Raw genomic sequence first — 58,457 nt, 5'->3', positions numbered from 1 at the left:
GTGGAATTCGTCAAATTCCTCTCGTGGCTTGAGCGGGGCAGTTATCCCTGGCCCCCAGGGTCGCCCTGGCACAGGCCTCGGGCGGGCTGAGTAGGTGACCCCTTCTGGACTAGGTTCCCTGGCAAGCAGTTGGGGACCGATGCTGCGGCACAGTTGGTTAACCCGCTGCCTGGGATACCCAGACCTCAAGGGGGGCCCAGATTCTAGTCCCAGGTGCTGCACTTCTGCTCCAGCTCCCCTGCCTGCAGCTAGGAAAGCAGGCTTATGATGGACCAAGTAGACCTGGATAAGTTCTTGGCTTCACAGCTGACCCAGGCTTGGCTGTTGGGGCCATTTATGGGAGCGAACCAGGGGATGGAAGCTCTCCCTCTCTCTCTTTCAAGTAAATCAGTATTAAAAACATGGGCCCGGCGCGGTGGCCTAGCGGCTAAAGTCTTTGCCTTGAAAGGAAGATCTTCCTGTCTCTCCTCCTCTCTGTATATCTGACTTTGCAATAAAAAGAAATAAATCTTTTAAAAACATGAACAATAAAAACAGGCAATCTGTGTCCTTAACCCCATCTGTGCTGGAAAACCTAAGTCAGGATGCTACTCATGTGTTTGGGCAAGCCCCTGCACTATCCCCCAGTCCCAAGTCTCGTGGGGCAGCACACCCCATGATGTCCCTTCCCCTGAGCCGCAGTGGCCGCACACTGGGGAGGGGGCCAGGAGCAACTCCTCAGGTTCCATGATTCCAGGCTCTTCTGCTGAGGGCCGGGAGGCCTGGACCCCACGACCCCCTCAAGCAGCCCCGCGGGGGTTCCGTGGCTGAAGGGCTGCTGGCTGCCTCCAGTAGGGGGTTGGGAGGGACAGTACCCTACTCCTCAGCCTAGCGCCTCATCTTCAGGGGAGGGGGAAAGGCCGTGCTGGCTGTTGGTCCCAGAACCCCTGAACCTTGGGACGCTCATTCCCCTAGCAGAGCGCTGGCTCTGAGTCTGGGCCCCTTGGCTTCCCATGCAGCCACCTGCTGACGCGTGCCCAGGGAAGGCACTTGCATCCCTGCCACCCACTTGGGATATACACAGGTTTAGGTTCCTGGTGGCCTGGCCCAGCCCAAAGGGATGTTAGAGATATTTGGGAAACAAGCCAAGGAATTGAAGACTTTGTCTCTCTTGCTCTGCCTTTCAAATTAAGTGAAACTAAAGAAATACAGCTTTTAGAATCTTATTTATAATGTTTAAAAGAATCAGCCATGTCCCAGATGGACGTTGCAGTCATGCATGCTCTTTCATTTTTCGGCCCCAAGTCCCGGAGCTGCCCCCAGCTGCTGCTGTGGCGTGCGGAGCCTTCAGGGGCTCCATGGTGCCTTTAGCTGAGCACAGAGGGGTCCCAGGGTCTCTAACAAATGCAACCATCTTTGCAATGCACCTGGGTCCTGCAGTGGTGGTTCGGGCCCTTAAAATTTTTTTTAAAGACTTATTTTTATTGCAGTCAGATATACTGGGCCTGGCGGCGTGGCCTAGCGGCTAAAGTCCTTGCGTTGAACGCGTCAGGATCCCATATGGGCGCTGGTTCTAATCCCGGCAGCTCCACTTCCCATCCAGCTCCCTGCTTGTGGCCTGGGAAAGCAGTCAAGGACGGCCCAAGACTTTGGGGCCCTGCACACGTGTGGGAGACCTGGAAGAGGTTCCTGGATCCTGGCTTCGGACTGACACAGCATCGGCCGTTGTGGTCACTTGGGGAATGAATCATCGGACGGAAGCTCTTCCTCACTGTCTCTCCTCCTCTCTGTATATCTGACTTTCCAATAAATAAATAAATCTTAAAAAATTTTTTTAAGTTATTATTTGAAAGGCAGACTGACAAGGAGAAAGAGAGCTTGTATTTGCTGTTCCTCTCCACAGATGACTACAATGGCCTGAGCTGAACCAGGAGCCAGCAGCTTCCCAAGGCTTTGAGCCTTCCTCCACTGCTTTCCCAGACCACAAGCAGTGAGCTAGACTAGAAGTGGAGCAGCCAGGACTTGAACTAGTGCCCAAATGAGATGCTGGCATTGCGGACGGACAGAAGCTTAGCATGTTATGCCATGACGCAGGCCCCTATAGTTCTTTTGATTTCAGGTCTGAACTTGTCTGAACATATGAAAGGATCTCTTAAGCTTCAACCAAAACCTCCCACGCATCGAGGGGCAGTGTGAGAAACTACGTCGGAGCCCTGTCGGAAGTCCTTTGGACAGTTGTCTGTGTAACACAAGTCAGCCAGAATAAGCAGAGGCTCCGGAAGAGGAGAGCCCTTGCCAAAGATCCCACAGCCAGGCGTCTGGCTCCTGGACTCACTGCCAAGGCCAGCCTGGCCACCCCCATGTGTTTGCCCGCGGCTCAGCTGTGGGGCCAGATTGGAGACACAGCAAGGTCCCGGTTTATTCGGGACTTGAAAGCCCGAAAAACTTAATACTCTCCCGTGTTACTACAAATAAATAAATTAAATAAATAAATAAGTAATTATACCACACAACGTTGAGGTCAGGAGGAAAATCATTTCACAGCCAACACTTCCTCCAAACTGCCACAAGATGGCGCCACAGGAGCTGACCATCTACAAGCTGAGCTTTCAGGAGCACTTTGGGACACTTTTGTGTGGTTCATTAATGTTTGCTGTTAAAAGGGAGCAATTATGAAAACATGCCACCTGCATTCGGCTACCCACGTGCAACATGTGATTCTGGGAAGGGCGGGGAAGATGAACTGTGTGGCATTGGATCAAAGGATTGTAGATCTACCACATTCCTTGATTTTCATGGTTACCCTGTGCTTAGGGAGAGAATGTTGCTAGTATTCCCAGGTAGAAGGGCACGGCCCTCCCCCGCTAGAGACCAGGAGGGAACAGACAACCAGGAAATGGATAAATAATTGCCAAGACCAAGAGCTGTGGGAGTGTAGGGAGAATGATACTGTTCTTGCTACTTTAAGTTCATTATTGTTTCTCAGGCTACCAGCCATACCTGTTGCAGCCCTACAGCTGTCTGGAAAGGGCCCTGAAGCTGCTGCTGCTGCCAACCATCAGTTTTAGAGACAAGATGAAAGATTTTCTCCCTGATTTGAAAGGCAGTTGGGAAAGGAGTGAGCATTGGGCACAGCAGTTAGGAGGTCACTGCTAGGGGTGCCCGCGTCCCACGTCACAGTGCCTGCTTCCCATCCAGCTTCCTATGAAGGCCTCCAGCAGGTGATAGTTCAATGGCTGGGGTCCCAGCCACCCCAAGGACTCGTGGCTGCCGCAATCAGCCCTGGCTGTGGTGGTCTTTCCATCAGCTCAGCTCCCCTCTCCCATCACCACCAGTCCCTGCACTTCAAGTCCTTGTCTTTGATTCCCATGGTCAGGACACAGCTCTCCCCTCCCCGCCCCGCCCCTTTCCCCAACAGCTCCCCCTCCCACCATGCTCAAGTCAGAATCCAAGCAGGAAGTGACTCCAACTTACAACGCCTTCAGCTGTTCTCCCCACCAAGCCCCCCTTGTCACCACCTTCCCCATTCCTGGCTCCGGGCTCAGGAACGTTATCTGGCCGCTGTCTCCCTTCTGGGGTTCAGCCACACATTGGGCCTCAGATCCCCCCACATGGAGAATTAGGGGTTGAGGCTCAAACCTACAGGAAACCCACTGCTTCCCAAACGGAGCCCATGGGCGCAGAGGGAGAGTGCCAGGGCAGGTGGAGCCCATGGCAGAAGGAACAAAGCCTGGGCTGATTGGGGGAGGAGGGAAGGAGGTGGCATCTGTGACCATAACCATAACAGTGACCATAATGTCCCTGGATGGCAGTGGCAAAAGGGCTTGGCCTTTGGAGATGGAGTCAGAGGTCCAGGGCCCCCAGCACACCCTCCGCCCACCCTCCCACCTAATTCGTCCCAAAGGAGGGGCAGGACACGGTTTGGAACTCACAAAAATATATTAAACCAGCCACCGTCTGCGCTCAGTGCAGACTTCCCTTCCAGGTGCCCCCTGCCCTCCCTACCCTGGCACGGACCTTCAGAGCACAAGATGCCCAAGGCGGGAAAGCAGAGGCGCCCGGCCCGGGCTCTCAGGAAGCGCCCATGGCCGGCAGCGGAGGGCAGCCAGGCTCTCTCCAGGCTCAGCGCCACCGTCGCCGGGGCCTCTGGGAGGACACAGGCACAGGAGGGTCAGGCAGGACGCAGCGCACAGTCGGGCCTTGCCACAGGGACAGAAAACAGAAGAGAAATGAACGAGGGGAGACAGGAGAGGGGGAACTACAGCAGTGGGGGACACAGAAGAGGGGAGTCCCTCTTGGAGGCCAGGGCAGCTGGGATTTGAGGAGCTGAGATGGGGTGCTGTGGCAGGAGTGGGCAGGGTGTTTGGTGTCGGGGAAGAGGTAGAAAAGAGGGTCCCGCCAAGGCTGTGGCCAGTGAGGATGGTGGAGGGCACACGGGGTGGGCGCTCCCAGCGCTGTCCAGGAGCTGCAGGGAGCACGAGCGACCCTCCTGTGAGGCGAGGCCCTGATGGAGCCCCGAGCGGGGCGGGGTGGAGCCCTACGGTGCTGCCGCCTGCACCCTGCCCACTTGGGCTAGAAGGTCCTGCGACCCAGTCTTTTGAATACGCTCACGCTGCCGGCGTGGTCCATCTGGGCCCCGAGGCCCTCGCCGGAGCCACTGCCCCGGGGCCCCACCAGAGTCCTCTTAATGGCGACTGTGGCCTCGGCTGACGACTTACTCTTGGTGCTCGTGACCTGGCTGTCCTGGGCCTCAGGCGCGAGGGCGGTCTTGCCCAGTCTCTGGGTGATGCTCCCTTTGGACAGAAACTCGGGCTTCCTCTCAGGCCTGGGGCAGGAGGAGAACGCCAGGCGCCGCAGCGTTGTCGGGGCGCTGTGGGCGGCTGCCGAGCTCGTGGCCTTGGCTTTGACGGTCAGCGCTGGCTGCGGGGCGGCCCTGGCTGGGCCCTGGTCTAGCTTCTTCAGGACCCCAGCGTACTGCAAGACAGAGCTGCTGCTGCTGTCATTGTCACTGTCCCAAACCACTTCCTCGTCCATCTCGGAGGTGGCCCCCAGGCGGCTGAAGACTCCTGTGGGCTGCGGGAGGTCAAAGACAGGATGAGTGAGCCATTTGTCACGCCCCTCTTCGGACCTGGGGCCACATGGGGACACGTGTGACAGGTGCCCAGGAGTCTGCAGAGCCTTGATGCGGGACATCAGGGGACAGCTGAAGACAGACTGGAAAGCTGCCCTGCACAGGGGGAAACTGAGGCTGGGAGGCGGGCGTGAGATGCAGAGGAGCCCCGAGGGTCTCCCAGGGGAGTTTGTGATTTGGCTGCGTCTGTATTTCCAACTCACCTTACTCCCTGTCGTCGTGTCTGCCTTGGTCTCGGCACCCAGGCGGTCAAACACAGACGTCCTGCGGGGCCCTGGGAGGAGACAAGATGGTGGCCCCCCCACACCATCAGCTCTGCTCCATGAGGGCGCCCTGGCGGCAGGCGTGCCACCTGCACTGCTGGCCACCACTGACCATGAGCCCCATGCACTGTCGTGTGAGTTCACATTACAAGGGGGGAAGAGCACTTCCTTGAAAGATGTATTGATAAAGTCATCTTTCACTTTCATTAGAGAGAGAGCACGGAGAGAGGCCTCCCATTTGCTGGTTCACGCCCAAACGCCCCCGACAGCTAGGACCCAGGAGCTGGAAGCCAAGGGAAAGACAATCCGGGAACTCGAGTTGGTCACCCTGGTTGGTGGCAGCGAGCATCCCCTGCTGCTCCTCAGTGCACACACCTTCAGGAAGCTGGGTCAGAAGTGGAACTGGGGTGAACCAAGCCCCCCAACACTGGATAGGGTGTCCCCAGCGGCACTTTAATCACTACACCAAATGCCAGCCGTGTGCAAGGACTAACCCCTACTTGCTTCCCTTCTGTTGTCCAGGGTCATGGGCCTGAGAGGATCTGCTGATGTCGCCCCCAACACACACACACACACCCCAGAGCCAGGGGCTGGCATGGTGGCACAGAGGGTAAAGCTGACGGCTACAACACCAGCATCCCATATGGGCAATAGTTCAAGTATCGGCTGCTCCACTTCCCCATCCAGCTCCCTGCTTGTGGAAAAGCAATCGAAGACGGCCAAAGTCTTGGGACCTGCACCCATGTGAGACCCAGAAGTAGCTCCTGGCTCCTGGCTTGGGATTGACTCAGCTCCGTCCATTGCGGTCACTTGGGGAGTGAACCTGCTGATGGAGGATCTCTTCTCTCTCTCCTTCTCCCTGTAACTATGACTTTCAAACAAAAATCATTTTAAAACAGTGGAAAGAAAGAAGCAGCTGTTCAAGCACAAGCAAGAAGCCTCTCTACAAACTGGCAGCTGAGCAATCCCCACAGGGTGACGCCATCACGTGCGCCCACGTCCACAGATGCTGCCATGGAAAGGGCAGCAGCAGCCGTGGGACGTGGCGGTAAGGGGGACACTGGTGGGGCTTCCACACTGCCTCATGGCTTTTCCGTGAGCACACGCACCACGTTCTAAAGCAATCCCACCTAAGGAAGACCACCTTTACTAGTGGTCACAAACCAGGCAAGGATCAGGTCTCAGCCAGAGACCGGTGGCTCATTATGATGGTGCCCACAGGGTGCGAGGGCAGCTGCCCCGAGCTGGGCAGGGTCACCACTTCCATGCTGGCTGCCACTGACTCTGCCCAAGCCCTCCCCAACTGCAGGGTGAGAGGGCAGAGGGGCTGCATTCCCCTCCCCAACCAGCCACCGCTGTGCCCTGCAGGCTGCATACTGGTCCCAGATGCTGCGGGACAAGGCAGAGGGAGCCCCACCGTGCGCCATACCTTTGGCTGCCTGCTGCCGCGCCAGGATCCTGCGGGTGCGTGGCGTGGTGCCCTTGGGCATGTTGATGACGTACTTCCCCTCCATCTCGGCTGTGACCCGCCGCCGCTTGGGGGGCATCACCAGGGTCTCCTCCTCCCTGCGGGCCAGGGCTGCTGGAGACAAGGGGAGAGGGTCAACTGACCGGGAGGGGCCGTTCTCCGGGACCCCTGATCTCCATGCCTTCATGGGGCCACCAATCCCTTTTCTTCCCACTCCTCCGACCAATGAGAAATTCTGAGTTCTGGGCACCAAGGGGGTCACAGAAAATCAGCCGCTGCCTCCCCGCCACCTCCACAAAGCTCTCAGTGGCTCCGTCCGGGCTCCAAGCAGGTTCACCCCTAAATTAGCCTGAATCTCCACAGAGAAGGAAGCTGTGGGGTAGTAGAAGGTACTAGAACCTCTCTAGGCCCTGTCTTCACAGGCATGCCTGCTCCCCCAAAAGAATAGGATGCATGGGTTATATTATACCTCAGTGTTCACACAAAGAACCTCCGTCAAATGGAGGCTGTGAGGGCCCAGAGGCTGCAAGACTCTGAGCTTTCAAGCTGAGACCGGAGCAGGGGAAGGCTCGAGGAGGGAGAGGCAAAGGCAAAGGCAGTGTGAGGGCTGAAGGCCCAGGATGGAAAGGAGGCGCCATGCGGACAGGAGGCCTGCGAGCTGAGGCCCTGTCGGCAGGGCCCTTCAGGAACCTGGAAGCCAAAGTGAATAGTCGGGGATCCCAGGCAGCCCTGAGGGTCACAGACAGCTGTCAGGGGCACAGACAGCCCCAAAGGAGCCACAGGTTCTCTACTTTAGAGCCAGGCCTCAGGCACAGGGCCAGGTGCCAGGGCGAGGCTCAGTGCATAGGTATCAAAACAAACAAAAAAAAAAAACAGTGGGCCACATGGCGGCACACCAAGCTAAGCTGCCCTGTGCAACGCCAGTACCCCATAGCGGAGTGTCAGCTCCAGGCCCGGCTGCTCTGCTTCGGATCTAGCTCTGTGGCAACGTGTCTGGAAAGCAGCGAGAGAGCCCCAGGCCTTGCAGGAGACCTGAGCTCCGGGCTTCAGCCAGGAGTGAAACAGCAGGTAGAGATCTCTCTCCCTCCTCTATTTCTCTTCTAAGGAACAAGCAAATCTTCAGATTTAAAGACTAACTCTGAGTGGGTCTACAGCGACCCAGTGCCAAGGTCACCGAGCACTCCAATGCCCTGTGCTCTGTGCACCCACTGGGCAACATGGGGCACAGGCTTCCCAGCCCGTCTGTCCCCCCTCACCAGCAGCCTTGCCGCTCTTGGCTGCCATCTTGTTGGACACGGTCACGGAGATCTTGGAGGTGCTGGTGTCCGGCCGCCGAGAGGGCGTGCCAGGCGGGGAGTCACGGGTCAGGCTGTTGGCAATCATCCGGGAAGCAGCTGCGGAGGGCAAGAGGGGAGAGGCCGGTCAGGCAGGGCCTGGAGAAGGAAGGCCGGCAGCTGACAGGCCTCAGGACCCCAGGGGGTGGGAGGAGGAAGGGCAGCCAGCATCTTCCCTATGGTCACAGCAACTATTGCCCTATCCACCTGACTTCCTGCCCATGGGGAGGTCCTCCCTGAGGCTCCAAGCAGCAGCCTGTCTCCCAGCATGTTGCCTAGCCTATACCCAGCGCACCACCCTGCTCCACCCTGCCCGGCCAGTATCACAGCCCCACATGGCTTGGGATCCTCTTGGGACCTGTCAGGACAGCCGCAGCCCCTTGGGTGGGAATCCACAGCCTTACTCGCGCTCCCCACCAGCCACCAGCTGCCACCAGCGCTGCACAGGTGCCATCCCACCGCCAGCAGCCCCTGTCTACCTGGTCACCCTTCCGGCCACACCAGGCACTAGGCTTGTTCACTACGGCCTCCTCCAGCCGCCAAGAGTGCCTGCACCCTCAGGAGCCAGGGTCAGTGTCTGCTCAGCCCCAACTTCCAGTCCTTTCTAGGTCCTCAGGAAACGTGCAGGGAAATGAATACTGCCAGGCAGCGATAAGGACACCAGCTGGAGCACTGCGCCTGTGTCTGGGTTTGACTCCCAGCTCCACTCCCAATTCCAGCTTCCTGCCAGCACCTAAACCGGAGCTGCAGCGCCTAGGTCAAGGCCACTCACCTGGGAGGCCCAAGTGTGTTTCATGTCCTAGCCCTGGCTGTTGTAGGCATTTAGAGAGTGAATCCGAAGATGGGAGCTTGCACCCTCTCTGCTTCTCAAATGTTTAGGGTGCTGGCTGCAGTACCGGCATCCCATATGGGTGCAGGTTTAAGTTCCAGCGGCTCCACATCCCATCCAGCTCCCTGCTGATGCGCCTACAAAGGCAGTGGAGGATGATCCAAGGCCTTGATCCCCCACACTCACGTGGAAAACTCAGAAAAAGCTCCTGGCTTCTGGCTTTCCACCAGCCTTAGCACCCACCATTGTGGCCATTTGAGGAGTGAATCAGCAGATAGAAGGCAAAACAGCCGCCCCCACTCCAACCCCAATCTCTAATTTTGCCTTTAAAATAAAAAATAAATCTTTAAAAAAAAAAAATACTTAGCCCCGCACAGTGGCCTAGTGGGGGTCCTAGCCTTGCATAGGCCAGGATCCCACATGGGTACCAGTTTGGGTCCAGTCTACTCCACTTCCCTTCCAGTCCCTGCTTGTGGCCTGGGGCGAGGGGATACAGTGGAGGATGGCCCAGGGCCTTGGGACCTTGCACCCATGTGGGAGGCATGGGGGAATGGGTCAGCAGATGGAGGATCTTTCTGTCTCTCCTCTCTGTGACTTTGGCTTTCAAATAAAAAAATATGTATCTTAGAAAAAATAAAATATTTATCTTTAAAAATCCAGTTTATGGGGACACAGAGAAGGCAGGCATTCGGGGGGAATTCTAGCAGGTTGGTCACTGTGTCCAACCAGCCCCACATGCACCCCAGTGGAGCAGGAGCCACTGTGCACAGTACACTGCACAGCTGTGCTGGTACCCTCTCCTGTACACCGCAGGGCACTGCTGTCGCAGTCCACCCTGACTGGGTCCTGGGCCCTGTCTGCCCCTGAAGCTGGCCTCAAGCACGTGACCTCAGGCACGTGACCTGCCTTGCCCAATGGGACAGCAGCAGGCATTACATAAACAGAGACTTAAGAGACACTTTGTCTTCAGGATGGCTTTCAGATCCCTGCAACCTCCACTCTTGGGAAGGAGCCTGGACCGGCCTGCAGTACCTTCCTGTTGGCCAACGTGACATGAAACAAGTGAGCAGACCCACAGCATAAGTGACCAGCCAGCTCACACAATCATGCAATAAATGCCTGGGTTTTAAACCCCAGGTAGAGGGACGGGAGTAATGGCTCACTTGGCTATCTCTCTGTTGCATGCACTGGCATCCCATATGGGTGCTAATTCACGCCCTGGCTGCTCCACTTCCCTGCCTGTGGCCTGGGAAAGTAGTAGGGGACAGTCCAAAGCCTTGGGACCCTGCACCCGCCTGGGAGACCCAGAAGAAGCTCCTGACTCCTGGCTTTGGATCAGCTCAGCTCTGGCCATTGTGTCTATTTGGGGAGTGAACAAGTAGATGGAAGATCTTTCTCTGTCTCTCGTCTCTATAAATCTGCCTTTCCAATAAAAATTAAAATAAAAATAATAAACCTTTAAACAAACAAACAAAAGAAACCACAGAAGTCAGCCTGTATTTGAGAAGACCCTATGAAAAGCAAAGCATTTTGAAGTGCTGAAGCACATTGCGGCGGCAGGCCCAGGGCTGACACCAGAGTCCTGCCGCACCCCAGGAACTCCCCAGGTGGTCCCCAACTTCCCCCCAAGGAGGCCACACTAGGGGAGTCTCCCCCTCCACATGGAACACCTGGTCTGATGACACTGGACAACCAAACCTCGGGAGGAGTGTATCTTCCTTCTCACCTGGTACTGACCAGGGGGATGACCAAGCTGTGCCCAGGCTGGTGATATTACAGGGCACCACCACCCCAGGGGGCCTCGTGCCTTCATTTCCTCTACCCACGGGAGGGCCCAGCCCAGAGAGCCAACAGGACTCACCGCTGGAGGCACCCCTGCGGACGTCGCCGGGGAGGGGACTGGGGCTGCAGGGCACAGACTCAGTGGCGGCTTTGCACATGTCCTGGGAAGGAGAGGGACCGGGTTACCACGGCGGTCACAGAGCCGGAGACCCCGGGATGCCGAGAGGAGAACCTAAAGCATTGGAACCCCTCAGATAGGAGGACAATTTGGAAAAGTGAGCAGGACTCCCTGATATGGTGCAGGTCTCCAAGAGGCAGGGGCCAGTCATGACTGTCACCCAGGAGAGACCAGGGAGTCCAGGGTGAGCAGCTCTTGGCACCTGCAGAGGGAAGAGCAGGTGGAAGGCCAGGTGTGCCTGCATTTAGCAGCCGCGCATGCATACTCGCTTCTGAGTCCTGGCAGATGTGCTAACACCACCGAGACAGGGCGAAGGGACATGGCCTCCTGTGTCCTGCTGCTGGCTCCTTTCCATGAATCTAAAAGTACACTGGCATTTGTGGAGGGTCACAGGAAAACCTGCTGTGCTCAGTGGCCCGCTCCAGGACAACTGGCTTGAGAGTGCTACCTGCCCAAACCCAAGCAGGGTCCTGGGCTGCAGGACAGATGAAGACTGTGAGTGATGATGTGCAGAATGAGCCCAGCTGGGAAAGGGGGGAGCCGGACAGTGCAGCTCAGGAAGAGGGACTCACAATGTGGGGGGTGAGGGATGGGAGAAGGGAGGATGAAGGAGAGATTGCACTGGGCAATCTCTGTAAGCACCAGGCTCCAACCTGGGCACTCGCAGCCACACACACTTGTTGCTGGATGTCCATGGCTATTCCACGCGAGGTGGGGCTTCAGAGAGGGAGGACTGGGGAGGGTGTATGTAGGTGCATAGGGCAAGGTTGGGAGTGCCCCCAGCTGGTCTCATGGAGGAAGCTCCGTCCTGGGGGCAAAGGAAGGGCCCTCTGGAGCTGGCCAACAAGACCTCACAATGACAACCACATACATCCTGTCCTGAGGCCTGGCGGGCTGGGACTAGATACACAGGGAACCTCCAAGGTGGGCTTTCCACCGCAGTTTCCACAGGTGGAGAACATCAGGCTCAGAGAGGCACAACATGCCCAAGGTCACGGTCACACAGCGGAGGAGAGAACCAGGTCCTGGCCCCCACCCCCCAGTGTGCCCCAGCAGGGTGCCCACCTGGCGATGCACCACCTTGGCATGCTTAAGGATGGCAATGATGTCGCCCACCACGGTCACACCCAGCTCGTTCATGATCTCCTTGTTGAGGTCCAGCAGCATGCTCTTTTGGATCCTGCGATGGTGGGGACCACCAGCCGGTGAGGACCCAGTGGGCCAGCAGGGTGGGCCCTGCCGGCGCCCTGAGGGTCCCCTCGCCTCACCTGTTATCCACAAACATGACGGCGTAATTGACGGCCGGGCCCGCGGGGATGCCGGCTTCCTTGAAGAACTGGATCCATTCGGAAGTGGCTGCGTGGTTGGACAGGGCTCGTTACTCTCCTGACAGACCATGGCACCTTCACCGCCCCCCAGGGAAGGAAGCTCTCCCCACTCCTCCCTCCCCATCCCACCAAGCCAAGTGCTATCAGGACTCCCTGGGGGAGGCCAGCGCTGTGGTGCAGTGGGTGAGGTGGCAGCCAGCCACACCAGCATCTCACAGGAACACCAGTCAGAGTCTCAACTGCTCCACTCTCAATCTGGCTTGCTGCTGATGTGCTTGGAAAGGCAGTGGAAGGTGGCCTGAGTGCTTGGGCCCCTTGCTAGTCATGTGGAAGACCCGGATGGAGTTTCAGGTCCCTAACCTTGGCTTGGCCCCAGCCACTGCCTCCATTTGGGAAGTTAACCAGCATGGGGTGGAAGGGACGGGGGCAGCGAGGGCTAGGGGAGAAGATGTCTTTCTAACTCTGCCTTTCAAATAAATCCATCCATCCTTAACATCCCCTGATTTTCCAGGAGAGAAATGGAGGCAGGGAGAAGTTGGGGGGCCAACCCCAGGTCATACTGCTGACCCAGGCAAAGCCCTGACCCTTGAACACGGCCCTTCTCCTTACTGTCCTATGTGGGGTGAGTGGGGGGGGAATCATGGTCCTCCACCCCAGTCCTCAACAGTCACAGATGGCAGGGTCACAGGGCCAGCCATTTGCACCAGATGCCCCCTGCCTGCTTCAGGGGCGGCCTTGTCACACAGAGAGGCATGGAGGTGGCTGGCTCTGGTCCTGGGGCTTGGGTTCAATCAAGTGCCAGCTCTACCACTTCTGAGCCGCTCTTGGAGAGTTAACACCCGGGACCCTGCTCTCCTCATCTGTGGATTTTCACGCACACCAGGCACAGAGGGGGTCCTATCCCAAGCCCTGGGGACAGCACAGGGCAGTGCCCTCACAGAACTGGCGTTGTGGTGTCCATGTTCATGGGTCCTGGTGCAGCCTTACAAAAGGCATGGCCTAGAGTCCCCATGCCTGGTCAGCGCTCAACCTCCTCATGACCTCTACCATGGCCACAAACCACCGGTCAAGGCCAAGACCATGAAGACCCCACCCAGCAAGCTTGATGGTGTTTAAATGTCTGCCCTGGCCTCGCAGAGACCCCTGCAGAGATACGTGCTGCTGAAGAGCCTGGATTCGAAGGAGCTTCTTCCTTGCACTTTGCTTTTGTTTTAATTTGAAAGGCAGAGAGAGAGAGGGAAATCTTATATCAGCTGGTTCACTTCCAAAATGGCGGCAATAGTCAGGGCTGGACAAGCCTGAGCCAGGAGCCAAGATCTTCTGCCAGGTCTCTCACTTGGATGCAGGAGCCCAAGCATTTAGGTCACCTTTTGCTGCTTTCCCAGGTGCAAGAGCAGAAGTGGAGCAACTGGGACTCAAACCAGCATCTACTTGGGTGTCAGCACAGCAGGCTGCAGCTTTGCCTACTAAGTCATAAGCCACTGGCCCCCTTCTTAACATTTCAACACCTGTGAAACTGGGCTCTGCCCCAGAGTGGCTGGTGTGACTTTCTAACTTCCTCTTGGCATGCGGCAGTGCATGGGGCGTGCAGGGCTGCTTCAGAAAGCAGGCTTCAATCAGGGGAAAGCTGGCTGGCAGCTAAGACGCTGCAAAGGGGGGAGTACCTGGGACAGAGCACGAGGCACCTCGCCGGCCCCAAGCCTCAGGGCCGGTTCCATTCGGCCTCACACAGGCGTTGTCTGCCTGCCTGGCCACAGGCCAGCTTTGTCAAAGTGGCAAAAACTACCATGTCAGGATGCCTTGCATCCCCAGGGTCCAGGGCAGTCAGCTCTCAAAGTAGACTCTGTGGCTGCTGGGGCAGGGACAAGGGGAAGGGGTGGGCCACCAGGGGCATGGGGCTAAGTGGGAAGGGATGAAAAGGTTCTGAAACTGATGGTGGTGAGGCAGTCCAGTTCTGTAGGGGAAAGAACACCAAGCCCACAGGAACCACAGCTTTTGCTGGGAAAGGGCGAGGTCTCGGGCAGCTATCAAGCGCGTCAAAAGTAGGGTGTAGGTTTGGGAGGGGTTTCTGCCCGAGTCTCAGGCTGTAGTTCTTTCTGAAGTCCAGAGTCCCCAGGGGTGCAGGAGCCACCACATCAGACACAAGTCATCACCACCAACAGGCCACCACACCAGCGTCAGGGGGCTGTGATCTGCACCGGAAAGCGCGTGCCAGACTGGATGGTTAGAAAGAGGTTTCGTTTTTTCAGCCCTTTTACTGAACTCTAATAGTCTCCTGGACAAACAAGCTGCTGTAACTAAAACTCAGATCAAGAAAGAAAACTTCTTAGAGCCAGTGATGGCACTAAACCATCATCAACGATGTCAGCATCCTATGTGGGCACCAGTTTGCATTCTGGCTGCTCCACTTCTGATCCAGCTCCCTGCTAATGTGCCTGGGAAAGCAGCAGCAGATGGCCCAAGCACTGGGCCCCAGCACTCACGGGGGAGGCCCAGATAAAGCTCCAGGTTCCTGGTTTCAGACTGGACCCATCTGGGGAGTGACCAATGGGTAATCTCCCTGTCTCTGTCTCTCTCTGTGGCTCTGCTTTTCAAATACATAAATAACTCTTTTAAAACAGGAGGGAGGGAGGGAGGAAGGAAGGAGGCAGGAGGGAGGTTAAAAGAAAGAAACAAAGAAAAATTTCCAGGGTGAAGTCAGCATTGTGGCATGGTGGGTTAGGCCATCACTTGTGATGCCAGCATCCCCTATGGGCACGAGTTCAAGTCCTAGCCGCTCCATTTCCAATCCAGCTCCCTGCTAATGGACCTGGGGAAGCAGTGGCAGATGGCCCAGGCCCTTGGATGTCGGTAACATGTGGGAGATCCAGAGGAAGTTTCTGTCTCCTGGATTTAGCCTGGCCCAGTCCTGGCCAAGCCATGGCCATTGTGGCCATTTGTGAAGTGAACTAACGAATGGAAATCTCCACCTCCCTCCTCTCTCTCTCTGTAACTCTAATGTTCAAATAAATAAATAAATACAAGTCTTTGAGGGCCGGCACTGGGTCCACATTGGAGTGTGTGGGCTTAACACCCAGCTCCCGACTCCAGTTGCTGCTAAGATGGACCCAGAAAGGCAGTAGTGAGGACACAGCTGGCTGGTTTCCTGTCGCCCACGCGGGAGGCCAGGATGAAGTTCCTGGACCCCGGGGAAGCATTGCGGGAGTGATCCAGCCTCCTGGGGACACCATCTCCCTCTGTCTCTCTGCTTCATTCAGGAATCCAGGCATTTCAAAAACATTCTGGGGCCGGCACAGTGGCTCAGCGGCTTAAGCGGCCACTTGAATAGCTGACCTTTGGATTAGTGTGCCTGGGGGCCGGTCCCACCACTGCTTCCATTATATCTGAGGGGCAGCAGATGACACGGCCCAAGCACGTGAGCTTCCAGTCACCCGTGGAGGTGGGGATCAAGGGGACTTGGACAGAATCCCTGATTCTTGGTTTTGGGCTGGCCGTCACAGGCATTTGGCAAAATAAACCAGTGGATGGAAGATTCTCGGTGTCCCCCACCTCTCTCTCTAACACTCTGCTTCTCAGACAAACAAAACAGAACTTAAAAGTCGCTTCGTCAGTCCCTCCTGCTGCCTTGCTGTCAGCGCTCACCCTCCTTCCCAGCGGCAGCTGCCACGGTGGGGCCTGCCCTGGAGACTCCAGAAATTCAACCACACAGGCACCTTCAGATGCCTGCCTGCCATCTGCTTATTCTTAGGACAGCGAAAGAACATTTTAGGCACTTTTCTGTCTGTCCCATCAACCTCACAGACTGTCCCAAAACCACCCAGCTGTCCCTACGCCCTGCCCAATCACAGGCCTTAAGGGGGCCTGTGCGCAAGGCACGCAACAACAGCAACGGCCACCACTAGTGAATTGTGTAAGATCTCTCATGGGATAAGCTTCTGCACTCTGGGACATGGGGGCCACTAAGAAAACTAAGTTCCCATCCCAAGTTCCATACTGGCCAAACCCCCGAAGTTGGGGGTGCCGCACCCCCCCCCCCCCCGCCGCCCCCATCAGGGGTGACAGGGAAACCTAGCCTGGCCAGGCCTGGCCCCGCCCCCCACATTCCTCCCAGCACAGTTGTCACTGCCAGTGATCTGCCCTCCCCCACCTACCTCCCCCAGCCAAGGCCACACCTCAGAGAAGGCCCAGGGGAGCACCCCCTCCACAAGAGAAAGAGGAAGGGGGAGAGAGAGAGAGAGGCCACACTCACCCATAGTCACCGAGACCATCGTGTTCCCGACCCTGCGGCTGTTCCCTGGAGCCTGGAAGACACAAGCAGGGAGAGGGCCGTGAGCTGCGCCGGCTGCCTCCACCAGCACGTCCCTGCCGGCTGTCTGCTGGCCAGAGGAGCAGCCCTGGGCTGGGGGCCTCACCACCTAAGAATAGCCGGAGCAGCTGGCAGGAAATCAGCCTGCCACAACTGTCGCTTATGCCAGGGACAGCAAGTGTCCATGGCTCTGCAGCCACGCGCCCTGCAAAGGCTGGCTGGAACCGCAGTGGGACAGGGCAGAGGCAGCCCTGCCCACGATTCCCAGCGTGAACACAGTCATTCACTCACTCATTCAGCCACTCAAAAACTAAGGGGGATGTGGGGGAGGTTCGGTATCCCACGGCCTAGCAGTGCCCGAATCCCATAACTGGGCACGTGCCTGGGTTCCAGTCCAGGCTCCACCTCCTGACCTGGGTTCCTGCAACCTGCTCAGAGGTCCCTGACCGAGTTCTAGTTCCCGGCCACTGCTGGATCTCTGGGAGCGAAGCAGCAGACTGGGCTCTATCTTTCCACCTCTCAAATCAACAGGATGGGGACACACAAGGCACTTACAGGTCTGAACAAACAGACACAGAACGTAGCATCCATTTGGGCATAGAGAACAGGGGGTTGGGAGAGCGAACAAGCAAAGAGCTAACGACATAGCCTGGCAGGGGACCTACTGCTGTCACACAGTCACATACAGCAAATGTGCAGGGCCTGAGTGGGAGCACGGCTGTCCTCAGCGGAGTGATCAGGGAAAACCCTAAAGGAGAGTCCAGGGCCTGGCAGGGCAGAGAGGGAGCCCTGTGGTGTTCTGGAAGGAGAGCTTTGTGCCCCTGTCGTTCCATCCCACAGGCCTCGGGGACAGTGAGGAGCCAGGGTGGCCGCAATGGAGCGAGCGGGGAGCAGACAGACTGGGGCTGGGGGAGGCAGCAGTGGCAGAAATGGAAAAGCAGCTTTTGCCTGGATGAAGTTAGCAGATATCGGAGCCTTCCGCTGGCCTAGAGCAGCATGTGGTGATGTGGTGCCACAGCCAGGACACTCGGGCCCCACAGCTCCAGCTTCGTCGCCTCTACCTGACCCAGCATCTCTCCTCTTCCCCCTGCTCCTCCCTGCTTCCCTCTACCAGGGCCAGCCTTGGTCGTGAGCCTCCCCCAACACAGACCACCAGGGCCCCGCTTGATCCCAGCACCCGGGACATCGCCCTGCCTCTCCCCAGCCCACTCCTGATGGTATTACTAAGGGGAGGGATGCTGGCTCCAGCCTGCAGGGCCTACATCCAGTTATGCCAATCACTAGCTGTGTAGCCTCGGCAAGCTACTGCAGCCATCAGGCCTTGGTGTTCCCCTGCTTACTGTCAGGGGCTGCTGTGGGGGCCACATGGTTTCCATGCAGAAAGGCACTTGAAACGGCACTTGTTTGCATAGGAGCGGCTCTGGAAGGGTGTGCCTGGCCTTACTGCACCCTCTGTTGGGGTCCGTGCAGTAGATGTGGGGGACATGAGGGGATGAAGAGTGTTCCATTGCAGGCAGGGCCGCAAGGAATTTCCCGCTGTTCGGCAGGGCCCACCCTGTTCGGCAGGGCCCACCCAGCGGATGTCTCTACAACCACCTGAATGCAACTCCACCTTCTTTTGCATGGACACTGGACCACCCTGCGGAAGAATTCTAATCCATCCTGGCATTTGCTACTGCAAGGTTAACCTTTTGCTCAGCCTGAGCTTGGAGGTCAATGTCTTGCAAATGGGGCCCTTTATCGTTCTGTTCCCATTGAATCTATGCTAATCAAGGGATCTAGATTTAGGCCTTCATTCTTTCCTCATTCTTTTTTTTTTTAAGATTCATTTTTTTTTTTATTACAAAGGCAGATATACAGAGAGGAGAGACAGAGAGGAAGATCTTCCATCCGATGATTCACTCCCCAAGTGAGCGCAACGGGTCGATACTATGCCGATCCGAAGCCAGGAGCCTCTTCTGGGTCTCCCACGCGGGTGCAGGGTCCCAAAGCTTTGGGCCGTCCTCGACTGCCTTCCCAGGCCACAAACAGGGAGCTGGATAGGAAGCGGGGCTGCTGGGATTAGAACTGACGCCCATATGGGATAATGGGCGTGCAAGGCGCGGCCTTAACCACTTGCACCGGGCCCTCTTTCCTCATTCTTTAGACTCCCCTTTTCTTTGTGGTACAAGATTGAGTTGTAGGATAAGAATCGTAGCAGGAAATTCTAGGTAATGTTAGCAGGAACTTCTATTGTTTCTAGGTAAAACTAATGGCAGAATTATCCTTAGAAACACCCACTTGACCATGACGTAAAAAGTCTGAGCCAGAATTTGACTGATTTTGTATAAATAAAGCGGACAGCTTTCCTGCATTGTCCATTATGATCATGAAATCCTAGTGGTCCATCTCTTTCTTTCCTCTTTGCGCCTCATCCACGCACCCTTCGCGAGTTCCGAACTCAGCTGGAGCTGGACTCCGGCAACCCTCCCCACCCTTCGCCACCACACTCTGGCCCCAGCTCATGGTTCTCCCTCTTAGCCAGGTCTCTACCTGGCTCCCAGCTTTTCCATTTGACATCACCTATGCATCCAGTTCTCCGGTCAACATCTCCTCCCCTCTGCTTGGCCGCCACCTACTTTGTCACACCCTCCCTGAGTCACCACATGGGAGATTGTCCCAGGTCCAGCTAGCGTTCCCCTGGCTTGCTCTGGCTTCAGCTAAGGGTCTGACAAAACAAGTGTAGCTGTCACTCGGCCCTGCCCTCTGACCTACTCAGACTCACCTATCATTCTGGGTTTTACCATGGGACAAAGGCAACACAACAGGCGGGACAGGGACATGGGTGGGCTGAGGAGGGTGGCACTGCAGCAGACTGCTGAGCCACGGCTGGTGACTGCTTCTGACCCAGCTCCCTGCTCATGTACCTGGGAATGCAGCAGAAGATGGCCCAGGTACCTGGACCCCTGTCACCCACGTGGGACACCTGGATGAAGCTTCTGGCTCCTGACTTGGTCTGGTCCAGACCTGGCTGTAGCAGCCCACAGGGGAGCACCACAATAGGTGGGAGAGATCTGCATCACTCTGCCTTTAAAATACACACATCACTGTAAACACTCTCAGACAACACCTCTCACCCCACACAGGGGCCGTGGTACAGGTCGTGGTATGCTGAATGACTATCCTCGGCTTGTTTTCATCAATAAAGAGAACTGGCTCACTGAGGGGCACACCATCCACTGACACCCCATCAAAGCCACTCACCTGAAATGGGCTTCGTTCTCTGGGGTGGTGGCGTCGGGCAGGAGGTTCTGTCTAGTGTCTCCTCTGTGCCAGGAGCCAAGTCTATCTGCATGGCAGGACTCTGCACCATGTACCTGGGGGCAGAGAAGGAAAACTCCCGGTCATGTTTCAGACCCCAGGAACCCAACCAAAGTCAAAAGGCAACAGAGAACAGGCTAAGGGCTCCTCCAGGTGTTACAGAGTCACTGCGCACGATACAAAGTTTCCTCCTTGCTCAACCTCCCCTAATGTTTACAGATGCCTGGAGGTGTGGCATTTACCCACTACTCCCTGCTGGACTCAGTTTCCTTTCTCTGTCATCCAGTCTACCTCCAGCCCTGATCCTCTCACAGGTTGGAAATGAGTTTAAGAGCAGGTTTAAGCATGGCTCCCAGAACACCAGCCTTCCTGGTGCTTAGCTCTTGGAAGTCTTGCATCCAGACTCCATTCTTCCCACTTCCTAACCCTGACTGTGGACAGGTGGCTCAATCCTAGTGCACTTCATTGCCCCAGAGTGTACAGAACACACAGGAGCTGGTGTAGGCTCGGAGCTGGCGGAGGATCACACCACACGAACTGTTACACGCACAGCCCGTGGAAGAGGCTCTGGGCATGAAGTAAGCCCAGGGCAAAAGTGGGGGCATCGCAGACCCGATGCCAGCCCTCGGCTAGGTATGAGCAACACGTCCTCATAGCACAAGTCCTTTCCAGGTATCTGCCAGGTCCCACCCATGACTTAATGGACCGTTCAGCTTTGGCTACTTCTCAGGTTAAGCTAGTTCCTTCTGCTCATAGGTGGCAAAACCAGATTCCCACCAGGAATGCAAAACGCAAATGAGGAAAACGCAGCAGTCGCTTTCCATGGAATAGAGGCCAGTTGCGGGATGGTCCCTGCTCCCAACACTGTGCTAGGGCCTCCTCCTCCTCCCCACACTACCTCGGACAGGGCAGAGACCCACCACCCCTAGAGTCTCTTCCCGAGCTGACCCTGACCAGCAGACAGCTGCAAACACCCCAGGCCCGCACGGCAGAGCCGAGAACAGGCAGCCTCGGTAAAGGTGGGGAAGACACAGGCCCTGCCGGCCTCGGAGCCCCAGCCAGCCTTGCCTTCTTCACGCCCCAAGCACCAACACGCCCAGGACCAGGTGCAGGGAGTGGATTGCTGCAGGTGCACGTGCTCACTCCTCACGATGCCGGGGAAACAGAGGGACTACAGCCTCTCCCCTGCCCCCATTCTACAGAGCAAGAAACTGAGACCTCCGCAAAAAAAAAAGAAATCGCTTCCACCATGAGCTTTAAGGCGGAACCCGCACTGGGATGCCCATCGCACCCAGCCCCCGAGCCTCCGAGCCCCCGAGCCCCCCAGCCCCGGCCCGCGCCTCACCTGGGCCACCGGCCCGCGCCCACTCGCGTCCACTCGCGCCGTCCACTCGCTCGCCCTCCTTCCCAGCCGCGCCAACTGTCAGACACTCCTCCCTGGGGCTCCGGCAGCCCGCCCCGGAAGCGCTGCCCTCACCGTCGGGAAACCGGATGGACTCGTTCCCCTACCCACCTCCCACCGACCGCCGCGGCCGCTCTAGCCCACTCAGCCGCCACCAGCGAGACGACACAACAGGAGCGACTGTCACATGACGGTCTCGCACGCCTTGCCCTCCGCCCCGCCCCTCGCGAAGGAGCGCTGCCAATGAGAGAGGCGCATGCCTGGCTCCGCCCCCTCGGCGGGGCCCGCAGCGCCGCCCCAGTGCGCCTGCGCGCAGGTGGGATTGGCCTGGCGGCGTTGTACCCTGGGCAGGTGTGTGCGGGGCTGCGGTCCCGAGCGGGAGACGCGGATTGCAGGTACGGGGCGGGCTCGGCTGTCCGTGCTTGGGTTTGCATCCCTCCCCTCCTGTCGTCCAGGCCACAGTGTGCCGTCCTCTCCTTGTGTCGCCTTGTGTCTTTGTGCCATCCTTCCTTTGTAAAATCCCGGCTTCTTGGCAGCGTCGTCACGGCCCTCCCAGCGTTCGCGGTACCTGCATTCCCCTGGGGTCCGCTCTGACAGCCACCATCCACGCCTGCTGATTCCCGATTGCGCCTCTCATCTTCCGTCCTTGCACCCAGTGGGGTCCCCGAGCCCCCTTCAGTGCCATGGGCAGTGCCAGGATCCCAGCTGTCCCCACCAGCCCCTGGGTAGCACATCCGGGAGGTGCGTGTCTGGTGACAGGCGCAGTGGCATGGGAGGGCTCCTGTGCTGGGTAACCGTGCCACTCTCTTGCATCCAGTCATCTTCATGCCCTCCTCACGGTCACCCTCCTCCTAACCCAGCTGGCTACCTTGGCCATTCCCGGAGTGTTGTCATATTCCTGGCTTCTGTCTACACAAGAGCTACTGTGTCACTGTACCTTAGGGGGTTGTCGCTGTCCCGCAGCGATGGACTTGGTGCACGGAGCCGATAATAACACGCGTGGACCTTGACTGATGGTCAAAGCCGAAGTTTATTAGTGGCATCAGACTTTATACACTGAGGGTCATATGGGATAAGGGAGGAAGTATTGAGCTCATCAACAAAACCCCGTAACAGTTTCTATGTCTTTGGAAATCCTTTTGTCTTGTATATTCCACCAAGTGTTCTCACACACATACTGTCCATTCAACTGTTCTTTTTTTTTTTTAAGATTTATTTATTTATTGGAAAGTCAGATATACAGAGAGGAAGATCTTCGGTCCGATGATTCACTCCCCAAGTGAGCGCAGGATCTAGGAACTTCTTCCGGGTATTTCACACGAGTGCGGGGTCCCAAAGCTTTGGACCATCCTCAACTGCTTTCCCAGGCCACAAGCAAGGAGCTAAGCTGAATGGGAAGTGGAGCTGCCAGGATTAGAACCGGTGCCCATCTGGGATCCTGGCGCGTTCAAGGCAAGGACTTTAGCTGCTAGGCCATGCTGCTGGGTCCCATTCAACTGTTCTTATACAAATGATATCCAATCAAGTATACAAACAGTAGTCATTTGGTTGTTCTCATGCAAATATTATCCAATCAACTGTAATCCTGTGCTCGCTGACCTTTTAGGGTCACAATGTCCTCCTACAGGGGGTGACGACCTGTCAGCCATCATTACTCTTGAGTCCTTCTTTCCTTACCTGGCTGGGTGGAGGGACCTCCACCCTCAAAAATGAAGATGAGGGGGTGTTGGGGGACATTCTAGGGTTAGCAGAGACCCTCCCTGGCCTTCTAGTATTGGAGGTACAGAGGGATGAGACACCCCTGTCCCCCCACACACACACTTCGGCTGAGCCTTTGTTCCTGACACTCCAGGGAGAGGTGAGGCTCTCACTGGGCTTGCTCTGGGAAGGCAGGGAGCCCAGAGGTAAGCAGCCAGAATACCCTGACCCACCTTGGTCCTGGCCCCAGGTGCTTAAAACCTGCGTGAGCTGGGGCTGGTGACTTCCTTGGGCCTCCCTCACTGCATCTCAGCATAATGGAAACAAGCCATTCGCAAGACGGATATTTCTTTATTATTATTATTATTATTTTTTAATTGGAAAGGCAGATTTACAGAGAGAAGGAGAGACAGAAAGATCTTCCATCCACTGGTTCACTCGCCAAATGTCCATGATGGGTGGAGTTGAGCCAATCCAAAGCCAAAAGGCTCGTCTAGGTCTCTCACACTGATGTAGGGTCCAAAGGTTTTGTGTCATCCTCCACCTCTTTCCCAAGCCACAAGCAGGGAGCTGCAAGGGAAATGGAGCAGCTGAGACACAAACCAGCACACATATGGGATCCCGACACTTACAAGGGGAGGATTAACTAATTAAACCATCATGCTGGACCCTCAACAAATACTTCTTAAGCATGAGCCTCCAACCCGACACTGCTGGGCGCTAGGGATGTGTCTGAGCTCCAAGCCCTGCAGGGTTTTCCATTGTCACGGTGGGGGGGGGGGGCGGGGTGAGAGACAGTGGGCAAACAGGTAAGTAGAGGATCTGATACAGTCAGAGGTGGAGGGGACGTACCCGGACAGGGATGTATGGAGTTTGTGTCACCTACTGGGTCACTTCCCAGGTGCCCACAAAAGCCAGGATGAGTCAGAATCCTAGAAGTCAACTCCCGATCTCCCATGGCAGAGGGATAGGAGGGGAGCAAGGGCACCTGGAATCTGAGCCACCCTCTGCAAAGGTATGCAGTAGCCAGGAAATTCCATTGGAAAGGGCCATTTGTTTTATTTTTCTTGGAAAGGCAGATTTACAGAGAGAAAGGGAGACAAAGATCTTCCATCCACTTTTTTACTCCCCAAATGGCCACAACGGCTAGAGCTGCGCTGGTCCAAAGTCAGGAGCCAGGTGCTTCTGCTGCGTCTCCCGTGTGGGTGTATGAAGAATGGTGAGGCAGAGTGCAAAGGGACTTGGGGTTACAGGCTGGGGTCAGAGCATGCTTGGAACAGTTAAGCCACAGCCCAGAGGTCCCTTCCTGATGGTGGACAAGAACTGAGTACCCAAGGCTGAGGGTGTGAGAGGCCTGGTGAGCTGTGGGACAGACGGGGCCTGAGCAGAGTAGAGCCACTGCAGGATTTGGAGTGCACAGAGATGTCAGTGCCTCCCTCGGAACTTCTGCTGGGGATGGACTGGCAGCTGTGGGGGAAGGCAAGCCAGCATCATCTGCCTCCAGCCACATTCTTACATCCTTTCTGTTTGAAGCAAGCTGCAGACCCCCGTCAGAGATGTGGGGTGGAGACCATACAGGAGGGACTCTACGTCCATCGCCACAGGGTTCAGGTGCAGTCAGACCGGAAGGTTGGGCAGCCGCAGGTGCACAGAGCCCCAAGCTGGCCTGGGTTCAAATCCTAGCTGCAACGTTCGCCAGATGTGAGTGCCTTTTGCGGGGCAGCAGGGCCTTCCAAGGGACTGCTGTGGGAATGACCTGCACAACAGGCAGCCTGGCCTTGTCCTTCCCACCCCCACTACCAATGCTTGTCCAGGCCCTGCCCCCTCCACTGTGGCTGGCTGGTTTCTCTCTCTCTCTCTCTCTCTCTCTCTCTCTTTTTTTATTGGAAAGGCACATCTACAGAAAAGGAGAGACAAAGCTTGTCCATCCACTGGTTTCCTCCCCAGGTGGCCTCAATCGCCGGAGCTGAGCCAAAGCCAGGAGCTTCTTCCAGATCTCTCATGTGGGTGCAGGGTCCAAGGCTCTGGACCATCCTCTACTGCTTTCCCAGGCCACAGGCAGGGAGCTGGATGGGAAGTGGAGCAACCGGGACACAAACCCGGTGCCCATGTGGGATCCTGACATTTGAAGGGAGAGGATTAGCTAATTGAGCCATCGCACCGGGTCCAGCTAGGTCTTTCACCAGACACATTGAAGGGAGATGCACCCTGATTTAGTGTGCCTCTTTGTTGACCCCTGAACTGACGCAAGCGTGCACTGTCCTGGCGCAGAAGCAAGTTCTGGGTTCACATTCCCACTGCCTGGCCAAGACCCCGGCACCTGCACAGGATGATCCCCCGCCCGAGGCTGTCCCCTTGCCTGGGAAATGGGGCTCTTAGCGTTCAGGCTTGGCCTGTGATTTCCTTTGAGATTTTTTTTTTTTTTTTAAGAATTAATGGGTTGCTTGATTTGAAAGGCAAAGTGACAGATTTTGCATTGCTGGTTCACACCCCAGATGGCCCAAGAGCCAGGACTGGACCGGGCTAAAGGCAAGAGCTTGTTTGACATCTCCAGCCTGCATGTTGGGACCGTCCTTCGTGGCCTTCCCAGAAACCTCAGCGGGAGCTGACTGGAAGCAGCATCATAAGTGGTGCCAGCGCCACTCTCATTTTTATTTTGTATTTACTTAAAAGAGACCAAAATCTTGCATCCCCTGGTTCACTCCCCAAAAGCATGCAATAATAGCTAAGCCAGGCCTGCAGCCCATGGGGCAAAGGTACCTGACACCTCCATCGCTAGGACAGGGCTTGTCATTGATCAGGTGCTAGCTAGACGTTAGTCACTAACCCCGAGCACCTCATCTGTGCTGCCCCTACACTCAGCCAGCACAGTGGTAACTGAGGTGGGCCAGCCCTTCCCTCAGAGGGCTGCCCGTCCAGTGGAAAAGACCAGCAGATGGTGGGCACCCAGAGGGGTGAGATGCCTAGCCAGTCTGGAGGGTCAGGAGAGCTTCCTGGAGGAGATGGCACATGATCGGGTAAGGTGGCGAGGAGGATGGCTAGAGTGGGGAACGGGGAATTAGGGAAGTCTTCTTGGAGGAGGTGGCATCCAGGCTGAGACCTGGCAGTGGGAACCTGGAGGAGGAGGAGTGGGGACCACGGGATCCCCAGAGGTGGTGCTCAGGGTAGAGGGCTTTGAGTTCAGAGAGGGGATCTGAAGCCATGATGGTAAGCGCAGAATATCTGTGAGTTCTGTCCACAGAAGGCGCAGTAGAGCAAGGTAAGAAGTTTGTGCTTTGGTGTGAGGTCAGTGCCGGAGGGCTGTGGAAGGGTTCTGAGTAGGCATGACACAGTTTAGGTTTTTTTTTTTTTTAAGTGCCATGCAGAAGTATTCACCATTTGTGGTTAAGAGGGGTTTGTAACCTATTTCAGTTTTTGCCATTCTTTACTTGAAAGGCAAAGAGGGAAACAAGAATCAGGGCTGGGCCAAAGCCAAGAGCCTGGAACTCCATGCGGGTCTCCCGCACGGGTGGCCACACCCCAAGTACTGCAGCCACCCCCTGCTGTATCCTGGAGTGGACATTAAGGAAAAGCTGGGTTTCCACTTCCTGCCCCCCCCAGCCGACTGACCCTTGCACCAAGTCCCCACCCCTCCTTGCTTTTCTGCCTCAGGCACCTTCTCTTCCTGGGAAGGGCATCTAGCCATTCAAATAAAGGATCTGCTTCTAAGAACAAAAACAGTTTGCAGCACCCGTGTTCTGCTTTGTGTAGCCTTTGCTTCCACAGCAACAGGGAAACCTCAGCTCCTTCCAGGGACCATTTCCACACGCAGCCACTGGGAGGCGCACAGCACCACCACCCGGTGCCACCTGCAGCCTCCTCCTAGACTCCAGCCAACCGTGGCTCTGACAGGCTAGGATGCCCCCAGCCGGGGATAACATCTGCTTGTCATCTAAAGTCCTCAAAGAAGGCTGAGCCTTGGAGCTAGAGGAGGGAGTCAGACACAGACTTAGTTCCCTGAGGGAGTTTATTCACTGCTGTGAAAGTGTCCTGGGGGGCCCGACACTTTGGTAGTCTAAAGTCCTTACTTTGAGCATGCCAGGATCCCTTATAGATGCCAGTTCTAATCCCAGCAGCCATGCTTCCCATCCAGCTCCCTGCTTGTGGCCTGGGAAAGCAGTTGAGGACGGCCCAAAGCCTTGGGACCCTGTACCCGTGCAGGAGACCCAGAAGAGGCTCCAGGCTCCTGACTTTGGATCGGCTCGGCTCTGGCCATTGAGGCCGCTTGGGGAGTAAATCAGTGGACAGAAGATCTTCCTGTCTGTCTCTCCTGCTTTTTATATAACTGACTTTCCAATAAAATAAAGAAAGAAAGAAATCTTAAAAAAAAAAAAAAGAAGGAAAAGAAAGTGTCCTGGGGCCATATGACTCTCACCCACAACAGGTGTGCCTGACATCTGCCTGCCACGAGCCATCTTGTTGACCCCTCTGCAATATTTTGATGATGATGACTTTGGAGTGTAAAGATTTATTTATTTTCAGACCTGGCGCCATGGCCTGGCAGCTAAAGTCCTCGCCTTGAACGTGCCAGGATACCATATGGGCACCGGTTCTAATCCCAGCAGCTCCACTTCCCATCCAGCTCCCTGCTTGTGGCCTGGGAAAGCAGTCAAGGACGGCCCAAAGCCTTGGGACCCTGTACCCACATGGGAGACCTGGAAGAGATTCCTGGCTCCCGGCTTCGGATCGGCACAGCACCGGCCATTGCGCTCACTTGGGGAGTGAATCATTGGACGGGAGATCTTCCTCTCTGTCTCTCCTCTCTGTATATCTGACTTTGTAATGAAAATAAATAAATCTTTAAAAAAAGAGATTTATTTATTTTGGGACTGGAACAGTGGTTCAACTAGCTAATTCTCCACTCTGGGATACCAGTACTCTGTATGGGCACCAGTTTATGTCCCAGCTGCCCCACTTTCCCTCCATCTCCCCACTTATGATCTGAGAAAGCAGTGGAGGATCGCCCAAGTCCTTGGGCCCCTGTACCCACATGGAATACCCAGAGGAGGCTCTTGGCTGCTGGCTTCAGATTGGCTCAACTCTGTCTGTGGCAGCTATTTGCGTTGTAAACCAGCAGATGAAAGATCTGTCTTTCCTTTCTCTGTAAATTTGTCTTTCAAATAATTTTTTCTTTCCTTTTCTTTTTCGCTTTTTAAACTTATTTATTTATTTGTGTTATTTGGAAGTCAGATAAAAGAGAGGAGGAGCAACAGAGAGGAAGATCATCTGTCCATTGACTTACTCCCCAGGTGTCTGAAACAGCCAGAGCTGAACCGATCTGAAACCAGGAGCCTGGAGCTTTTTCCAGGTCTCCCATGTGGGTACGGGGTCTCAAGGCTTTGGGCTGTCCTTGACTGCTATCCCAGGCCACAAGCAGGGAGCTGGATGGGAAGCATGGCTACTGGGATTAGAACCAGCACCCTTCTGGGATCCCAGCATGTGCAAGGTGAGGACTTTCACTGCTAGGCTACTGTACCAGAACTTATAATTTTTTTTTATTTATTTCAAGGAGAGAATGGCAGAGATAGAGAGAGAGATCTTCCATCCTCTGGTTCCATCCCCCAGATGGCCGCAAGGGCCCAGGCACAGGGTAGCCTGAAGCCAGGACTTGCAACACCGTCCAGGTCTCCAGTGTAGGTAGCAGTGGCCTAAGCACTAGGGTTGCTTTCTGCTGCGTTCCCAGGCGCATTAACAGGGGGCTGCATGAGAAGTGGAGCAGCCAGCACTGTGACACGGGATGCCAGTGTCACAGGAGGTGGCTTAACTCATTGCACCACAAGGCTGGCCCCACAGTCGGTATTCTGAATTATCTCTCAGCACAGAGAATGCATGTGTGGCTCCAAAGAGGGGGGTCTGAGGCTGGGGCCATGGGACTCTGAAACCTTACTCCACCTCCTGATGGGTCTAAGATGGGAGGAGGCCAGTGGGGCTCAGAGAAGATCACCCCCTCCAGCCCTCATCGAAGGTCCCTGGGCAAGAATATAGCAAAGGTGGACCTTGACCCCTTCTGTCTCAGCCACTGCCAGTGGAGGAAAGGTCAGATCCTGCAGGGCTGAGCAGCCGGGAACTGACCAGCACATGTCCCCGCAGCCACAGCACCATCTTCCTCTTTGGTGGTGTGCAGGGTCGCACGCACTGGGAACTTGGGTTTCCTGTGGGCTGGGAGTGGGTGGTGCTTTCTGGCCTGGGTGCACCTCGTGTTGCTGAACAAGCAGAACGCAGGGTCTGGGTGCTGGTACGCTGGAGCTCTGGGGTTCTGGGGGCAGGGGCTGGGTCCCAGCTGCCTGGGCCCACCCTGCCCTGCTCCCCCTGCAGGAAGCTAGAACTGAGGGCGGAACCAGGCCCCAAACCCGCACACTCTGATATGCAATGCTGTAATGAACCACCTCTTGTCTTTACTGCTATGACATATACCCACCGTTGTTAGGCCTTAGAAACAGTCTTGCTTATTTGAAAGGGAGAGGGACAGAAAGATCTCCCATCTGCTACTTCACTGTCCAAATTGCCACTACTTTGGCAACTTCTCAGGTGTGCTAGCAGGGAGCTGGACGGGAAATGCAACAGCCACTGGCTCAGTAAGGGGCAGCTTAGGAGGCCATGTGGAGGCCCCCGTAGACACCGAGGGCCACCCTACCACAGACTCAGAAGCTGAAAATCACAGAAACATGATTGTCCAACACAGGCGTCTTCAGTCAAGATGTCAGCAGGATAGTGCCAGGCCTCATTCCCTCTTCCTGGGGACTCCGGGCGCCCCTGAGCTGCTCCAGCCACCTCCCCTGCTCTCTGCTCGCCTGAGCACATGGCCACAGGTGTGTTTCTTCAGAGTGCGGCCTGGTTCGAATCTCCCAGGAGATTCTGACCTCAGGCTCTGAAATGCGACCATCCCTGCAGATCAGCTCACACGTGCACACCAGCACCCCACATCAGACAATGCCTTTGTGGAGGACAGTGCCTTTCAGTCCACGTGGCACCCGAGGCTGGGACTGTACCCTGCACCCATGACTCTTGCCTAATCACCCGATTCCGCATGGGCCTGCAGGCTCTGCCCCGTGACCCTCCAGCACCCGCCCCAATGGATACACACCTCATCTGGCCCAGCCACATTCCCACCTCAGCCTTGGCAACCCCTGTCCCTCTTACCTAATGACCATCCCACCCGCTGCCCTTTCTCTCGGAAGTACCTGCTACCTTCTGACACATCCACGAATGGACTTGCTTGCTCCCCGTCTTCCTCACGCCTGCTTTGGCTCACGCATCCCTGGTCTCTGCCATACTGGGTGACCCATCAGTATCTGGAGAGACATGCTTGATGACCATGGTCACCATGCCCATTTTACAGATGGGGAGGCTGAGGACGGAGGTCACTACGGCAAGGTCCAGCAACCACACAAGTGCCGAAGGTCAGGTTCACTCGCAGGTATCTGGCCCCAGTCGCCCCCGGCACTAACCACCTCCCCAGTGCCACCTGAAGCCCCACCCTCTTTTTCCCCCCACGCTTTATGTGTATTGCTTTGATGATAATAAAAACCCACAATTACAGGCTCAGAACTGCTGGGCATTTGAAAGCTGAAAGGCCACTTGGGCTGGGACAGCCTGTCCACTCCCACAGTTCTCCGGGTCCTGGCCACTCAGATATCTGGATTCATCCTAGCGTTATGCCACCCACTGTGGCAACCCCAGATTCCTAAATAAGCACTCCTTGCCAATGCCTTCAGAATGAAACCAAGTTCAGCTCGGCCTACCGCGCCGGCCTCATGGTCAGCATCCTGCAAGACTGGCGCCTGTTCCTCCTGCTGACCCCAGAGGCCACTCTTGCTGAAGGTGTTTCTTCATCCCCCATAATGGCGTAGGGGGTTATCGCAGGCTCTGAACTGGACGGTCTGGGCTCCAACACTCACTGGTGATGACAGTTCTCTAAGTTAGCCTTTACAAACAGGGCTGGATCTTGGGATGAGGAGGGAACCTAGCCCTCTTTTGCTTTAGTCTTTTTTTTTTTTTTCAAAGATTTATTTATTTTTATTGGAAAGTCAGATACACAGAGAGGAGGAGAGACAAAGAGGAAGATCTTCCATTCGATGATTCACTCCCAAAGTGATCACAACAGTTGAAGCTGAGCCAATCCAAAGCCAGGAACTTCTTCTGGGTCTCCCACATGGGTACAGGGTCCCAAGGCTTTGGGCCGTCCTCAACTGCCTTCCCAGGACAGAAGCAGGGAGCTGGATGAGATGCGGGGCTGCCAGAACACAAACCAGTGCCCACATGGGATCCCAGCACATGCAAGGCGAGGACTTTAGCCACTAGGCTACTCTGCCAGTCCCTGCAGTTTTCTTTTAAATAGTAATTAAAAAAAAATTATTGGAAAGGCAGATTTACAGAGAGGAGGAGAGATAAGGAAAGAAAGATCTTCCAGCTGCTGGTTCACTCCCAAATGGCTACAGCAGCTGGAGCTGAGCTGATCAGATTGCAGAAGCCTGGAGCTTTCTCCAGATTTCCCACATGGGTACAAGAGCCCAAGGACTTGGTCCATCCTTCACTGCTTTCCCCAGCCACAAACAGGGAGCTGGATAGGAGATGGAGCAGCCAGGGCAGGAACTGGCACCCATATGGGATTTTGCACTTGCAGGCAGAAAGTTAACCTGTTGAGCCATCACAGCAGCCCCTGGAATTTTCTTTTTGAAAATCCCAAAAAGACAACAAAGTCCTGATTCATTTGAAAAAAACTCTTCGTTTGTTGTTTATTGATGATGTATTTGAAAGGCACAGAGAGATCCCCCTTTGTGCCAACAACAGAGCAGGGAGACTGGAGCTTGAAACTTAAGGCTGGTCTCTAGATGCTTGGACCTGGTGCCTCCTAGAGAGTGCATAAACAGGAAGCTGGGAGCCAGGACTTTTACTCAGCCACTGGGATACCGGGCTGTGGGCCTCCCAAGCCCTTCTTAACCACTGTGCCAAGTGACCCAGTTTTTCAGAATTAAAAAAAAGGGGGGGGGTCTTTTAACAAAAGCAGTTCTGACACCCCCCACCTCCCTACAGGCAGTTGCATTTTCTGCGGCTGCTTCCCAGGGTGAGGTGGGTCTGATGGGGAGTTGGGGGAACACACACACCTGAGGCCACATGGGATCAGCAGGTGCTGACTCAAGGTCTCCACCAAGCCCCCCCCCCCGCCCCCGCCAGCCGGCTTCACTCTTTTTTGGTGGCATGGGAGGGTCTCCCACTTCTCTCAGCTGTGACCATAAAGCCTGATGGGGAGATGGAAGTTAGGACCCAGAAGCAGGGATCTAAAAAAAAAAAGATTAAATATGGTTTCATCCCTATTCAAATATCAGTTGGCTTAAAAAAAACCATGCAGTCAGACGATCAGAGAAAATCCTCCATGGCTCCCCTCGCCCTTCTCTCCTACCCCACAGCGTGGGCTCTGCCTTCTGTCCACCCTGCCACTGTGTTTCTCCATCCCATTATTCAGCCTTGTGTAAGCGACCTCATTATCATGTGTACGTTTATGTTTTTGACTAGGAAATACATGCCCATGGTGCAAAACCCACGAGGTCGGTGGACAAGAGAAAGGGGTGGGGCCACTTTCTCTCGTCATCTGGGGCCTCCCTGCCTTACAGGGGTGTTGCAAGGGGGCAGGACGGCAAGCCTATCCCCAGCCCACTCCTGACTGTACATCGGTTCCCCCTGCCCCTGCCACCTCGCTGCAGAGAGCCGGGGCCCAGGCGTGCACTGCGCAGGCTCCGCTGCAGTGGGCAGGGCTTTGTCCGGACCCGCCTCCTCCCGCCTCCCGCCCCTGTTGAGCCTGTTGGGGCAGAAGCTGGGGCCCCACCGAGGTAGCAGCAGCTGCACGCCAGGAGTAAGACGAGCACCCCCCCCCCGCGGGCGGAGGTGGCAGGGAGCTGGGAGGTGACCAGGGAAGCGGGATGGACAGAATGGGTCGAGGGGGTGGCTGGGAGGCTCCGATGGTTCCGGGCTGGCTGGTCAGACGGCTACCTGGGTACCAGGCACCTGGTAGAGGTACCCACGCCGCGGAGTAGGAACAGGCGCAATGAGGAGCCACAAGGACCTCAGCCGGGGCTTGTCCAAAAGGGAGCTCGGAAGAATGGAAGGGGGTGTGGAGGGGAGCAGGGAGGATGCCCTGAAGGAATGGGAAGAAAGCAGAGGGGTTGGGGCGGGTGGCATTACAAAATCTTTGCTGACTAGCAGTTGTCAGGTTCCTCCTTTAAGGGTATCAGGCCTGGGTGCCAGTGGCCCTCGTGCTCATGAGCTCCCGGGGTGCCATCTGTCCCCGGGCCCCCAAGCACCCCACACGGTGCCTGTTTTTGTTCCGTAGCTGGGAGACCCCAACACACCCACCTTCCTTGCCTGAGCCCCAGGGATTCCCCCATCCACCAGGACAAGATGAAACCTAAACTGATGTACCAGGAGGTAAGTGGGTGGGGGGCTGGGGGGAGTGCTGGGGGCAGAGGACAGAGAAAGGACACCCTTCAGCCAACGTCCTCCCCCGTCACCACCCTCGCTCCTGGCCCCGCAGCTGAAAGTGCCCTCTGAGGACCCTGCCAGCGAGCTGGCCATCAGTGAGCTTGAGGCATGGAAGGCTGCGGAGAAGGTAAGGGCTGTCCACCGCCTCCAGTCTGTCTCAAGGACTGGCTGGAGCACCCCCTACCAATTGACCCCCTTGTCCTCCCCGACAGAAAGCCCGCTGGGTCCTGCTGGTCCTCATCCTGGCTGTGGTGGGCTTCGGGGCCCTGATGACTCAGCTCTTTCTCTGGGAATACGGAGACTTACACCTCTTTGGGCCCAACCAGCGTCCTGCCCCCTGCTATGACCCTTGCGAGTAAGTGGGGAAGGGTGGGGAGGTGGGGACCCAGGGAGCAGGCACGCACTGAGCACTCCACTCCACCACACCCAGTGCAGTGACAGATCTAGAAGGTTGCCCACCCCCACCCCCAGGCCCTGTTTCCATGGCAGCCACAGCGTCATCATCCCTCCTGGTCTGTAAACGGACCGGCATGCTCACAGGCTCTTCCACCCACCCGCATGCACAGACACATACAGGCACACAGACTCATGGGAACAGGTGCCCAGGGCCGGCACAGCCTCCACAGGGTCAGAGTCCTCTGCCCCTGTGGCTGACCACCCCCCAAACCCCACCCGTCCCCCAGGGCAGTGCTGGTGGAGAGCATTCCCCAGGGCCTGGACTTCCCCAATGCCTCCACAAGCAACCCGTCCACCAGCCAGGCCTGGCTAGGCCTGCTCGCCGGCGCCCACAGCAGCCTGGACATCGCCTCCTTCTACTGGACCCTCACCAACAATGACACCCGCACGCAGGAACCTTCCGCCCAGCAGGTACCTGGAAATGGAGAAGGGGATGGTGGAGGGATGAAGGGGTGGCAGGTGGGCGTGTCCTACAAGTGTTTGGAAGTAAGTTTTTTTTTCTTTTAAGATTTATTTGCTTTCATGGAAAGGCAGATTTACAGAGAAAAGGAGATGCAGAAAGATCTCCATCCACAAGTTCAATCCCCAAATAACCACAATAGCCGGAGCTCTGAAGCCAAGAGCCAAGAGCTGCTTTTGGGTCTCCCACGTGGGTGCAGGGTTCCAAGGCTTGGGGCCATCCTCCGCTGCTTTCCCAGGTCACAATCAGGGAGCTGGTTTGGAAGTGGAACAACCAGGACACAAACTGGCACCCATTGGGATGCCGCACCTGGAGGTAGACGATTAGCTAGTTGAACCATTGTGCCAGCCCCAGAAACAGCTATTTTCACAGGACCCTCTGGGCCGGGGATATTTGTCATGATCTTCTAGAAGCCCCAGACATTGGGGCTTGGTTACGAAGGATGAGATGAGACCAACAGGTGTCAGGCGTCCACAAGCTGCCCTTGATAAAGAAATGCAAGAAACAGAGCTCACGCAGGACATGTGACCTCACACGGGTCCCTGTTCCTTTCAGGCTGCGGTGGGACCCTCAGTAAAATGGGGCCAACAGATCCGCACAGATCTTAGCCCATAGAGCTAAGGTCTTAGCAGCTAGAGCCGGCCTTCTGTAGGCAAGGCCAGTTGCCTTGTCCTCTTCATACAAGCCTAAAAACACAGAAGAGTTTCAGGAAAGGCACGGCTTGCCAGAGGGGCAAGCTAGCCCTGGCCACTGGAAACTGCAGTGGAGTCTTTCTGATTTTTTCTCCCGCTGGCCTTTGTTGGGGGCCAAGGGGACTTAAAATGTGGGACCCCAGCAGGGTTGCTAAAGCTCGACCTATGAACAATAGTGGTGAAAGTTAAAGCACACGGGAGCAACCACTCTCTGCCACCTCCCTGGCCGGTGGCTGCAGGCTCGCAGGTGCACTGATACACAATCCAGGTTCAAATCCTTGCCTGGGCTGACTTCTCCTGCTGTGGCCTTGTCCGTGGCATGGGGACGGTGAGCAGAGACCAGCTCACAGCCTGCCTCATCGCTGTGCGAATTCAGCAGCCATGGGAGGCCTGCAGGGGTACATGGGCCACAGCAGCAACTGGCTGTCACAGCCCTGGCATCATGCAATGGAATCTTCCTGGAGCCCTCCCCTACCCCTGGCCTGAGCCCCACCACCAACATCCGGGTGGTACTTAAAGGTGCATGCCCCAACACTGCTGATGCTGAATCTTGGGACACTCCCATCACGTGTCAGAGCACCTGAGCTTGAGTTGCAGCAACTCTCCTGGTCACACCTGCTTGCTAATGGGGACCATGCAGGCTGCAGCTGATGGCTTGGGGCACTGAATCCTGGTTTCTGGCCTCCTGGGATTTGGCCTGGCCTGGCTCTAGAAGTTACAGGCCAGTTGGATGATTGATATTTCCATCTCACTGGCTCCCTCTGCCTTTCAAATAAATAACTGTAAAATCTGGGGAAAAAAAATAAAAGGCCTGGGTAGGGGTCCCAGTGTGTGCGAGCATGACAAAGCAGCTGAAGCTGCAATGTTATAATCTATAGAGACGGCAGCTCCCAGAGGCCACTGCAGCCCCATTGGTAGTCAGTGCCATGTGGGGCTGGAGCGTGGCCTGCCCAGCCCCTCAGACCTTCCCCATCCCTGCAGGGCGAGGAGGTCCTACAACAGCTGCAGAGTCTGGCACCGCGGGGCGTGAAGGTGCGCATTGCTGTGAGCAAGCCCAGTGGGCCGCAGCCACAAGCCGACCTGCAGGCCATGCTGCAGAGTGGTGAGCTGGGGGCGGCAACGGCCAGCCGTGGTGGTGGTGGTGGGTGGGACTCTTGGTCCTGGTGCTGCCCAAACTGATCCCTGACCTCGGCCCCTGTCCATTGCAGGCGCCCAGGTCCGCATGGTGGACATGCAGAAGCTGACTCACGGCATCCTGCACACCAAGTTCTGGGTGGTGGACCAGACCCACTTCTACCTGGGCAGTGCCAACATGGACTGGCGCTCACTGACCCAGGTCTGCCTGCACAGCCCGCCCACCAGCCCACCCAAGCCCCCGCCCCCACCTCCACAGAACATCATTCTTCAATTCCAGCATCCTCTTTACCCAAGGCTGCCTCCCTACACACTCCCCATGGAGCCCAGCTGGCAGCTTCCAGCCCCTCAGCAGCCCTGTCCAGGGTGATGCTGGGACCCTGAGGGTGACAGAAACGGACCTGTCACCCAGAGGGGTCAGGGGGAGGAGGCATAGGCTGAGGGGTCTGAGCTGTGAAGGGGAAGCCTGGAGGCTGGTAGAAGCCCAGAGGAGGTGGTGATGCCTCTGCTGTCTGGGAGCAGCCTGGGCAGGAATGTGAAAGTACATTATTCATTTTCTCAGACGTTTGCCCAGGCCCCTGATCCTGCCCACTCTAACTGCGATTGACACATCCCTGATGTCTGCCCTCCCGGCCCCATGGAAAGGCGGGCAAGTGTGTCACTAGCAAGAACCATGAGAGAAGCCCAAAGGACAGTGAGACCTCAGAGGAAGGCAAGGCAATCCAGGCAGCCTTCCTGTAGGAGGAAGCACATGTGACAAGAACCAAGATTGAGTCAGTTCTGACTCCATGGAGAAAAGAAGCAAGGTCCTGTGCAGGATCTAGGAGCTCTGGGGCTGTGGGAAGACTGCACAGTGTTCCCGTATTCAGAGCCGTCCCAGGACTTTAGACTGATTCAGGGACGTTAAGCAGGCAGCAGTGAGAGCCGGCAGGGGACATCCCTGTCTGCCTCCCACAGGAGCTCAGCTCCTCTCTCCCACAGGTGAAGGAGCTGGGCGTGGTCATGTACAATTGCAGCTGTCTGGCCCGCGATCTGACCAAAATCTTCGAGGCCTACTGGTTCCTGGGCCAGGCGGGCAGCTCCATCCCTGCCACCTGGCCCCGCTCCTATGACACCCGCTACAACCAGGAGACACCCATGGAGATCTGCCTCAACGGGACCCCTGCCCTGGCCTATCTGGCGGTGAGTCCCAGCTACACGCATGCCCGGGACCACAGACCATGATGCGTGGCCTCCATCAAGTTCAGACGGGGGAGTGGATCCCTGACCATCCTCCCTGACTGTCCACCCTTAGCTTCATCCATCTAAGAAATGGGTTTGTGGAGGTTTTCCACCTCTTCCAGCTTTGGTACAGCTGGGTTAGGGGCACCGAGCTCACTGTGTGCCAATGTGACCACAGGCAGCTCCATCAACTGGAATGAAAATCCCAGAGTGGCAGCCACTGGCTTGCTGTGGCTGCTGGATGGGTCAGCACAGGCAGCCACAGTTACTGTCCCGGGGGAGCACCATGCTGGCTGATGCCCGTTGCTAGTGCTTGATGCTCCAGACAGGCTATACTGGTGTTAGTTACTGGGGGTTTCTCAAAGCAGGGATGCCCCAAACCTCACAGAGGCACCCCAGAAGGGGAGCACCCTTCACCGAGGTCTTTGGCAACAAAGCTGTCCCCTGGGATCCCACCTGCTGAGCCTCTGTGTTTGTCCCGAGAGGCCTGGGGAGCTGAGCAGGGAGCCTGCTGTGGCAGCAGGTCCCCGAGAAGCCCAAGGTGGGAAGGCAGCAGATGCAGAGCCGAGGGGCTCAGTGCATCTGGAAGCCTCGTCAGAACCCAGGTCCCAGGGTAAAGCAGTGCTGACATCTCAAGATGAGTGCCAGTTCCAGTCCCCACTGCTCCATATCCAATCCAGCTTTCTGTTAAGGTACCTAAGAAAGCAGTGGAGGATGGCCGGAGTACTTTGGGCCCTGCCATTCATGTAGGTGACACAAGAGAAGTTCCTGGCTTTGACCTGGCCCCGGCCCAGCCCTGGCTGTTGTGGCCATGGGAGCCATGAGGCAGTGAATGGAATCTCTGACTCTTCCCATCTCTCTAATTTGGCCTTTGAAATAAAGACAAAAACCCTGGTTCCACGGCCTGGCACAGTAGCATAGCAGCTAAAGTCCTCGCCTTGCGCACCTGAGATCCCATATGGGTGCCATTTCTAATCCTGGCAGCCCCACTTCCCATCCAACTCCCTGCTGGAAAAGCAGTTGAGGACGGCCCAAAGCCTTGGGACCCTGCACTCACATGGGAGACCCAAGGCTCACATGCTCCAGGCTCCTGGCTTCGGATCGGCGCAGCACTGGCCATTGAGGCGAATCAGTAGACAGAAGATTTTTCTCTTTGTCTTTTCTCCTCTCTGTGTAGAGTCAGGATGCCCTGTGCTATGAGGCCCAAGAGTTTGCCTAAGTTCCCCGGCAAGGCTGTAGGTGCTGGACAGAGACTGGCAGCTGGATACCACAGCTGAGAGTATAGATCCTGGAACCAAAACACCTGAGGCCAGACCTTGGATCCTGTTACAAGCTGTGTGGCCTTAGGCAGGACGGTGACCCTCTCTGGGCTGTAATCTGTAGAGCAGCCTTAGTCTTTGTTCCTTTCCTTCACTGGCTCTTCTGTGACAATCCCCCTGGTAGTACATGTGTCTGTTTTGTCCATCCATATTGGAAAGGCTGAGTGACACAAAGAATCTCCCCTGTGTTGGCTCACGCCCAAAATGACCAGGTCTGGACCTGAAGCCACAAGCCTGGAACTCCATCCTGGTGTCCCGCGTGGGTGGCAGGTGCAAGTACTTGGTCCGTTTTGGTCCATGGTCTTCCCCAGAGGCTTTTTTTTTTTTTTTAAGATTTATTATCTTATTGGAAAGTCAGAAATCCAAAGAGGAAGAGAGACAGGAAGATCTTCTGTCCACTGAGTCACTACTCAGGTGGTCACAATGGCCAGGAGCTTCCTCCAGAAATCCCACGTGGGTGCAGGCTGCCAAGGCTTCAGGCTGTCCTCTAGGTGTGCTTTCCCAGGCCACAAGCAGGGAGCTGGATGGGAAGTGGAGTTGCCGGGACACGAACCAGTGCCCATATGGAATCCTGGCACTGGCAAGGCGAGGACTTTGGCCACTAAGCTACCGTGCTGAGCCTTCCCCAGCGTTTCAATGAGGTGTTGGATCCAAAACAGAGTCTCAGGAACTAGCGCCAGTGCCCAGCTGGTGGCTGCAGCTCAGTGCCATCCCCCTGTGGTGTGTCTTGACCAACCCCTTACCTTATATCCCTCACCCCAGAGTGCTCCCCCGCCACTGTGTCCAAGTGGCCGCACCCCAGACCTGAAGGCGCTGTTAAACGTGGTGGACAGTGCCCGGAGCTTCATCTACATTGCTGTCATGAACTACCTGCCCACCATGGAGTTCTCCCACCCGCGCAGGTACGGCTGGGCAGGTGGCAGAGTGGAGAAACAGGCAGGCAGGGGGCTTAGGGGACTCGGCGGGGGGGGGACGGGGAACAGGACACTTCATACAGGAAAGGGGAATGAGACTAAGAGGGACAGACAAGGATAAGGATAGCGGGGCTGGGGACAGAGGCAGGACACGCAGGATAAGGAGTTTGGGGGCAGGGCTAGACTTGGGATGTGGGGTGCCAGAGGGACGGAGCTAAAGTTTTTGAGTATACCGTGGCAGGGCTGGGGGTTGTGATTGAGGCTGAGAAGGGGGTGATGGGGTGTGGGGCTTGTACAAGGTAGAGGGACCGGAAAGCCAGCATCAGGAGGGGATGGGCCCAGGCATGGTTCCCCAGAGCGGAGACCCCAGCCATGCCCTGCACCCTGGCGCAGGTTCTGGCCGGCCATCGATGATGGGCTGCGGCGGGCTGCCTACGAGCGCAATGTCAAGGTGCGCCTGCTGGTCAGCTGCTGGGGCCACTCAGAACCGTCCATGCGCGCTTTCCTTCTCTCCCTGGCGGCCCTGCGTGACAACCACACCCATTCTGACATCCAGGTGGTAAGAGCTGTCATCCCCCCACAACCTCCCCACACACCCCTTCCCAGGACTGTGATCTGAGAGGTAGGTCCCGAGTGGGCAGGGCCTTGGAAAGGAAGTCCCAAGCTGGGGGGTTGGGGTGGCACAGGCTGGGGAGACAGCTGCCTCACATGGCCTGAGGGGCAAAGGGAAGGCTTTTCTGGAAAGGGAAGGCTTTTCTGTCTGTGGTGGTGCCAGGAGCTCCATGCTAGCCTCGGAGATTTCAGCATCCCAGAGCCCTGGACCCTGGGCCTCCCCACCTACCTCCCACCCTGCATCTCACACTCCTTCCGGTCCTCCCCTGCCCCCAGAAACTCTTCGTGGTCCCCGCGGATGAGGCCCAGGCCCGGATCCCGTACGCCCGCGTCAACCACAACAAGTACATGGTGACTGAGCGTGCCACCTACATCGGTGCGTGCTGGCCACTCCTGGGGTGGGCAGACGGGAGAAGTAGTGGGGTGTCCAGGCCTCCAGGGAGGGGACCCATCACCACGTGCACCATCCCCCTTCTCCACAGGAACCTCCAACTGGTCTGGCAGCTACTTCTTGGAGACCGCAGGTGCCTCACTGCTGGTGACGCAGAATGGCCGTGGAGGACTGCGGAGCCAGCTGGAAGCCGTGTTCCTGCGGGACTGGGACTCGCCTTACAGCCACGACCTCAGCACCTCAGCCGACAGTGTGGGCAACGCCTGCCGCCTGCTCTGAGGCTCCCTGGGGGCCCTGTGCCCACACCCCTGCTTCTCTGTGTCCTGGAGTACCTCCACAGGCTCACCCCACCCCACACTCCTGCCTCAACCGCTGTCCCCGCCGGCCTGATGCGGTGGCCCCAGGACCCAGCAGGGCTGGGGGAGGGATCAGCCCCCGAAGAAGTGGGGGTGCATGCTGGGCCCGGCTCCCGGACCCATCCCCCCTTTTCAGGGCCTGTGATTATAATAAGTAAATAACTTGTCTGTACAGCCTGTGGCCTGAGTGATGTGCAGTGGGTGTCACAGATAGCAGACAGCTGGCATGGGCCTCTGGTGGGAACACTGCAGTGCGTGTGACCACTGTGCCTTGGTATATACTGAGCCTGTCCTGTGATCCTCCAGTGCTGAGCCCTCAGCATGTGACCACTGTGCCTTGGTATGTACTGAGCCTGTCCCCTGTGGTCTTCATGTAATAAGCCCTCAGCATGTGACCACTGTGCCTTAATACATACTAAGGCTACATCCTGTGGTCCTCCAGTGCTGAGCCCTCAGTACATGATCCACACCTGTATTGAACCCTCATCTTCCAATGCCTGCAGGCTGGCATGGACTGAGCACTTGGGTCCCAGCATGGGGTGGGAGGAGCTGCCCCCCTAAGCATGTTCTCAACCAGATGAGCATGGACTGAGCCGTCACTGTATCCCCAAGAGGACCTGTGTGTTTGAACACAGGAGAATGTGCCCAGCATGACTTCATAGCCGCCAAGTGCACTGACAGCATGTCCTAAGAATGGATGGGTACATGTAGGAGGTACGAGGCAGCAGCAAAACCCAACATTAGGTAAGCTCTAAGGAACATGTGCGTGCTGGGCACGTGGAATGTTCTAGATGCTCCAGACACTCAGCATATTTTGGTTCGTGTGGCCTTTACCTCCTCCTGCAGTCTCCAGCCTATGCCAATGGCTTCCTGGGCACAGCATCGTGGGGCCTGGCTCTGGGTACCAGCCCTCCACTTTGGCCTTGAACTGGCCCCGGGCTAGGGCCAGCAAGGATAAACCGAAGCAAGGCCGCAGAACAGTTCTTTATTGAAACAAGCAGAGGCAGCTGGGGGCAAGCTCACGGCCACCAGGGTGTAGCCACCTGGCTGCCAGCCCTCAGGCCAAAGGGGCTGTGGGCCAGACGCCAAGGCCCAGGCGAGTGCTTGGGGGAGGGGAGCGTTGTGTGCAGGCATGCACGGGGCTCGGGGTAAGGGGCAATTCTGGGAAACTATCTTTGTGTAAGAATAATTTGTACGATGAAGAAAAATGGACTCAGAGGCCAGCCCAGCTAACGCAGCCCGCAGCGAGGAGCGGGGGACGGAGTGGGAGGGGGCAGTCTCTATCAGTGATGCCCGCCAACATGCTGCAGAAAACTGGCAGCCCGAGGTGGGCCATGCTGGTGGGGGTGGCGTGGTGGGAGCCCCTGGGCCCGTGGCCCCCTGATGCCTTCCAGTGTCCAGTCGGTGTTGCTCAACCATTCTCCAGGACAGCTGCTGGGCTCAAAGAGCTCCAGGCCCGACCTCTGTGGGGGGAGGATGAGAGAACATGAGTTGGGTGGGGGCAGTGCATCAGCCAAGAGGAGTCTGTCTGCCAGTCTTTACTTAGCCTGCCAGGCTTTAACACTATGAAAGAGGTAACTACTGCATGCCCAGGTTTGCAGCAGCCTGCAGGTAAGTCAGAATATGCTGGGCCCTAGTACACAGTTAAGGGTGTAATAGTGGGTGGGGTGTTGTGGGCAGGAGAGTAGGCAACCCCCTATCCTGAATATGGGTTCCCATATGCTGGGCCACTAGGGCTGGCTACAGCTCTAGGGGAGGCCTTGGGCCCAGCAGCAGCCCAGCGCGGCCTGGAAAGCTGGCCTCCCGTTGTGGCTTACCTCGGCATCCATGGCCATGTCCTTGATGCTTGGCCCATCCCCGTCCCGCTGCAGGATGGCTGGTGGCTCAACCGAGGCCCCGTGGTGTTCGCCCTCCTCCCAGCCGCTGCCCCGGCAGGGCTCGTCATCCTCTGGGGAGGTCTGGCTCAGGCGGATGAGGTTGCTGAAGTTGGAATCGGACTTGGAGCCCACAGGCAGCTTGCGGGCCTTGTGGCGGCTGGCCAGGCGGCTGCCATAGAAGGCCAGGATGGGTTCAGGGCCCACATCGGGCATGTGGCAGCCAGTGGTGGCAGCCTTGAGCGGGGCCAGCATGTCAGGCACGACCACGTCAGTGTGGGTCTCACCCCATAGTCCGCGACCTGCCTCCTGCAGGCTCAGGTCATCCAGCTGGTCAATGGCCCGCTGGACGCCTGGTGCCTTCTCCTCTCGGAAGAAGGACCCACTGCTGGCCACACTGCCTCGGCCTATGGCCACCTCCTCCTCTTCCTCCTCTTCCTCCTCCTCGGCTAGGCGGTAGTAGGGAGGGCCCTCCTCGGCTGTGGCTGGCAGGGGCGGCTTGCCTTCCACCTGCAGTGAGAGGCGGCGGCTGCGCAGGGACAACTGGTAATAGCGGGTGGACTCGTGGGCGCTGCGCAGCTGCTGCATGGATACGAAGGGGTGACGCAGGGCTGAGCTGGGGCTGATGCGCTCATGTGACTCCCATGTCAGCATGCGCTTGATCAGCTCCACCATGCTCCTGAGGTCAGCCAGCTCGGCCAGCGCCTCGCGGTCTGGGAAGTTTAGACGACCCAAGGCCCCACCGCCATTCACCGTCTCGATCTGGTCCAAGGATTTGAGCATGTACTTGCGGCGCTCCAGCGGGCGCACCTGGCGAGGCAGGGGAGCAGGCACACAGGGTTAGCGCATGCCCAGGTTGGTGCCACCTCTGCCAGCACCCAGCAGGGTGGCTACTCTGACTTGGCATGTCAATGGTAGATCCCTTTTGGTCATTGCAACCTCTGCATCCAGACCCACCCCTGCATCACCTCAGCCTTCTAGGGCCAAATAAGACCCTTCTTGCTGTGCTAGTCAGCAACTCTCACACCCACCTTTGGTCTCTGCCACCTCTTGCTAGGAGAGATTCCCTAGCTGACTTCCAATTTCCAGTGCCCTGCTGTCTATCCTCATGCTGCACGTGTTACTGACCTCAGAGCTGAGGCTGACAGAGGAGCTGCCCATCATCTTCCCAATCCCTTCTAGATCCCCTGTAGCCCTCCAAGCTATAACGGACTCCCCACCTCCACACGGCCTGCCATTCCTACCTTGGTCTCAGCCAGGTAGTCAGCGGAGGACTTGAGCTGCCAGGGGTTGGCGGCATCAGGGTGGGCACTGCGCTTGAAGAAGTGGTGGGCCTTGCGGGCAGCATGCAGCAGGTGTGGCTTAGGCAGGCCCTGGGTCTCGCAGATGTAACGCACCTGGTCGTACTCATTGTTGCCCGGGTACAGGGGCCAGCCCAGGTGCAGCTCAGCCATGACGCAGCCCAGGGACCATACATCCACCTTCTCACAGAAGGGCAACCCCAGCAGGATCTCGGGGGCCCGGTAGAAGCGCGACTGGATGTACGGCTCCTTCACGTAACGCACCTCGCTGAAGATGCTGGCCGAGCCGAAGTCGATCACCTGCCATGTGGGGAGGGACTTGAGTGACAGGCATGGCCCAGCTCGTGGTTCTTCCCTGGCATCTGTGGGAATCTTCATCTCTCGCTAAGGCCCTAGCTCCGCCTGCTTGACCTTTCTGCAGGCCTGAGCTGGGGCGTAGGAGGGTTTGGCCTGTCCTCTCTTTCACCCTCCTTCCCCCGTAGCTTCTCCATCTGCAACTCTGGCTGGCTCTACCTTTCAAACAGACCCTGAACTGCCCTGCTGCCTCCATCCACTGCCCCAGGCTGGTGCCAGCCCCCCACTTCTCTCCCATCCAGAGTAGCACAGGGGCTTCCTCACTGTCTACCCACCTCCCTACCCTCCAGGCTGCCCCTCCTCATACGCCTGTGGCCACTTGGGCTGCACCTCCTCCCTCCTCTGCTCACATCCACAGCCTGAGATAGAAAATGAAGTCGGGAGGGAGGGTGGCATCTGGCACAGTGGTGAAGACCCCACTTGTGACACCCACTCCCTCGTTGGAGGACCCAGGCTTGAAACACCTGGCTGCATTCCTAATTCCGGCTTCCACAGCAGGTGACAGCTGAAGTGGGAGGGTCCCTGTCATCCTCAGGTAGGAGATCCTGGGTCCTGACTTCAGGCTGACCTAGCCCTGGCTATTGTGGGTATTTGAAGGGAAAACCAGTGTCCTTCTGTCTCTCTGCCTTTTAAATAAAGAAATAGAATAAGTCACAAGCCATGGAGCGGCGTGGGGTAATGGGATGGTAGGGTTAGCCACACTCTCCACGTTGGAGCAGTTACTTCCGATTCCAGTTGCTCTGCAGTTCAGATCCAGTTCCCTGCCTGAGCTCCTGGGAGGCCGCAGGGGGCAGCCAAGGTGCTTGGATCCCTGCTGCTCATGTGTCAGAGATCCAGGTGGGACTTCCTAATACCTGGTTACGGCCTGTCCCAGTCCTGGCTGTCACAGGTATTTGGGGTGAGGGTTGCAGGGTGGGAGTAAACTAAGGGATGAAAGAGCTCTTCCTCTCTGTAACTACACCTTTCAAATAAATAACACATCCATAAATATTTTTTTTTTAAAGCTCTAACCATTTAGAACCAGCCCAGTCCTCACAGACCAATCTGCCTCTGCCCTCAGCTGCTGCCTCTCTGGCTCTACGCCCCGTCCTCCCGTCTTACGCCTCCTGTCCACGCTGGCCTCCTCACCAGCCCCCACATGAGCCAGCCCAGGGCCTTGGCACTGGCTGTCCCCTCCAGCCATGAGCCCATGACCCTTTCCATCTTTCCCTCCCTCCCTGGCCCATACCCTCTCACATGCCACCTGCTTCACTGTATAACCAAGGTCATTGTCTGTCTCCCCAGTTAGAGCTCAGTCCCAGCAGGATGGGAATTCTGCCTGTCTCCTTCCCTCAGTGGGGGCACCTGCAGTGCCTGCCTGGCACACTGTCAGAGCTAGGAAAGAGTAGATGGGTGCACGGGACAGGCTTCCAGCCTAGAGGGTGAGGCACCAGCAGAGCAGCCCCATGCCCAGGCTGGCCTTGAGCACAATAGGTTGTGCCTCTGCCTCCAATGCGGCTGTCTCATTCAGCAAAGTGAGATTTGAGACTCAGTTGCTCCATTTCCTATCCAGCTCCCTGCTAACGTGCCTGGGAAAGCAGCAGAGGATAGCCCAAGTTCCTGTATCCACGTGGGAGACTCCGAGTTTGTAGCTGCAGACTTCAACCTGACCTTATTCCTAGCTATGGTGGCCATTTGGGTAATGAGCCAGCAGGTGGAGTCTCTCTCTCTGTCAGAGAAGCCACCATAGACAGCCACACTGACCTTGACCCTGAAGGGACAGCGCGTCTGGTCCACCAGCATGATGTTCTCAGGCTTGAGGTCAGCGTGGATGATGGCCAGCTCCTTGAGGCGTGCCAGGGCCCTGAGCACTTGCAAGGTGACGGTGCGGATATGGCGGGCAGGGAGGGGTGCAAAGTTGTTCTCCTTCTGGAATTCAAAGAGGTTCTGCTCCAGCAGCTCAAAGACCAGGTAGAACTTGAGGGCGTCGTGGAAGAACTCGAGGAAGCGGATGACGTGGGCCTCCTCGGGGTCCAGGCCCCGCATGCAGCGCAGCAGTTTCAGCTCGTTCTTGATGATGCGGTTGCGGTAGGCGTCGTTCTTCAGGATCTTGATGGCCACCATCTCACCCGTGCTGCGGCGCCAGCCCTTGGCCACCTCCCCGAAGGTGCCCTTGCCCAACACCTCAATGATGTCATAACAGTCCGTCTCCGACTGGATGGTAGCCATGGTGCCCCCGTTACGGGACGCTCCCCTGCCTGGGAGACTCTCCCCACAGACTCTGCGACCAAGGCCTCTCGCCGCTGTTGCCGCTGCGCCACCAGCCTCCCAATGTGGCAGAGGAAGAGAACAGAACTCGTGCCTCCTCCTTCTCTGAGATTGGGTTCCACTTCCCCGGCACCCTCAGGCCTCCTGGGTCACACAGCAAGTCTGCCAGGGGCTGCAGCCCTCTCCCAAAGCCCTCCCGGCTTGGGATGAGGGGCCCCAGACCCCCCAGCGTTACTGAGTAGCTCTGGTTCTGTTGTTAGAGACCTGAGCTCCTGGCTAGAATGGGGGGGGTAGGGTGCCAGGCAGGGCCCCTCCCCCACCCAGCGGCGGAACCCTGGAGAGGTGAGAGGTCAGCAGGGAGGGGAGCCTGATTGTGGACATCGGCCTACAGGAGTGAGAACAGACCCATGGGCAGGAGCGGGGCACAGTGTGTGTGGTGTGTGTATGAGTGTGTGCGTGCCCACACATGTAGGCATGCCCCTGCCCCACAGCTGCCCTGGGGGAGGGATGGCTGGGATAAGTGCCGGAAGTTTGGACTTCGCCCTGAGGATACCAGGGAACCACAGAAAGGCTCTGGCAAGGGCAAAAGTGAAAAAAGCAGGACAGGAACTAGAGGGCAGGTGGAGGCAGTGGATTAGTGAGACACCTGGCAGGGCAACTACGTGACAAGGCTTTGAGTCCCCAGGAACAGGGTTCCTAAGGGGACCTGGAGGAAGAAAAAAGGCTGAGATCACACAGGATCTGTAGCATTAAAATGTTTCAAGGTGTGTCTGGAAGACACAATCAAGGCACAAAGCAGCATAAAGATGGGGCCAAGCCAGTGGCTCAACCAATACCTGTTAGCACCAGCATCCCATATGGGTATCAGTTTGTATCCCAGCTGCTCCACTTCCCATCCAGCTCCCTGCTTGTGGCCTGGGAAAGCAGTCCAGGATGGCCTATGGACTTGGAATCCTGAACCCGTGTGGGAGACCTGGAGGAGGTTCCTGGCTCCTGGCTTTGGATCAGCTCAGCTCCAGCTGTTGCAGCCGTTTGGGCAGTGAACCAGCTGAAGGAAGATTTTTCTCTCTTTCTAATTTTCAAAGAGAGAGAGATAAAATCTTAAAAAAAAAAAAAAAAAAGTCTAAAGGTGCCCAATGCAGGGGGAGGCACGTGTACTGGGGTGAAGATGCCCTCAGGATCCCTGTGCGATGTCACAGTGTTTGGCTTTGAATCCTGTCTCTGCTTCTGATCCAGCTCCCCGCTCATGTGTACCCTGGGAGGCAGCTTGTGACAGCTCCTAGACTTGGGTCCCTGCCACCCAGCCAGGAGATCCAGATTGAATTTGGGGCTTCTGGTTTTTCATGGCTTAGCCCCGGATACTGTGGACCTGGGGGAGTGAACCAGCAGCTGCAAGATATCTCTCTCTCTCTCTCTCTCTGCCTTTCAAATCAATACAAAAATGTTGATGTTCCAGGCCCAGCACAATAATGTAACAGCTAAAGACCTCGCCTTGAATGCACCGGGATCCCTTACAGGCACCAGTTCTAATCCCAGGCGCTCCACTTCCCATCCAACTCCCTGCTTGTGGCCTGGGAAAGCAGTGGGGTACGGCCCAAAGCCTTGGGACCCTGCACATGTGTGGGAGACCTGGAAAAAGCTCCTCGCTTCAGCCATTGCGGCCACTTGGGGAGTGATCCATCAGATGGAAGATCTTCCTCTGGCTATCCTTCTCTCTATATCTGCCTTTCCAATAAAATAAATAAATAAATCTTTAAATTTTTTTTGAAGTTCCTAAGTTACCAGTTGCCTGCAAAAGACATATTTTGACCTTGAAACACCTCTGATCCCAAAAACTTGTGCCCAGCAGACATCTGATGTGTGATGGAGGAACCCCCCAAGAAGGCTGTTGCACACCCAGGCAGACACTGGAGGGAGTTGGGGAGTTGCCAGCGCACAGAGGAGGTGTGGGGGCCACAGGCGAGCGTGGCACAGCCCAGGGAGAGTGTAGGGGTGAAGAACCCTCAGAGAAGCCCTGAGGGCCCACAGTGCAGCAAGGGAGGCAGAGGTGAGTGTCTGGGAGAAACAGGGGCCCTGAGCTGTCAGGACCAGCGAGACAGAGGACATCCTCTGGTATGGCCACTGAGAGGCCACTGTCACTGCTGGGACAGCCTGGGTGGAGCGGGGATGAGTGGAGAGAGAGGAACGTCCCAGGAGCCAGGGACCCCAGAAGGGCACAACGTGCTAAAGAGAACAGGGGTTGCTAGGGAGCCTTGGAACCACACAGTGCAGCATGTGTGTTGTGGGCTGCAACGTTTGGACCCTGGGTCGGGAAGGGGCACAGCCTGGGGACCTTGGAGCCACAGCGCCACACTGATGGGAGGTGGGGATGCTGAGACGCTGAATCGTGGCCCCAAGACAGCAGGGGCGTGAAATTGGAGGCTCTGAACCCGTGATCCTGGGACAGGGACCAGGAGGGCTTTCCTGGGTGGGGCCCCAGTGGCCAGGGCAGTCGGACCAGTCCAACAGGAAAGGGAAGGCCATGGGGCCCCTCCCTGGCAGAGCACAAGTGCAGAGCAGTCATCAGGGATGGGGGTGGGGGGGCGGGGGTCTCTCAGGACAGGCAGTCCCCCAAACCCATCCCAGCAGAGGGATCCCCCAGAGTCCTGCTCTCACCAAAGGTTGTCTGAGAACTGTGAAGGCCTGGGCCTGGACCACCTCTCACAATAGGAATTGACCTCCACCCCACCCCCCTGGGGGGCTAGGCTGAAGTGTACCCCTGCACCTCCTCTTTGGGGGTTCCATTCTCTGCACCTCCTGTCACTGCTCCCCTCTCCCTGCCCCATGCTCCCAACACGGGAAACAGCACACACAGCCACGTCTGATTATTTTATTCACATGGCCTGGCTCAAAACAGGCACCTGCCAGGCAGATGGGCATGGGCTTCCTGCCCCACCCTCTTGGAGTTAGTGCTAGTTAACCACACACAAATAGGAATGGGGATAGGAGGTGAGAGCATAGGAGGCTGGGTGCCAGGGTTTCAGACAGCAGCAGCCTGAGCCCCCTCCAGCCGGGTGGGGCCCGGAGCCCCCACCTCAGAAAACCCCACACTGGGCAGCCGGACTCGGAATCCACCCTCCTCCCGATCCTCACTCCCGCTCCGGGCCTTAGGGCTTAGGGACACCCTGGGGAATCGAAACTTGGGTGACTTCTCCCCTACAGGAGACTTGGCAGGCACCTCGCCTTCCTGCCCCCTAGAGGCCTTGGAAGGGGACACCAGGCCCACTCGGGGCAAGCGGACCCGTCCCCGGCCCTGGCGCCCCTCCTCCTCCTCTTCCTCCTCTTTTGGGCTGGGTGAGCCCTCCCTGCCAGCTGGCTCACTTTGGCTGAACCCCACACGGGGCAGCCTGAGCTTGGGACTCTTGGTTTTCTCACCCTCCTCCGCCCCCTCCCTGGCCCTCGTCAGGCCCAACTTGGGCAGCCGCACCTTGAGCTTGTGGCCTGTATCCCCATCGCCCTCTGTCACTTGGTACTCAGCGTGGCTGCCCACAGCTGGCGGTGACAGTTCCACATCAGGCAGTAAAAGGCGGAAGGTGCGCTCAGCCCCTGGGGCCTGGTCCTCAGTGCCCTGTCCCCCAGCCTCAATTCCGGTCCCCAGGGTGGGCGATTTTAGCCTCAGGCCACCCTCACCCATGGCTACCTCCCCAGCCTGTGCCTCATGGCCCATGCCCACGTCCAGCTCAAGCTGGGGCACTGACACAGCGGGCATCTTGAAGATGCCCTCGCCCACCAAAAGCTCGCCTCCTCTCGCCTGGGCCCCAGGCAGCGCCAGACTCACCTGAGGCCCCTGGATCTTGTAGCCTGCGGTGTCCTGGTCTATAGGGGCTTTATCCTCAACCTGTTGCCCCGGGGTACCCACCTCCCCAAAACCGGTCAGCTCAACCTGGGGCAGTGAGATGCTCAGTGGGGGTATTCTCAGCTCGCCCTGGTGGCTTTCAGGGACTGCCTGTTTGATGGTGGACACCTGCGTCCCACTGACAGCAGCTGCCCCTCCCGCCTCCTGGGTCCCCAGTGTAACTAGCTCCACCTCTGGGATCTTCAGCTGTCCCGTGATGGTCTCCAGCTTCTCCCCGGGGCTGCCACGTGCAGCCTGAGCCTCAGCCTCCCGACCTCGAGCCAGCCCAAAGGACGGCATCCTTAGCTTGGGCATCTTCACCTTCCCGTCCCAGCCCCAGCCCTTGGCTTCCAGCTCTGCCCCTCCTGGCGCCAGCTCCCCTGCCCCCGTGTCCCGACCTCTGACCCCAAATTTGGGCAGAGCAAACCTAGGCCCTTTGAGCTTGCCGTCAGGCCCTGCCCCCTCCACCTTGCCCGCTGGCGGATGGGCATCCAGCCCAAGCTGTGGGATGGACAGGTCGAGGGCGGGCAGCAGGCTTGCCTCTCCTTTGGTCTCCGACTCTGTCCCCGCCTTGGCCTTGGGGAGCGAGATGGCGAACTTGGACACCTTCAGCTTGCTGGCTCGCCCGGCCCCTTCGACCTCTGCCTTGGCCACCTTGGGCCCCGAAAGTCCAAACTTAGGCAAGGAGAACCTGGAGGAGGACCTGCCTTTCATCTCTGGGGTCCCTGGCCGCCCCTCTTCCACCTGGGCTGCTGTGGGCAGCTGCGGAGCAACCAGCTCAACGGAGGGCACCCGGAAGCCCACCTCGGCGGCCCCAGCCGTTCCTGCGGCGCCCTCTGCCGGCTTGGCTCCCGCAGCTTGGACAGGCGTCTCCAAACTGAGGGGTCCGGGCAGGCGCAGCTCCACGGAGGGCAGAGTGAGCGAGGGGGCCCCCGCACGGGCCTCACTCCCCTCCTCCGGCTGCAGACAGGGCAGCGGCAGCAGTTTCCCTGGACCCTGGGCACCTGCCTCACCCAGCTTGCCTCGCAGAGTTGGAGACTCTGCCCTTCCTAATTTAGGCATGGTCATCTTGGGCATCTTGAAGCCAAATTCTATCCCTTCAGCCTGCTCTGGCCTGGCAGATGTCAGCTGTACCTCCGGGGGCTGAGGCAGCTTCAGCTCTGGGACCTCAGGGAGACACACCTCAGGGACCTTGGGCACCTGGAGCTCTGGCAGTCGAATCTCTGACACCTTCGGCAGCTGTACCTCCGGGAGTCGCACATCAGGCACGGCTATCTCAGGCACCTTGGGGAGTTTCATTTCTGGAAGCTTCATCTCAGAGACTTTCGGTAGCTGCACCTCCGGGAGCTTCATTTCTGGAAGCTTCATTTCTGGAAACTTCATTTCTGAAACTTCGGGCAGCTGCACTTCTGGGAGCCGCACATCAGGTACAGCCATCTCGGGCACCTTGGGGAGCTTTATTTCTGGAAGCTTCATCTCAGAGACTTTCGGTAGCTGCACCTCTGGGAGGTGCACATCCGGCACGGCCATCTCAGGCACTTTGGGCAATTTCATTTCTGGAACCTTTGGCAGCTGTACCTGTGGCAGGTGCACATCCGGCACAGCCATCTCAGGCACCTTGGGGAGCTTCATTTCTGAAACTTTTGGCAGCTGTACCTGTGGCAGGTGCACGTCGGGCACAGCCATCTCAGGCACCTTCGGGAGCTTCATTTCTGGAACCTTCGGCAGCTGCACCTCTGGAAGGTGCACGTCAGGCACGGCCATCTCGGGCACCTTGGGCAACTTCATTTCTGGAAATTTCATCTCACAGACTTTGGGCAGTTGCACCTCGGGCAGTTGCACATCAGGCACGGCCATCTCAGGCACCTTGGGTAGCTTCATCTCAGGGACTTTGGGCAGCTGTACTTCCGGGAGCCGCACCTCAGGCACAGTCACCTCAGGCATTTTGGGGAGCTTGACATCAGGAGCTCTGGGGAGTTTCACTTCTGCCCCCTTGGGCCCCTTGACCTCAGGCCCCGACACCCCGATGCCAAAGGCAGGCATCTTGATGGTTGGCAGCTTTAGCTTACTTTCTGTAGTGGCTTCCGGTGTGGCCCGGGACTCCAGGAGGGAAAGGCCAAAAGTGGGCATTCGAAGTCTGGGCCCCTTGGCCTTGGCCTCTGGGCTGCCCTTGGCCACCTTGGCCTCAACAGTATCCTTCGCTCGAGCCCCGAAGCGGGGGAAGCTGAGGCGGGGCATCTTCAGAGCCACCTCAGGCACCTCTGCCCGGGCCTCCACCTCTGCACCCGGCAAGGCCAGGTCCACACCCACAGCAGGTGCTGCCACATCCAGGATGGGCACGGTCACGGCCGCAGCCCCTTCCCGGGCCTCTAGGCAAGGAAGTGTGGGCAGAGTAGGCAGGGAGGGCAAGGCAGGCAGCTCTACCTGGGGAAGCTGGATCCCTGCAGGAGGAGTCTCCACGGCAGGTGCAGCCAGGGCTCCCAAGCCGAGGGCTGGAAGGAGGGTGAAGCTGCTGGCCACTTCTGCTGAGGGGGGCCCTTTGGGAGCTGGGACCTGTGGCACACTTGCGTCAGCACCTGGCAACCGGGGCCCAACCAACTCCACCTGGGGGGCGGCAAAACGGGCTCCTGCTGCCCCCTCCTCAGCCTCCACCTTGACCTTCCTGGGGGGAGGGGCCGCGGCAGCCAGTCGAGCTGCCTGGGCTCCTTGGGCCACTTCCCGCACACGTAGCCGAGGCAGCTGGAGGCGTGGGCGGGCAGGGGCAGCAGGGACGGGCCCCTCGAGGGTCTCGGCTTTGAGACCCCGGCGCAGGCGGGAGAACTTGGGGAAGGAGAACTCGACGTCAACAGGGGCCAGATCTGCGGGGGACCCAAGAACCCCAGGCATCATCATCTTCTTCTTCTTCACAGGGGAGAGACTCTGGATATTCTGGGGAGAGAGGAGAGAGGCGGGAGGCGGTGGGACAGAGGGAGGCCCAGAAGGGAACGGGAGCTGCCCCATCTGGCATTTGTACCAAATTGGCGGCTATGTCAAACAGCCCGCTCAGCTCTCTTTGGTAGTGGTGGGGACGATGTCCCTCTTGGATGGGTGGAGGGCCCTGATGTGCGGAGAGTGGGTCCCCCTCCCCAGGGAGGGCTGCCAGGGTGAGGGAGCTGGGATTAGCACCAGTTAATGACAAGACACAGGGCAAGACTGGCACCCGGTGGGAGAGAGTTGGGACTCAGGGTATAGACGCAGCATCACCAGAGCAGTCCAGGGCCGGGACCGGGCTAAGCACGCGTACCAGCTTGGCCACCTTGGCCCGCGGGCCCTTGATCTCGTAACCGGCCACGGTGCCGGGCCGCAGCGCCAGGTCCCCGGTGGGCACAGTGCGCTTCAGGCAGAAGGAGACCTTGTAAGGCTCAGCGCATTGGAGCAGGCGCAGTGCATCCTCATACTTGACGTTTTCAAAGAACACGCGGGCGCTCAGCAGCTGGTCCCCTGGAGGTGGGTGAGGGGAGGTGGGCAGGGCGTGAGCATCTCCCAGGGCCACTGAGCCTGGCCCAGCTTACCTGCCTCAGAGCCACACCCCTAGCCAGGCCTTGCCTCCATAAACCCCAGGCTTGATCTTCAGGCTCCTGGCCATCTCTCTCCTGCAGGTAACTCTCTCAGGTGGCTCTCTCCCACATAGCACTCAGGTTCTGAGCCAGTAGCTCCACTCTCACTTCAACGTTCTCTGGATGTTGGTGATGTGCTGCCTGCCGTGTCAGCATCCCATATGAGAGTACCTGCCTGAGGCCTGGCTGCCCTGCCGTGGATCCAGCTCACTTCAGCTAAGACACACCTGGGAAAGCAGCGGAAGATAGCTCAAGTACTTAGGTCCCTAGAACAAACGTGGGAGACCCAGTGTCCTGCTTCCACCTAGTCCCACTCTGGCAGGTGCAGCTATTTGGGGAGTGATGAAAGTGGATGGAAAATCTGTCACTTTGCCTCTCAAATAAAATAAACCTATCTGTGAAAAGTTGCCCAGCTGTATCCTGACCAATCCTGAAGGCTCCCCTGCCAGTCTACACAGAATCCAAGTCATCACCTCTAGTGCCCGTCCTAAGCATCCCTGTCACAGAGCCAGACCATCACAGCAGCTGCCTCCTGAGTCTCTGCTCACAGTCCTTACCCCTGCGGTTGCTAACCCAGCAGCTCACGAGCCTTCCAATAATCAAAGCCAGAGCCCTCACCCCTACCTGTAAAGTCCCCCTTTCCCTGGCTTCTCTTGGCTCTTCCCCCACCCTCCTCTTCCTCTTCTTCCTCCTTGCTAACTATTGCAGCCACAGTGGCTCCTGGCCCCTCCCTATGCACCACCCATGGCCTCTGCCCAGGTCCTTCCGATGACCACACAGCTTGTTTCACGCTCCTCTGAAGCCCCCCCACCCTCCTCACCCGCCCCCCACGCACCTGGAGCAGCCATTCCTTTCTAACTCACTAGTTCTTTGGGTTTCAACCTCTTTCCCCCACCAGAATGGAAGCCAAAAAGAATAGGGACTGGTGTTTGTGGCGTCTGCTGTGGTAACCCAAGCACCAAAAGCAATGGTAAAAATAGAAGGTACTTCATACATACTTGTTGCAAGAATAAATTACACGCTTCCTAAAAAGTGCCTACTCCACCCTTTTACTCCAGCCCCAACAATAAAAGCAGTTACTTAGCCCCTCCATGGTTCTTGCTGTGTCCTTGAGCAATGTACTGTTTTCAAATACCAACTCGCTTCCTCCGCGTAGTAACCCCATAAAGTCAGTGCCAGTGACTTCCCAACTGAGGCACAGAGGTCGGGAACTAATGAGCGGGGCACCTGGGCGTCCAATTAGGGGCATCAACCTCTGGGAACCAGTTCCTAACAGCCACAGTGCCAACAAGGCTCCACTCCAAGGCCTTAACCCCGCCTCCAAGTCGCGGAGCACGCCCCCACGTCGTTCCCGCCTATCACCGGGCTTCAGACTGCTTCCTAGCCCCGCCCCACAGCCAGGCCCCACCCATCTAGGCGGCTCCGTCCCTCAGCCCGGCCACGCCCCCACGCCTTTCCCACCTCCCCGGGGGCCAAGGGCTGCTCCGTAGCCCCGCCCCCGCAGCCCCGCCCCGCCCCGCCCCGCCCATCTAACCCCGCCTCAGCAGCCCGGCTTCGCTCCGCCCATCTACTCCCGGCCCCGCCCCTCGCGGCCCCGCCCCGCCCACCTTCCTGCAGGCTGAGGCTCCGGGCGGCCGGCGAGTCCTCGCGCAGCTCTCGAACGAAGAGGCCTTCTTTGCCGCCTCCCGCCACGTTGATGCCGCTGACTCCGGTCTGCGCCTCCGTCTCCACTATGATCTCCACCAGCTCCGTCCGCCTCAGCTCCTGCGGAGGGCAACCACAGGTTGCCAGCGGCGCCGGGGTCGGCCCTCGCTCGGGGTCCTCCCTGGGGGTCCGGGCCCACGCCTCCTGCAAGCGGGCCACTGGCGCTCGGGGGGGCCTAGCGGGAACTGTTAAACGGGTTGATTGACACTCCAGCCTCTTGGAGCCCCCCGGGGACTGCGCATGTAAGGGGTGGGGCTACAGGGAACCTCAGTTTGAGTGACCCCCTGGGGGCGGGGTCAGGTCATAGGCATGGGCGGGGCCAAGTGGAATATAGCTCAGTCAGTTCAGGCAGGAGTTTGTGAATAGTTAATTTGGAGCTGGGGCAAAGACCCATATTCCAAGGGTGCGATTATGCCGTGGCGGGTGGGGGATGTTGAGGCTGGCATTTGAGAGAAGGGCTGGTCCCTTAGGCGATGCAGGACGGGAGAGTGGGGAGTGGGATTCGCCTGTCAGCAGGCTAGAATGTCTGTGAGAGTGTGGGCGTTCTGTTGCGGACCCTGTGACCTCCCCCCGAGACCAGCGTGCTGCCCACAGGCGAGGGAATCCAATGGGAGGGGGCGTTGCGTGGGTCATGAATGGTGGACTGACAGAGAGGCATTCCTGGCATTTGCTATACGCGGTGTAAGAGAGACTGGGCCCAGCAGTACACTGTGGGATGCGCAGAAAGGGGGCAGAAGCCCAAGGGGTTCTTCTCTCTGGGACTCTAGCTTGCTGTGTCCTCCAGGGGAGAAGTTGGCCCTCTCTGAGTACAGTGAGCATCACAGGGGGGCCCCTGGAAGGAGTTTCTGGGATGTCACCAAGAGATACTGTCAGGGGCTGGCACAGATGCAGTGAGTCCAGAGCTCAAATGGGGAGAGCCAGATGTCCCCAGCAGTGGCCCCAAGGCTTGAGGGGGGAGGAGTGTGGTACTGTGTTTGATGCGGTGGTTAAGACACTCAGGACCTGCATCGCGCATCTTAGTGCCCGGGTTCCAGTCCCAGCTCCTGCCCCTGTACCGCTGGGAGGCAGCAGGTGAAGGCTGGAGTCCCAGGGTCCCTGCCACCCACGTGGGAGACCCAGATTGAGTGTTCAACTCCTGGCTCTGGCCACTGTGGGCATCGGCAGAGGGAATCAGGATGGAATATCTGTGTGTGTCCATCTGTCCCTCTGCCTTAAAACAAATGAAAAAAATATATATGTATATATTTAAATAAAGAGTGGTCTTCAGGGATGCTGGGACAGCACGGCCTTCTCTGTCCCCTTTGGCTAAGACCCTGGGGTGCCCCTCATGGGGGCAGCATCTCATTTCATCCTCCCTTAAAGTAGCCCCAGCAGACGCCATGGGAAGGTCCAGAGAGGTGAGGGAACTTGCCCAAGGTTGCACAGCAAGTTCTCAGTGACTTCAGATCCCCTGTGAGCTGTTGTTGAAAAGTAGCAACCTTTTTGCCTGCTGCCAGCCAGCCTCAGCCTGTCTCCTCTCGACCTGTGCACACTGTGGCATGTGCCCGGCACACAACAGGACCCTGCCAAAGCCAAGGCTAGCTCCATCACAGGGGACAGCAGGCAACGCTCAGGGAGACTTGCGCGGAGTCTTCAGAGGCAGGGACTATTGCTTCATCTCACCCATGGGAGTCCTGGAGAGTAGAGGTCTCCTGCCCAGGGCTGCACAGCTGATGGCTGCTGGGGGCTGAGGCCCATGCAGCTCAGCCCATGTCCTCAACCACTACGCTGTACTGCCTGCCTGCTTTTTCCAGCAAGCAGTGCCTTGGCTCGTTTTTGTTTGTTTGTTTGTTTGTTTTGTTGTTTTGTTTTTAAAAGGGGAGGTCTCCTCTGTGGGAGACAGGGACCCAAGCACTCAGGCCATCTTTCTCTGCCTTCCCGGATACATCAGCGAAGAGCTGGATGGGAAGCGGAGCAGCCAGGATTCCAACCTGCACTGTGATGTGGAATGACGCTGTTGCAAGTTGGCAGCTGAACCCGCAGCCCCACAGCACTGGCCCCTGTGCAGCCCAGAGGAGCTAGAGTATTCCCCCTTGCTCACCTCGGCACTCCGGCTCCTGGCCTCCATGGCACCCCCGGAAGTCTCCTGTGCCTCCGGCTGCTGCTCGCTCTCCCGCTTCTGCTGCAGAATCAACTTCAATTCTGCATGGAGCAACTGCCTCTGGGCCTGTGTAGGATGGGCATGGAGGCTTGAGACCAGGACTGGGGAGCGGGTGGTGCAGCATTTCCCCCACCCCCCGCGCCACAAACACACACACACACACACACACACACACACACACACACACACACACTTCCCCACTCTGCTTTCCTCTCACCACTGCCTGGGCGCAGGCACTCCCTCCCAGCAGGAGCCCGGCCGCAGGGGCCACGCAGCTGTCTGCTGGTCTAGTGTCCTTC

General features: G+C 57.5%; 4 protein-coding genes across 12 annotated transcripts; 1 reads left to right on the top strand and 3 right to left on the bottom strand.

Moving 5' to 3' along the window:
- Positions 1-3,896: 3,896 nt before the first annotated feature.
- Positions 3,897-21,338, bottom strand: CUNH19orf47 (chromosome unknown C19orf47 homolog). 4 transcript variants are annotated; one of them, XM_040976308.1, is made up of 11 exons: positions 21,244-21,338; positions 19,842-19,954; positions 16,542-16,593; positions 12,233-12,320; positions 12,030-12,144; positions 10,866-10,947; positions 8,098-8,235; positions 6,803-6,955; positions 5,314-5,384; positions 4,698-5,052; positions 3,897-4,178 (listed from the first exon to the last, which is right to left on the bottom strand). In XM_040976308.1, exons 3-11 carry the CDS (start codon positions 16,558-16,560, stop codon positions 4,102-4,104), a joined length of 1,098 nt encoding a protein of 365 aa, XP_040832242.1. In that variant the 5' UTR covers positions 16,561-16,593; positions 19,842-19,954; positions 21,244-21,338; the 3' UTR covers positions 3,897-4,101. The 4 variants fall into 4 exon arrangements, with proteins under 4 accessions (XP_040832242.1, XP_040832243.1, XP_040832240.1 ...); XM_040976309.1 differs by having other exon boundaries at positions 6,803-6,952; XM_040976306.1 differs by having other exon boundaries at positions 3,906-5,052.
- A 290-nt stretch (positions 21,339-21,628) lies between these two features.
- On the top strand, positions 21,629-41,240 carry PLD3 (phospholipase D family member 3). Of its 6 annotated transcripts, none has more exons than XM_040976300.1 (13): positions 21,629-21,695; positions 30,377-30,437; positions 33,365-33,459; positions 33,566-33,640; positions 33,726-33,868; positions 34,197-34,380; positions 36,103-36,223; positions 36,330-36,457; positions 37,237-37,437; positions 39,558-39,697; positions 40,103-40,268; positions 40,598-40,697; positions 40,804-41,240. In XM_040976300.1, exons 2-13 carry the CDS (start codon positions 30,377-30,379, stop codon positions 40,989-40,991), a joined length of 1,602 nt encoding a protein of 533 aa, XP_040832234.1. In that variant the 5' UTR covers positions 21,629-21,695; the 3' UTR covers positions 40,992-41,240. The 6 variants fall into 6 exon arrangements, with proteins under 6 accessions (XP_040832234.1, XP_040832235.1, XP_040832238.1 ...); XM_040976301.1 differs by having other exon boundaries at positions 21,663-21,695; positions 30,377-30,454; XM_040976304.1 differs by lacking the exon at positions 30,377-30,437 and having other exon boundaries at positions 21,676-21,695.
- A 1,052-nt stretch (positions 41,241-42,292) lies between these two features.
- HIPK4 (homeodomain interacting protein kinase 4) lies at positions 42,293-46,805 on the bottom strand. Its single transcript, XM_040976299.1, has 4 exons — positions 46,341-46,805; positions 44,187-44,543; positions 42,886-43,752; positions 42,293-42,531 (listed from the first exon to the last, which is right to left on the bottom strand). Exons 1-4 carry the CDS (start codon positions 46,803-46,805, stop codon positions 42,352-42,354), a joined length of 1,869 nt encoding a protein of 622 aa, XP_040832233.1. The 3' UTR covers positions 42,293-42,351.
- Positions 46,806-49,863: 3,058 nt separating this feature from the next.
- Positions 49,864-58,125, bottom strand: PRX (periaxin). The gene is made up of 4 exons (XM_040976606.1): positions 58,099-58,125; positions 55,922-56,078; positions 54,002-54,198; positions 49,864-53,646 (listed from the first exon to the last, which is right to left on the bottom strand). Exons 1-4 carry the CDS (start codon positions 58,123-58,125, stop codon positions 49,864-49,866), a joined length of 4,164 nt encoding a protein of 1,387 aa, XP_040832540.1.
- Between the last annotated feature and the right edge of the window lie 332 nt (positions 58,126-58,457).

The sequence above is a fragment of the Ochotona curzoniae genome, unplaced genomic scaffold, assembly GCF_017591425.1.
Source record: "Ochotona curzoniae isolate NIBS_2020 unplaced genomic scaffold, NIBS_Ocur_1.0 contig_2699, whole genome shotgun sequence".
Lineage (NCBI taxonomy): Eukaryota > Metazoa > Chordata > Mammalia > Lagomorpha > Ochotonidae > Ochotona > Ochotona curzoniae.
This window is presented reverse-complemented; position numbering and strand designations above follow the sequence as displayed.

Excerpts from the sequence above, each read along its gene's own strand:
- CUNH19orf47 (XM_040976306.1), bottom strand. Across the intron at positions 12,145-12,232 it reads GTCATGTTTGTGGATAACAG|GATCCAAAAGAGCATGCTGC; the intron begins GTGAGGCGAGGG and ends CCACCATCGCAG. Across the intron at positions 5,385-6,802 it reads GCGGCAGCAGGCAGCCAAAG|GGCCCCGCAGGACGTCTGTG; the intron begins GTATGGCGCACG and ends GTCTCCTCCCAG.
- PLD3 (XM_040976300.1), top strand. The coding sequence starts at position 30,377 with ATGGGGAGGCTGAGGACGGAGGTCACTACGGCAAGGTCCAGCAACCAC. Across the intron at positions 34,381-36,102 it reads AGGAACCTTCCGCCCAGCAG|GGCGAGGAGGTCCTACAACA; the intron begins GTACCTGGAAAT and ends CCATCCCTGCAG. Across the intron at positions 36,458-37,236 it reads ACTGGCGCTCACTGACCCAG|GTGAAGGAGCTGGGCGTGGT; the intron begins GTCTGCCTGCAC and ends TCTCTCCCACAG.
- HIPK4 (XM_040976299.1), bottom strand. The coding sequence starts at position 46,805 with ATGGCTACCATCCAGTCGGAGACGGACTGTTATGACATCATTGAGGTG. Across the intron at positions 44,544-46,340 it reads GCTGTCCCTTCAGGGTCAAG|GTGATCGACTTCGGCTCGGC; the intron begins GTCAGTGTGGCT and ends CCCACATGGCAG. Across the intron at positions 43,753-44,186 it reads ACTACCTGGCTGAGACCAAG|GTGCGCCCGCTGGAGCGCCG; the intron begins GTAGGAATGGCA and ends CTGCCTCGCCAG.
- PRX (XM_040976606.1), bottom strand. The coding sequence starts at position 58,125 with ATGGAGGCCAGGAGCCGGAGTGCCGAG. Across the intron at positions 56,079-58,098 it reads CCAGGAGCCGGAGTGCCGAG|GAGCTGAGGCGGACGGAGCT; the intron begins GTGAGCAAGGGG and ends TGCCCTCCGCAG. Across the intron at positions 53,647-54,001 it reads GGGCCAAGGTGGCCAAGCTG|AATATCCAGAGTCTCTCCCC; the intron begins GTACGCGTGCTT and ends CTCTCTCCCCAG.